The following is a 72,089-nucleotide window of genomic DNA, read 5'->3' as shown; positions in this document are numbered from 1 at the left end:
CTCTCTTGAAATTACACGGCATGATAACCTGTTCAGTGGTTTTTAACCACTTTGAGAGTTTGCAGCCATCTGCTGCTCACTGTACCTTTCACAGATGGGAAATATCCAGTTGCATATCAGCCTTTGTCCCGCCCACATGGGCAGTCCAGCACCAAAATGCTTTGGCAATTCCCTTCTGAACAAGAGTACTAACAGCAACCCCATACACGTGTTTCAGCCTTGTTGGGCCACATCAGTGAAGTGGAGCTGTGCCTCTCTGAGCAGAGTGAGCAGGGAGTCCACGTCTGGTTGCCCCCAGGTAACCTAGGGTGACCAACCCCACGTTCCTTCCAGAAATACAATAAAAGGTAGCTGGCGCCCCTCTCTCGAAAGAACACAGCACTATAACCTGTTCAGTTGTTTTTAACCACTTTGAGAGTTGACAGCCATCTGCTTTTTGCTCACTGTACCTTTCACAGAGGGGACATTTCAATTTGCATATCAGTCTTTGTCCTGCCCACATGAGCAGTCAAGCACCGAAATGCTATGGCAATTCCCTTCTGAACAAGAGTACCAACAGCAACCCAATACAAGTCTTTCAGCCTTGTTGGGCCTCATCAGTGAGGTGGAGCAGTGCCTCTCTGATATGCAAATGGATAATTCCCATCTGTGGAAGGTACAGTGAGCAATAAGCAATGGCAGCAAACTGTCATCTCAAAGTGGGAAAAAAACACAGAACAGGTTATCATGCCATGTTCATTCTGGAGTGGAGCGCCTGCTACCTTTTTCAAAACTTTTCCAGTTCTTAAAATGAACTAAAACAATCTCATTTTATTAAAAAAATGGACTTGGAAAGTACACAAATCACATTACCTAACATGACCATTTTTAAACAAAGTATTATAGGAGGGTCTTATGCAAAATGAGAATGATTCTAGCTTCATTCTCTCTATCATCAGGGGAAGTATATAAGAACCAGCACACCAATCGATGTGATTTAATACATTTAATCTGGGTGTGTCTTTTGTATTTTAATGCTTTAAATACTTCCAAAACAATGGCTTGTAACATTTTCATCTATAAACGTGCATAAAACTTTGACTTTTACCAAAAAAGCAAACCGTTTTTCGTGTCAAAGAAGCAGACCTTAAAATATGCTTGCCTGAGGCCTGCAACTGCTCTCTTCTGTCTACCAACCCTTCTACCCAAATGGCCTACATCTGAAGAAAGATCAATTAATATGCTAAACGATACCAGCAGCATTCAAGAAGGCACAGGAAGGAAAGAATGCTACAGAGTTGTGCCATGGAGAACACACAAACTATTTATATCACAGTGAACACAGAAAGCAATACATGATGAATTGATCAAAGCAGAATGCACTTGCCAAAACAGAGAGGCAATGGGTTTAGCAATGGGTTTAGAGCCTCAGCAGCATCCCATAAAATATCCTGACATGTGCTATTTAAGACTGGTGAACAATGGAATCTTACTTCTTCAGCTAGCCTTGTGGGGCCCCCTCCAAAGTGGGGGCCCTGGGCAAGTGCCCCTTTTGCCCTCCCATAAAAACGTCTCTGTCTATCAGGCACATATTCACGATCCAATCAGGTGGGCACCATCCAATTTCCTTAAAGCTCAGTTCAATTTCTGCTGTTTCGTTTGATGCCTGCTTCCAATGAAATAGGCACTGAATCCCATAATGAAGGTTCTACATAGCTATGTTAATATTTGTATTTACTACATGGATGATTGGTTCATCCACTCCCCATCCACTGAACAAACAGATCTGGAGGGGGAGATCTGTGTTCGCTAATATCTTGGCCTTCGAGTCATTGGAGCCCCATGAGGCTTTCACTAAAGAACTGCACCTGAGGGACAACTTGGGAGAGTAAACTGTCTTGATCCCTTGTGCTACCCCTCATGAACTCCACTTGTTTGGGATCAGAAATAAACAGCAATATATTGGAAGTAACATCATGGAGCCGAGGTGTTATGCTGAAATCCGCCATTAGTAAGGTAACTTCAAACAATTATGCACGACCTATTGAACACAGAGAGGACCTTCTGTCTGACATTAGCCAGGATCTGTTGCATAACAGTTTCACTTCACTGTCGTCTACGCCTAAATTACAAGAACTCGATTTTTTGCTGACGTCGCTGGTCAAACCCTGTAAAAACATGCATAAGGAAGGTACCATACACACTGAAGTCTTAAAAGAGATCACGTGGTACCTGGGAATTAAAGCTAAAACATCTAATGTGGCTTGCATAATAACAGATACAATTGAGGAAATAAAACTGGATGCAGCCATTGAAAGGAGAATGGTGAAAACAAGACTCCTCTCAGTATGTGAGGAAGGAGAAGCCATATACATACTTGTACATGCAACTGGGATAATGACCGTTGAGGGTCAATCTAACCAAGAGTCACTGATTGAAGTGGAGCAGCCAGTACAATGCACAAACCTCGAGAATAAATAAAAAAAAACACTGGTCATTTTTAAATCAAGAAACACCGGCATCTCAGGAAAGGGGGAAGGCAACACCTTTCTCCGGCCATGGCCAGCCTAATTAATATTTCAAAGGTTCCATGGATCCACCCTTATTTATTGTAGATCTGTGTGGTGGCAGCGCATACTGATGAGAGTTAATTGAGGGAGGCCTGCTAAGGGGCTTGTTCACAGAACACAAGGGACAGGAAACATCAACACCTCTTTGATATGCAATGTGTCAACTTGAAGCTATCTCCCACCCTTCTGTATGAAGGTCAGTGAATGGCATGCGTAGGACAACTGTTTACAGTAGGCAACCCCTGTAGGGAGACCCCCTTTCAGAGGGAAGAAGTAGGTGACTTGATGGAGGCAGAAAGTCTGCTCTTGCCGCAAACTTCAAAGGAGACCTGTGCGTTTATCAAGAGTCACAGAAAGCTCAATTAACCAGAGAGATACTTTGATTCACAACACACAGGAAGATGGTTGGACTTAGTAGTACATGTTGTCACCCCTTACCTTTCTTGTTGCAAATCACTCTGGTTATAACCTCGCACATAATAGAAGATTGTTGGTGGGGACCCAGGATTGGTTCCTTAAGGTAGACTCAGTCTGCACCAATCACTGGGGCCCATTAGGCTTTACAAGAGGGCTGAGCCCCTCACTAAGCAGATCATCCTACGACTTTGAAAGGTGTACAAAGAGGGACTCATTTGGAACCTGGCTGAAGGTACAGTCTGCCTTACAGCTTCTTCCAGTGAATGAAGGCCAGGATTTCCAAGAGGGAAGCAAGACCCCTCCCCTAAAGATCTCCTAGCGAACAGAGTGGGATGCCGGGCTCAGAGGACCCATCCAGCAGCTCCAGAACCGGTACCCAGCCAGCACACAGCATGCCCTGCTAGGTTCTGCCAGCAAGCTTCCTACGTGGGAAGTGCCAGATAGTCTCTGAAAAAAGGACAAGGCCGTTGCCTGAATTTTATATAACTGATTGCAGTCCTTGCCGGCTTTTTCTTCCTAATTTGGCGATTTCTATTTCGAAATCTATACAGATGGAGAAAAGATCTTGACTGATCTATACATAAAACCAACAGCAGTAAATAAAGTGTTACATGCAGAAAGTAACCATGTGAAGCACATAATTAAAAATATACCTTATGGTGAGATTCTAAGAACAAAACGGAATTGTAGCTCAAAAGAAAAATATGAAGAACATGTTCAAAAACTTAAAGAAAAGTCCATAAGGAGAGGCTACACAATTGAAGAAGTTGAAAAAGCTATAAAAAAGCTGAAAAAATACCCAGAACTGAACTACTGAAAGATAAACCAAAGTTGAAAAATAAAAAAACAAAGGTAGACTTTATCACGACTTACAACAGTGAAGCATATATTTTAAAGAAAATTCTGAAAAAACACTGGAATATTCTACAAAGTGATGATACAATCAAACTCAACATAGAAGTCAGACCAAGGATAATTTATCGAAGAGCACCAACACTGAAACAAAAGGTCAGCCCAAGTCATCTTAAAGAAGATAGAACTGAGACCCTTAGTCGATTTCTAAAAGTGCCGGCACCAGCAGGAACTTACAGCTGTGGGAACTGTGTAATCTGTGATCAAATGGAGAATGGAACCAAAGTAATAAGATTACCAAATGGAAGATACCAAAAGATAAAACAATATATTAATTGCAATACAAAATATGTGATTCATGTGATAACATGTATCTGTAAAAATAGATATGTGGGAAGTACAATCAGAACACTAAAAATCAGACTCCAAGAGCATTTAAGAGTAATTAAGAATAAGGATTTCAGATATCCTATGGCAGTACATTACAACCAAGAACATCAAATAACTGAAATTAAACAAATTAAGTTCTTAGGTATAGAAAGGGTTGACACAATGGAAAGAGGAGGAAACAGAGAACTTCAGCTAAGAAGAAGAGAAGCAAAATGGATATGTAACCTGAACACGTGTCATTCTGGTCTGAATTCTGAACATGAAATGGCTTACTGGTTATAAAAAAAAGTTAGATTATTGCCAAATTACGAAAATAGAGTGCAAGACTTTTTGAAAATGCATCAAAATTCTTGACCATTATCATGTTTCAGTATATTATTATAATGCTTTATGTTGAAATAAATCTTTTGATGACAAGCACAAAGATTTATTTAATTTCTTGATGGTAAAATTATAGAATGTATTGTAAAAAGGTTTTTCTTATTTAGACTGCTCGATCTGTCCTTCCCTTCTGATACTTTTCTTTGTTCCTTATCCTTTACTTTGTTATATTGCACCTATTTGGTATTATACAAATAAGGCACCAAAGGAAGGACACACTCTAACCCGGTACGCAGTAATTTAAAATTATCTCAAAGAAATGAGAAAATTCTTTTAAAAAACAAATGTCTGTAAAATAACGGCAAAATTGTAAAACCGGAATGGCCGCCGGACGTTGTAGCGTGACGTGTGACGTCATCGCGTAATGTGACGCAATGACGTCATACGTCACACGATCGCGGCCTGTATAAAAGTAAAAGAATCACACAGAGAGATAGCGCAGATCCTGGCAGACTGGAGGCAATCGTACCGAGATGAACAAAAAAGGTAACTTCTTTCTTTTTTAAATAAGGAAAGCAAGGAATAGACTCTGGGCTTTAAAGGCACCCTAAGCTAGAAAGTATATAGCTTGGGATACAATGGAGAGATTAATGGTGACTCCAATTTTGTAATGATTTCCACTATTTCAAAGAAGATTTCCTAAATAAGGTTTGGGAAAAAAAAAAGTTTGGGTTAAAAATGTATATCCTTTCTCTTTGTTACGTACAGAAACCTGCAGAAAAATATTAAAGTTAAAGCTAAAGTTATAGGTTAAAAACGTATACTTTTTCTCTTTGTTACTTACAGAAACCAGCTGAAATATACCTATATAATAAATGAAAGAGATACAAATGAAAAAGGAATAATAAATTAGAAATATGACTAGATGGCTAAGAGATTTAAGTGAGTACAACTTACAAGCAATGTAATCATAGTTGCTCACCGCATCTCACCACCACCTAAATATGAACAATATAACTAAAAAATAATTCTCTTTTTCTCTTATTTCCTTTCCTAAATTTCCTTCTCTATTTAGGATCTCTCCTGATGAACCACGTGCATAAGACGTGGGGAAACACGTGTTGAGAGAAAAAATATACTAGTATGCGAATCAATGTATGAAGAGATAAAATATACTAGGATGCAAACTAATGTATGAAGAAGGAAAGTGCATGACATTAATGCAAAAAAGAGGAAACAAATATGAATATGAATATGCAAACTAATGTATGAAGAAGGAAAGTGCATGATACTAATGCAAAAAATAAATACTATTTAAGAAGTAATCTTGTTGGTGTGACGATACTGTTTCTTGCCAGAAGCGCACTCTATATAAGTGTTTTCTTAAAAAAGGCTGTTGCCTGCAAACATTCTCCTCAGCTTTGGGCTGTCCACCTCGAAGGACGACATGAACCCAGCAAAGAAGCTAGGAGGAGTGTCACAACAAGCATAATCCATTGTCCATTTTTTAAGGAAATTTGCGAGGCAGTAGAGCCATCGAACTGCGACCGGCTGCACCACTAACTGTTGTCATACTGCTGTCACTAAAGCCGTCTGAGACACCTTGACCAGTGTTCCAGATCCTCTAACCAGCACAGAGACAGCGATTTTTGACCCCGAGCCACCATGTAGGCCAGCCTGAAGCTGTCCATCCAGCCTCGCTTGCTGAACTGCCTGCTGCCTAATACTCACAGCTGTCTCCCATCTTGAACTCTATCACAGGAGCTGGAGAGTGTCCTGGAACTGACTCGACGCTGTCGAGCATCAAGATCATCTCAAGTACCAGGTACATTGTGGTTCTGTACCCCTGGTCCTTCTCCAAAGGCCCCTAGTGACATTTATGACTGTGAAACAGGGTTGCACATGGGCTTGGCATACGTGTCTGGCACTTCAAATGGGGAACAGGGTTGTGGGGTTATCCTCAGCATATATCATAAATGTGGGGTCTGCTAGGGGACAGGACAAGCTTTATGGAGATAGCTTGTTTTTCTCCAACTCCAGCTTCAGCCTGGTCATCTGAAGGTCAATGATGGACTGTGGAAGGTGAAAGATACAGTGTTTGTCATGTAACTTCTTCACCGCCTAGTCTCCCGTGTGAATAGGCCTGCAGCAGGGCTGCTGACGGGGAGGAGGGCGAGGGAAGCCTAACTTGTTATGTTCAAAATGGAGTCTGGTACCATCCTACCAGATGAGCATTGCAGCCACATGTGTCGGCCCGCAGTCACCCTGCATCCCTGGCCACAGGTCCATAGGTGGCTGCTGGACGAGTCATAGTCTGAATGCTTGATGAGAATGGAGGGGAGGGGGGCCATGAAGACCTTTCCTCCTATACCTTCCCCCCTTTCGTTAGTTAAGTAACGAATATTGCAGTTCACCCAACCTCCTCCGTTCTTCCTCCTCAACTACCGCTTCATCCCATGCAGGTGTTCCCTTTTGTGGCATCCAAGCCCTACACACTCCCCGCAGGCTCTGCCCAGCTCTAGCATATTAATCAGGAGTGCAAGTCATATATATACACCCCCCATCACCCTCCAGGTCTACCCATACCTCCTTATACCATTCTAGTGTATGTGGTTTCTTTATTGTCGTGTGATATAAATTTCTATGTACCCATCATAATACAGTGGTACCATTCTATTTTTGGGCCCCGGATCCTCACCTGTACTTGTGCTTCATGTGTTATCTGTGCCACTACTTTCGCGTTGCCCATTGTCACCATCATCATTGCACCATTAGGGACTGCATTTGCGCAGCACCGAAGACCTAACTGGCACACACAAAAAATCAGGAGCAAAAAGACGATGTTGGGTACCAATAGTTTGACTGTCATCCTGAGCCAGGAAGGTACCCATAAAAAAATGTCATTGAAGCAAGAGCTTGGCTGCATCCCTCCTTCTTCCTTCATCCGCTCGCCAAGGTTGTGCACGGCTGCAATAATGTGAGACAGAGTTCCATTGTCCGCGTCTGCAGAAGGTACGAAAGGGCAACATGCGCTCCCGATTTTCTGGCAAACACCTCCATCCATTGCTGTCAACAGGTCTAGGACATACCTGTTCTGCATTGTCATTAGCCGTAGGGCCCTTAGCTCCACCTTTATTACGTTGAATCCTTCTTCTGTGTCGTTGGCCAGTTGGATCAGATCCCAGCGCGTGATTTGGAGCCATTTTGCGTTGACTCGTGCTTGAATACTTGGGACGAGGGAGACGAAAAATGTCTCAGTGGAATTGAACAACCAGAACCTCTCTGGAATTTGCACCAAAAGTTCTGTGGATTCCTTGGATATGTAATTGGACGACCTTCTTTTTCTGGATACTGAACTTTGCATGTTGTCCGTGAATAGGGCATACACTGGGGCCTCATCGGTTGGTTGTGGAGCCTCTGGTTCTTGGATGGCCGACAGCCCCTTCCCCTCTTGAATATGACTCTCCGGGACCACCATCAGGGCGGAATGCAGCGTTGCCAGGGAACATGTGCCCCTCCATGACTGTGGGAGGTGCAAGTATGCCTGTTTGCTGCAAACCCAGTACATATCCATTAATGCAGCTGTACCCTTCTTCATGTCTAGGATGATGAGCGTTTTGTTACAGTTCTTGTTTGAGCCCATGTTTACTTTTCCTTCTCCGAGAAAACATAGGTCATACGTAATTTCTTTTTGCAGTTTGAAGGGCTTTTCCAGGGCTGTTACCCACGTGAGCTTTGTGATGTGTTGGGCCCATATCGGAGCGCCTGTTTTCTTGATCCACTGCAACTTTTCGACTGCCAACCCTCATAGTCCCTCTGCCTTGCATGTGATTTGCTCGTCTTGCAATTTATTGTTCGAATACAGTGTTCCTTTAATTGTTAAAAATGGTTCCTTTAGACACACCACCCCCTTGGGTCTTGAGTAGCATGTTTTTTTCATTTTGTAGCATTTCAAAAGAGACTGTATGTGCCTGAAAGGTGTTCTTTATTCTGCATAATGCGAGATGAAGGAAACACTGGGCATCTGCTATAGGTGATTCTTGTGGCAGGAGTACCTTGGGGTACACGGGGTATGGGGGATAAGAGAGCACACGTAACAGCTCTCATTAGTTGTTTGCTTTGCAGTGGAACTCATGTCTGCACACCACTTGTTGGACTGGTGTGGGTGTCGTGGATCTTCTACTGTGTCTAATCCCAATCCAGAATATTCATCATACTTCCTCCTCCCCACATCCCTTCTTCTTCTTTTTAATACCTTTGAGATGTACTCTTCCTTTCTCTACATCATGCTGCATTAAAGGTGTTTGTTTCGCTCATCTGGTCTCTGCGGGGACGTTGGGGCACGGTTGGAGCCATCCCTTGGCTTGGCTCCCCTGGATCAACTCTCTCCCCCAGCTGCTGTAGAATCAACTGCTCTGGATGCTGACATTGCCCCTGAGAGAAGATGAGAGGCAATGAGAATGGCGTGGTGGTGTCGTGAATTCCCTCAACCTTTTTGTGCCAGAACAAAGTGGGCAAACGTTTTCCCATGCAAGCTCACCTGTTGTTTTGTAATGCTGAGCTCTCTGTCCTGCTTCTTGTAGCAGGGGCTGTCGAGTGGACCTAGTTGCTCCACTGGTCCGTGGAAGTGCGATCCAGGCCGGCTGCGACCAACCACTTAGAAGGTGAGTCTCTTGGCAATGTTTATTGTTCGTTTATTATAATGTCTTTGTCATGATTGTAAATGGTAATTCTCGCAATGTCCTTTCTCTTCCTTGTAGGTGTGAAGATGGCTGATTGGAGTAGCGGAGCGAGTCCGGTGGTTCCCTTGGGGAAGATGGGGCCCTCGAATTAGAAGGTAAGTCAGCCTTTAAGATAGGACTCTAGGCTCAAGTATGGCGCGGCCAAGCCTTAAATATTTATGTGACTTCTAACCTGTTGTGTTCTTTTTCCTTTGCAGAAGAAGTCTGGCGGCATTGAGGGAAGTCTGGCTGCTCGGAGTTTGATCCACGGCTGCAGGATGGAGGTACCACGAAGATGAAGAAGAGAAGTGGAGCTCCCGCATAGCTGGACGCCCGGATCAGGTGAGGAAAGGCTCGAACTCCGATAGCGATGGGAGACAGCTAAGATGCGCGTACAGAGATGGAGCAGCTGGTATCTGGTAAGGTGCGCCTTCAGCGATGGAGATGCTGGAATCAGGTAAGGTGCGCTTTCCGCGATGGAGTAGTAGCTGGATTCAGGTAAGAAGCGCCTTCAGCGATGGAGTAGCTGGAATGAGGTAAAGTGTACCTTCAGCGATGGAGTAGCTGGAATCAAGTAGATGCACGACGAGATGAAGAGCAGGTAAGGACAACGGTAAGCATTACGCTGCAGAAAGCAGAATAACGCTAAGCGCCAGCACGTGGGTAGTTTGGCCTTAAATAGGCTGGCCCCGGCCCCTCCCTTTGGCCCCGCCTTGTGGCTCCACCATGCCACTCCCAGAGGTTCTTGCATGTGCCATCCAATGATTGTCTATGGCCATGCCCGGCCCTGATGCACGTGCCTCAGGCACAAAGTGTGCAAAGCACACTTTTCCATGAGCCTGGCGCCAGAGGACCATTTGGACTCTGGAGATGAGGGAGACCTGGGCCCTTGTTCAGTGGCCATGACAGTGTTCCCCCCGCTCCCTCCTTTTCCTATTCATTGTATAAGGCAATAAACCTCTCAGCTGTCTCCGCATTTTCTTTCTTTACACGTGTGGGGGTTTGATATACCTACCTACCTATAGTAGTTTCAGATAGTGGTGTTACAGTTGTGGTGGTGTCATCACATAACCAATGTAATTCAGAAGAACTTGGGGTCATTCAATTCATAAATATTGTATTCAGATGCATTGTATGGGGCAGTGGGGCTTACTGATACCTGTGCATCAGTTGTACTATTTGTATGCCGTGTGCCACTGTGGTGTGTCCCATGTCCCCATATTAGTTTAAACCCATTCCATATGAGGTGGGTCCCCTGTGTTATGATGCTTGTTCCATTCTCTCCCCCCTCATTTATATCAATGGATATAAATGCTACTGGCCAATATATTACTAGTCCAAACATCTTTGAGAAGAATATCACAAAACACATAAACAGACCACATTCATAACTGTATCTACGCAAGTTAAAGTTACTATTTCCATTTCTTTCTATTCTAATGCTGTTTACATCGGGGGCCCCCTCTGTTGCCATGGTTTCTCCTACATAATGAGACATAAAAGTGTATTAAGCAACTCATATACAGTTTTCCTTATTTACATTTTTGTTCATTTCATTTTCTTATCATTACCATTCTTTAATTCAATTATCATTAGCATATCATTACTTAGAGCTGTGAGAGGGACAGAGAGAGAGAGAGAGAGAAAGAGAGAGAGATAGATAGAGAGAGAGAGAGAGAGAGAGAGAGAGAGCAATTTTTCTTTGTTCCATTTACATTTTTTTTATACATCATTCTAATTCTTCATTTAGTGCTTCTTCCTTCTGTCACGTTTGTACCTCTCAATCTACACCTTTCTCCTATTGAGTTTGTGTTTCCTCTTCTGCCATTCCTGTTTCTGTTTCCTGTGTTATACTTTCATAAACTGTTCCTATGTCTGTCAAATTTTTCCAGTATCTCAGCCCCTTCACCTTTACGGCAGTGGGTGTGCAATACAGAGTTCCACCGACGTATGAAACTTCTCACATACACCATCTCCCCTGGCATTAGCTGACATGTTGGTCTGTCTGCTGCTGGTGTTATTGTGTCACTTGTTGCTTCTTGTGTGAACAGGGGTGCTAGCTGCCTGGCTATCATATGGGCCGCTTTGGTGAGCTTAGTCAAATATTCACTGAATTCTTCCCCTAATTCTGTTGCACTTCTGTGGGCATCCGAGTATCTGCGGAGTGGGGAGTGGGCTGTATGCATGTGTCTTCCTGTTACAATCTCATGGGGGGACAAATGGTGGTCCTTGCTGGGTTGGTTTCTGAGTTCTAACAAGGCCAGGGGTAAGCAGTACACTCGGTTTTTCTTTAGTGTGAAACACAATTTCGGCAATCTCCCCTTCAGGAGATAGTTTATTTTCTCAACCATGCCATTTGAATGCAGATGATGAATAGTGCACAATGTATGTGTTATTCACAGCATTGCTGTTACTTCTTTGAACAGATCATTGACAAAATGTGTCCCATTATCTGAGCGTATTACGTCGCAAATTCCCCATCGGGGAAACACTTCCCGCACTAGGAACTTTGCTGCGCACTTTGCATCTGGGTGTGCGCAGGGGCCTCCCTCCACCCATCTTGAGAAAGGGCAAACCACCACTATCATGTAGCGTGATCCATTGCATCTTTCTCCCATGTCGGCGTAATCTATATGCAACTCCCTGAATTATATATCTGACATGTTGTACATTCCGTGGCCAGTTTTGATATTTGCTCCTGCAACCCTGGTGCAAACCAATGTTCTTGTATCTCTGCCGCAATTTGTTGTTTAGCGTTATGAGCTGGGAAGTGAAGCTGCTGGAATGCTATTTCTAATAGCTTGTGGGGCATTACTACTTTACCTGTATTGTTTTGACGCCAAAGGAGGTCAGTGGACAATTGGCTACACCCTCTTCTCTCCCACAACTCCTTCTCCACAACAGTCACTCCTTGTTGTAATTCTAATATCTGCGAAATGGGCATTGAATTATACCCATCAGGGCGATCCTCTTCCACATTTTTCTGTAATATGTACTCACCTGCGTTTCCCTTTGCTAAATATGATGCCTCTTTCGCAGCAGCATACGCTACTGAATTTCCTAAAGAGATGACGGCATTGTTGTTTGTATGGGCCTGGCATTTCACTATGGCCACAACTGTAGGTTCTTTTAGTGCCTCTATCAACTCTTTTAGTAGCTCCGCTTGCTGTACTGGGGATCCGTCTGCTCTGTGGAATCCTCTTCTTCTCCATCTAGCCAATCCTCCATGTACTGTTGTTGTCATGTATGCGAGTCTGTGTATATTGTTACCGCGCATCCCTTTGCTGCATGTAGTGATTCGATGAGTGCTACTAACTCTGCTGCTTGTGCTGAGTAATGGGCAGGTAACCTTTGTTGGACGAGTACTTCATATTCACCTTCTTCTAGTCGCACAACAGCCACCCCCACATGTTTCTCTCCTGTTTCTGAATTTATTGATGCTGACCCACCTATAAAGTATATTTCTCCTTCAGATAATGCATTTTCACTTGCTGTGGGTGTGTCTTCATCTTCTCCTCTGTATGTAGCACAATCGTGTGTTTGCATGTCTTCCACTGTGCATGCTTCTGTGATAACTGTTGCCGGGTTAACTGTTTTACATCTCACTATGTGTATGTTAGCGCTGGATAGGATAATCTTGTGAGCTGTTGCTCTTTGTGTTGCCAGTGTGCTCTTTGATCTTTCTAATATTCTGAATAGTGAATGTTCCACAGTGTCACAGAACATCCCATCACAATTGTTGCACTTTTCTCTATCACAAATGCTGCGGCGGCGAGAGACTGCTCGCAAGCGAAGTGCCCTTGCATGACTGCATCTAGCGTACCACTGTAGTACGCCCGAGGATTATGACCCAAGGATGTTTTTTGTGTTAGCACTGTTGTCATAAGTGTCCCATTACAATGTGAAAATAAGTAGAACTCGCGTTCATAATCTGGGTTCGCGAGTACTGCTACTGTTGAGATCAGTTCTTTTAATTTGCTGACTGTGTCATGCTTTTCTGCTGTCCATTGTATTTCTGTGTTTTCTCTCTGTGCTTCTTTAAGTCCCTGCAGTAATGATTTTGTATATCCTGCATATTCTGAGATCCAGGCAAGGCAGTACTTACACATGCCGAGAAACGTCTGCATTTCCTTCACTGTTTTAGGCTCATTTACAGCTTGTACTGCAGCCGCCCTGTCTGGTATGATTCTTTTACCATCCTTTGATATCAATTGACCCAGATACAATACTTCTTCCTGACAGTATTGTCATTTCTCCTAGTCCACCTTGTAACCTTTATGGGCCAACAATGTCAAAAGCGTAATAGAGTCTTTCCTGCACTTATCTTCATCTTTCCCGCAAATCAGGAGATCATCCACATATTGAATGATCGTGCTCTTTGTGACACTATTCCCTAGATCTTCATGTAGAATTCTGTTTAATATACTTGGGCTCTCACAATATCCCTGAGGTAATCTGCAATGCTTATATCTTTTCCCTCCCAGGGTGAATGCTGTCAAATATGGGACTCAGGGTCCAGTGGGACTAAGAAGAAAGCGTTCTTCAAGTCCACCACTGTAAAACATGATGCATCTTTTGGTATGCTACACAAAATTGATGCAGGATTTGGGACCAAAGGGAACTCTTTTTGGATGACATCATTAAGGGGGCGTAGGTCCTGGATCATCCTCCACGCTCTGCCCTTTGCTTTCTTGATGGGGTAAATGCAAGTGTTACATGGTGAATTTGAGGGAACTATTATCCCCTGCACTAGCAGTGCATATATTGTTTCTTTTATCCCTTCTTCTCCTTCTCGGTACAAGGGGTATTGTTTTACTCGAGGCAACAATGCCCCTGGTTTGAGTTTCATTTTTACTGGTCTTACCTCGCGCAGCAGACCCACATCATGTGGGCCTGTCGTCCATAATTCTTGTCGTACCAGTTGCATGTCATCATTGGAAAAGGACGGTGGCGCCCCTACCACTGCCATTAGCTGTACTGGTACCTGTCTTGTTTGTATCATGATATCTCAGGGGATCGCAATTTCCATCACTATCTCCCCATCGCTGTCTGAATCAATAAAAAGGTCCTTGTCGGACAAATCTTGCAGTGCAATGTTAGCTTTAATGCACAATACTGTTCGCCACTGACACCCGTGTATGTCCATTCCTATGGCCGCTATTCTTTGCGCGGACACTAGTACTGCATGCAAATCTAAGGACATCACTGTTCCTGGCATTATTTCTGGGCTTGCTATAGGGTAGAAAACAAACTCTGCAGGCACTCTCCACTCTTTGCGCTTTAACTGAAGGACCACTCCTGCTAGTATTTTTAGCCCCTGGATGAACATGTCTGGATCAACCTGTATGCCGCATATCTCTGGTGCTGCGGCTTGTGTGTGTACTACCAACATCACTCGCAACGGGCAGATCCCCGGGGTCGAACATACTATCCCTCTTTCAGTGAATGATATGGTCATATTGAGCTTGCTGATGAGGTAAATCCCAAGCAAGTTAATCAGTCATTCTTCATAGTACAGTAAAGGTGCTCATACTCTCTTCCCACCCACTGTTACATCCAAATATTCTGTGTAAGGAACTTCGACCACCACCCCAGAGAACCCTTGTGTTTCCAATTTACGATTAGATAACGGAAACCTGCCTTATCGTAGGCATGATTTTTCGGCTCCCGAGTCTACCATAAAAATGAATTGTTTATTCCCTATGTCCGCCCCCACCAATTGTTCCTCAGCTGCATCGAGGGTCGTAGATAGTACTGGACACGCAAGTGCTCTCTGTGTGCTGTCCTATGCTGGGTGCCTTGTCGTTCCCCCATTGTCAAAAACATTCCCTGACACCACTGCCACTCCACCAAATGGTGTAGGTGCACCATTTGCTGTTGTGACGAAAGGGTTACCTTATACATTTGTCATGTGTTTGTTGTATTGTGGGTGCTGTTGAACATTATGCTGCGGTGTCCTGCGCTCATCTGTGTATCTCTGATCCTGTTGTTCTTCTCTCCCTCCACCGCCCATTGGGTCTGCTTCTACACTCCCTTGAAAAATGTCCCCACCTTCTGCAATTCCAACAATTCCCTTGTCCTCTCCTTGGACCTGGACCTTCGTACCCGACATACCCTCCATACCCTAGACCACCCCCTCTTTTCCCTCTGTACCCACCTCATCCTCTGCGGGCACTCCTCGCTTGCCACTGTGGCCCTCCGTATTGCTCCTCGCCATTCCATTGCTCCTGTCAGTTTTCTGCCCAATTAGCTGCCATTTTAGCTTGTATTGCTGTTGACCCTTCCACCTCCTCTAGTTCCCTGTCTGTGGGGAGTGCGGCTACAGCTGCTGTGACCTTCACTAGTTTCGTCTGAATTAACTTTGCCTTGTCTGCCAGTCTTCTCTGTGCTATCTCCTTCTCCCTTTCTTTGATCCTTTTGCAATGGTGTACTATGATGCTTTGTATCTCGGGCCAGCCTTTGGCTTCTATCCCAGCTATTTTATCGAGCGCTTTCTGAACTTCCTTCGGGAGCCCTCGTTTTATTATAAAGTAGAACAGGGAGGTTGACTGATCCCAGGCCGTGCCCGTCTCCGCTCTCCACATCTCCTGCACCCGTAAAATGAAGCCCATTGCATCTTCCTCATCATTCATTGTGCATTGCATTACTGACTGTAAGTCAGGTGTGTCTGCGAATGTGTCTCTTAATGCGTCCCAGATTCTTGCTCTTACTGTATTAAAGGAAGCACCATCATGACGGTCACAATCTAATGTTATTCATGGGAAGCCTGCTTTTGCCCAAAGCCAATCAGCTTGATCACCCACTGCGGACACCAGCAAGCTTTTAACATCACCTACTACCAAAGGAACCCCTGCAGTGTTTTTCTTGAATGCATATCTCCATTTACTTGCACCTCCTGAAAGGGGGGGTAATAACTTTAATAGATTTGCTTTATCCATCTGTGCCCATGGTATGTAATTCGGCCTCCCTCCTCCCCTGTGTATCAGAGGCAGCTGAAACCTTCCTTTTGTCCCTTTCCTTGTACTCACCTTTGTCCCTCTTTTTCCCAGTACGGCGATCCTCCCCACTCTGCTTCTTGGCCTTCCATTCCATTCTTCTTCCATTGCCCGCCCCAGAGGTGTTTTGTCTAACCTCACCAGTGCTCCTCCTGCTGCAATCCCTATTATCCTTTCTTTTTTAGGGAAATACAATTGGCCACACAGGACCTTCCTTTAATGTTGCATTCCCTTGTTACATTTGTAAAAGTCAGCGTTAGTTTTTCGAAATGTTTTTTTAACAGGCGTTCCCTTTTCATAAGAGACACGCGACCTCTCTGGCAACAGTTAATTGTTCAACAATGGAATTAATAGGCTTTTCTTCTTACGTGAACACTACTACTCTCAATAACAGCGTGCGAGTTACATTTCCAATATTAAAAGAAATGTCCACACCAACAAACTGTTTATATTAGCTTTTAAACATACGCGAGTCACTTTGGAGCTAGTAACAGTTACCGGCAATGCAGGATGAGTGAACCTGAATGCTGATGTCTCTGGTCCGACGACAACAATTGGGAGTCTCCTTTACTCCCAAGTCCCTTGGCTTGCCTTCTGCTGTGGTCCTCGGGCTGCAGCACGGTCACAGCTCTTCAATTACAGCCACATGGCACACCTGGGGAAAGCCTCACTCTCAGCACGTCTTCTTTGGTGCGGTCACGGCAGTGCAGGGTTTGAGACTACAGGACCCGGTCAGAACTTGCAGGTGAAAATTTCTGTCTCCACACTCTGGCGTCCTTTCTGTGATCACACTTCCTTGTGAATTGCAGCCTCATGCTTTTCTACTACTGCTACTACTGCCAGCTTTCTGACTCCTGCTCCAGCTCCTTCCTCCTCCCCTCTCCTGCTGCTGTTTTTTATTCCTCATTGGTTTGGCAATTGGCTTCAGGTGTGAGCCATTGGTCTCAATTGCCTGACCCTTTGAAAGTTTTTTTTTTTTTAAAACATTTTGTTGAGTTATAAACACAACCAAACAATACAAACCAAACAAACAGTGCATGTTCTAACAGTTTCATTACACTTTCTTATCTTCTAGCCACTACTTCCCTTATCCCACCCCCCTCTACGAGTCTATTGCATTAAACCTTCAGTTTCCGCATCCTGTGGTTTGGTCTCCTCTTCTACAGGCTCCGCCGGGTCACCTAATGACCCAAACAGTTCGGCTATCAGTGATTTCCAGGCCATCAGGGGCTCAGTCTCCTCCTCCCCCTCTGTGATAATCGCTTCTTGCCATGCCATGGTTTCGGCTTCCGCCCATTTTTCAAATCTCTCCACCACACCTCTACCTTTGGCACATGGCATGTCTTCCATCCCATGGCAATCCTCCTCTTTGCAAGCACATAAGCCAGATCCCTCAACTTACTCACATGCCTGAGCTTCTGTGGTCTTGGGAACCCCCCCCCCAGCAGACAGGCTCACACTGTATCCACTACAATCTTGACCCCTTTTTCTTCCAGTTTCTCTTTCACTCCCATCCAGAAACGTTCTATGATCGGGCATGACCAGAACATATGTACCATGCCCGCGTTCTCCTCATCACACTTGGGGCATGCCTGCCGTCCTGCATTTTCAAACCTCGATATCCTCCAACGCGTCATATATGCCCTATGCGTTATGTACATCTGAATCTGTTTCAGCCTTGCGTTTCTAGACACCTTCTTATGATACCCCTGCAACCGTTCCCACATCCCGTCTTCCATCGGGGCATCAACCTCCATTTCCCAATCTAGTCTCAACTGCGTGACCTGCTTCCCCACTTTAGACATCAGCATTTCATACAATCTGGAAATCTCATGACCCCACTCAGCTATGTCGTATATCATGTCTATGGTGGCATCTGATTCTTCCTCCAACACAGTTTCAGGCCATTCTATAATACATAAAAAGTAATACTAGAGCCCTCCCACCAAATATCACCCATTGTTGCCACCCCAGCCGGTTCCCAGTGGTTCCTGAGTATCATTCGTAGCTGCGCGTCTGCCCTCGTCAATGCAACCAGTGGTATCTGCGGTGAGCATGGGGATGGGTTCTCCATCATTTGACATGCCCTGTGCCACACCTTCCACCCCAGTAGCATAATTTTAGGGCGCCCCACCATTTCCGCCCTGTGTACCCACATCATCTCTTTCAAATAAAAAGGTGCACAATCACGCCCAAACCGCCTAAATTCAGAGGTCTCTTCGTCAGAGAGCCATTTCGCAACATACTGTAACTGGCTTCCCACGTAGTACGCCTCATAGTTGGGCAGCTTTGTCCCTCCTTTGTCATGGAAGTTCTGTAGCTTCCATAACGCCACTCTATTTCGCGTGCCATGCCACAAAAAGTCCCTACACATGCTATTCAGTTTGGTGAAGAACTTCTTAGAAATCAAGTACGGTATGTTCCCGAAGTAGTGTAAGAGCCTTGGCAGGACCACCATCTTTAGCATTGCTCCCCACCCCATCATCGCCAAGGGCAGCTTTGCCCAAAATTGCAGGCACTTCTCAATTCTTTTAATGGCTACTTCTGTGTTGCACCTATGTTCTTCCTCCATGGTGTGGTATATAACTATCCCCAGGTACTATCCCCAGGTACCAAAATGTGCTAACCACCCACGGCACTTGCAATACAGGTAGTCGCTCCTCTGGAATCCCCATGTACCCCCCTAATGGGAACATGCTGGACTCTTGGGGGTTCACTGCTATGCCGGACAGCACAGCATATCTCTCCAGCACTTCTAGGATGTACTGGAGATTTTATTCTGGGAATCGCAAGTACACCAGCATGTCATCTGCATATAGGGAGATCAGATGCCGCTCCCCTTTCACCTCAATGTCTATGGTGTCATATTTCTGCCTCGGATATATTGCTAGAGGTTCCATGGCCAGTATGTAGAGCATTGGAGACCACGAACATCCCTGTCTAGTACCCCTGCTGAGCTGCCACCTTTCCGATATCACAGATCCTGTCCTAACTCTAGCCAGCGGTTCGCTATGTAATATTTTCGCCAACCTTACATATCCAGGCCCTAACCCGTAGTACTACAGGGCCGCAAGCAGCCATGGCCATTTAACGGAGTCAAAGGCCTTGATTTCATCCAAAGACACAATTGCCATTTCCTCATCTCTTTCTCCGCCAAACTCAATGATTCTCTGGAGTTGCCTATGATTATTGGTAATGTTTCTATGAGGGACATAGCCCGTTTGATCCGGGTGTATTAGTTTGCCAACAACCTTCTTCAGTCTATTTGCTAAAACAGCAGTTAATATTTTGCTGTCTTGATTCAGCATTGACAAGGGTCGATTGGAACCACAGCTGTGCGCAGGTTTATTAGGTTTGGGGAGCGGTATTATGACAGCCTCTCTAAGTGACTCCGGTAAGCGTCCCGTCTCGAACGCTTCGTTTAACATCTCTAACACTGGGGGGAGGACCTCTTCCATGTATACTTTGTAAAACTCACTTGGGAGTCCATCTGTCCCTGGGGTTTACTAGTAGGCAGCTGCCTCACAACCTCCCCTAATTCTTCCAAGGTGATCGGGGTATCTAGTTCCTCTCTTTCCTCCTCGCTTATCTTGGGCAACCCCATGTCCTCAAGCGTTTCTTCCATCATAGCACGACTACTCTCCCCGTCGTCTCCGTATAATACCTTATAATAATACACAAATGCTTGATTAACTCCCTCCTGGGTGTCCTCTACGCTACCGTCTTCTCTTTCTATAGTCCTGATTGTGACTCTGGAGGTCTCACTCTTATATAACCACACCAAAAGTCTCCCCGGTTTATCACCTCCCGCGTGCTGTCTCTCTACGTATTTTTTATAATTAAGGTTACACAATCTCTCCCAATATTCTGCACATTTTTGCTGTAGCCTAAGTGTCAATTCTAGCTTCTCCGCTGTATCGTCTCCGCCCCTTAAGGCCTCTTCTAATTTTTCTTCCGTCTCCTGCAGTTCGGCTAAAACCCCACCTTGTAGGCCCTTGGATTTCGCTATGGCTACCCCCCTCATGACAACTTTAAAGGCCTCCCATAGTGTTCCCGCCGAATCCACGCTCCCAGTATTTGTTTCAAAATAATTTACAATCTCCTCCCTCAAGTCCTCCCTAAAAAAGGGGTCTCGCAGCGCTTCCGCTCGTAAGCGCCATGTCGGGATCCTCGCTCTCGGGGGAAGTATTGCCATGCGAGAATCAGGAGCGAGTGGTCCGAAAGGACCCTGGCCTTGTACTCTATTTGTGCGATCTCTGCTATCATTTCGGGTGATGTGAAGACATAATCCAGCCTCGTTGATAACTGCTGTGGGGCAGAATAATGTGAATATTGCCTTTCCTGGGGGTGCCTCACTCTCCATGCATCCTCCAAACCAAAGTCATCCAGCAATGTCTGTAACACCTTGGCTGCTGGGGCCGGTCTATCCATCTTCCCATCCGATCTGTCCACCCTCGGGTTCAATGCGCAGTTCAAGTCCCCTCCCCAGATCATCGCGCTTCTTACCATGCACTCAAATTCGCACTCAATGTTCTAATGTACGCCGCTGTGTTCTGGTTCGGGGCATACGTGTTAACAATGCTTATCTCCCTGTTCTCCACCAGTCCCCTCATTATAACCATCCTCCCGTCTGTCTCAGCCATCACTTGCAATCGCTGAAAAGGGACATGTGGCACCACCCAAATAAGCACTCCTCTCGCATAAGCAGAGTACGATGAGCCCACCAACACTCCTTTCCACTTCCCAGCAATCGTCCATCCTCTCTCGTGTAAGGTGGGTTTCCTGCAGCAAGGCAATATCTATTTTCTGCCTGCGCAGCTACAACATAACTTTGTTCCTTTTTAAGTAGCTGTTGAGCTCCCGCACGTTCCATGTAAGTATCTTAAGGTCCCCCATGGCCTGTACAAGTTCCGTTCCTCCTCCCCCATGTGCAGTCTGACTTTGAATTCCAATCCAATCTGTATAGGCTTGCATCCCATTCTAAATTCCCTTTAACCAAAAACACCCCAAACTTCCTGTTCCCCCTCCCTCCCGCCTCCCGTCCCTTCCCCAACATCACTCCCCCCAACTGTTGCCCAGCTCCATCCCTGGATCTCAGGCTCCCCCGCATCTAGCTCTTTCTGGCTCTCGCCTGTACTCGAAGCTCCGCAGGGTGAGGCCGCCCTAGTGGCCAACCTACTACTACTACAACTATAATTTGGGGGGTAGGGTGCTTTTGCCCTGCCGCTCCTATGTCACTTCGGGTTAACTACACATTGCTATACAATTTGCATATATGTTCACGGTACTATATTCCAGTCCTTCAAGTCTGTTACAATCAGTGGTATCTTATCAAAATATCAGCCTCCTACAGCCGCGCCCATTAATCTTAATCTTCAGCTAGGCACCCCTGGGGTGCTCACTCGACGCTTTAACAGTATGCATACCGTATCCCAGTCACATATCGTGTCCCTCTTGGGTCTCTTCCATGTCTCGTTCCGGGCAGTCCTGCAGATCCAGCCACGTCGTTGCTTCTTCCGGAGTGTCAAAAAAATAAATGTTGCTCTTGTGCACCATCTTCAATTTCACGGGGTACAGAAGCATATATATTATCCCAGCCACGCGCAGCCTTCTTTTGATTGCTACATAGCTGTACCGTTGCCTCTGGACCAACATAGTGTAGTCGGATACACCGTGATGGTGCTCGAGGCCCTTTCGATTGTTCCACCTTTTCAGAAGTACTTCAGTATTTTCTCGCGGTCTTTGTAGTTCAATATTCTGGCGATTATCGCCCGGGAGGGGCCCCTGGTCTTGGCTTCCTCATAAGGGCTCTATGTGCACACTCCACTGCAAATCCCTGCGAGAGTTTTCCAGCCCCAATTCCTTTTAGGAGTAGGTTCTCGACATAGTCTGTCGGGTCTTAGTCCTCCTCACCCTCCGGCAAGCCCACCACGCCAATATTGTTCCTCCTCGCTCGCTCTCCCTTCTGCTTCCTCTGCTCGAGACTCCAGGTTAGCTACCTGTTGTTTGAGTACATGGATCTCCTTTGCATTTTTAGTGCTGGTGTCCGTGTTGGTTTTCACCGCACCTTCCAGGCTGCTTGTTCGTTCCGCCAGCCCCCTGTCATCTTGCCTCAGCAGGGTGACTTCTAAGCCTACTGCGTCTATTTTAGCCTCCAGGGAAGTGCGCAGGTCTGACATCGCAACCCCCCAAGAGTTTTTCAGCTCCATGACATGATGGCCTCTAAATTCTGATGGTTTTAGCCACTGTGGTGCCCTCTGCTGGTGCCATCGAGCCTTTGGGCGCGATGGCCGCAGGAGAATGTTGCGTTTTGGCAAAAATATCCATTGTGGGTTGCTTAGTCTTATTCTTGTTCTAGCTCACAGCCCCTCGCGCCGTCATTCTGCGGCCTCCGTTATGCCTCGCTGTCTCGATTCAGCATCCGCGTGCCTCCCCCACCGTCTTTTCCACCCTTATCAGCTACTGTAGTACTCTTCAGGCAGTCGCACCGTCCGCCGCCTCTCACCGCGGCTTTCTGCTCATCGATGTCGAGCGAGCACTTCATATGTCTATCGTGGCGCGGCCAATCTATTCGCACCCCCGCTGCCCCCGGGCTCTTGCCTTCCGGGTCAGCACGCAGGCCAACGTGTCACAAGGCTTACCGTCGCAGGGGTTTCGCTCCGTCTCCACTTCGCCATCATCATTCTTTCCCCACGGGCTGTCATCTCTATTCTGCCGCTCCGGGTGCTTCCGTTTCATTTCCTTTGTTGTCGGCCATCTTGTGTGACAATGGACCGAGCAGCCGCCGTTTTCCCCGAGCGATTCCTCCAGAATTCCACAAACGATTCACTAGGTCTTTATACAGTGAGCAGAACACACGTTCCCATGCATGTATAGTCAATCCTGGAACCAGTAGTGCGTTTTTGTAGGTAGTTTACACGGATCATATGTCGGATCCTCCGGAGCTGCTCAGGAAGCACGTCCTACTCCATGGCTGACCAAGCCACGCCCCCTATTATCCTTCCTTCTAACTCCTCTTCCTCTATGTCACATCACAGTTCTTCTGCTCCTCCCAATGCCATGCCTTCTCCCCTCGTTTCACTCACGAGTGTGTGTTGCTCTAACTCTATGATTCTTGTTGGTTCATCGTTTATTCGAAACAGTATTTCCCCCTTCTTCCACCCTTCTTCTATGGATCTGTCGGGTGTCTGTGATCTCTGTGTCTGATCGATCCTTTAAGTACCTGATCCACTTTGTTCGCACATATCTCTTAGCCTGGACAGTTCACTTCGACCCATTGATGTCCTTGAGTCTAAATCTTCTGTACAGTTTTCAATGTCTATTGCCGGGGTGCTCACCTGTCCACGCACTCTTGGGGACTCATATGGCAGGGGTGCTATGGGTTGTGGCGTGGTAGGGGAGGTGGGTTTTGGCACATACACCGGGTCACTGTATCCCTCAGCTGGTACTGGCTTGTTTAAGAGGGGGTATATTCGAACAACCTCTACTGACCCTTCCTTTTCTTTGCCCTCCTTTTCATTCTCCTCTATTGCCAGGGGAGATGCAACCTGCTCCTTTGTGTGCTCTTGCCTTTTTATTGGAAGTACCTCTTCAGATAACCTCCATAGGTCTAATATCTCCCTTCTATTCTGTAATTGTTTGCCTTTATATCTTACAAATAGGCATGTGGCCACCATATCCAGTACGTTTTTATCAAATGATCCTCCCTGGGGCCATACCTGCGGTAGCCCTTCTCCTTTGAATTCCGTGATCCACTGATCATGGTATTTAGTTACTCTCTCTGCATAACTTGGCAAATTCTGAGAAATATGGGCCAGTGGTGTTTCCGCACCCATGTTAAGTTCTCGTCCCCCCCTTGTACCTCTGGCTGGTGTGTGTTATGTTGTTACAATTCTAGCTATACCAGTATTTTGTCGTTGATATACCACTTCTATACACCTTATACACCAAGTCTTTAAAAGTGTCACACTTCCAATGACCACTTATTCACAGGACAACAATACAGTCATTTTAGCCATTATCAAAATGCAGTGTTCACAAAAGACATAAGAAATTCAGTACACAACATTGACCAATAGACAATTCACATACAACACATAACACATACCCTCCCTGTCTTCTCTCAATGCTCTTATTAATAATGATCTCCCTTACCCCAGCACTTTACACCCCTTAGCCCTTAGGTTGTCTGAATATCTTTTACACTCACCTGGTATCTACGATAGTGGACGGAGGCCTAAGCGCTATCCCAGATCCCTCTTTGCTTGGTTGTGTGCCGGACATTGGGTAGCGCCTATAACAGGAGAATGGAGGGTTAAGATACTGGTTCAGTAATGGGTGGACTCCCACCTCCCTCTGGTCCAAATCCCATCCCTTGCGGTTATTGCTCAACTTAGGTTTTTGTGCGTTGAACTCTCCGTCCTGCGTCTCTGTGCAGGGGCGCGTGGTTGGTGCAGGCGTTCCGTGGACCTAGTTGCTTCACTGGTCTGTGTGCCCTTGTGTCGGGTCCAGACCGGCTGTGACTCGACTCTGCTTGCTGTCTTCCAGGTGAGTTATAATGTATTTTCTGTCTCTTTCTTTCCCTCTGTTTTCTCTGTCTTCTTGCCATCTTGCTCCACTATGCTGTTTCCTAACAATGTCCCTTTTTGTTTTCACAGGGATGGTTGCTATCTCGGAGTTGCTGCGCCGATGGCGAAGACCACAGTTAGTTTTTGATGTGCAGAGTGCTGCGCTGTTTATTGGTGTTAATTGCTAACCTGTGTTCTCTTCTCTTCTTTGTACTGGTTGCCGTGATGTTCCGGAGTGATGAGCAATCGAAGAGCTGCTTGCCCAGTTAAGTGCTTTGTTAATGCTGACCTTGTTCCTTCTCCCTTGCAGGTTGTGGTGAAACCGGGAGATGGGCAAGGTAAGAAAAGCGCAGGGTGCTGCCAGGACTCGCTTCTTTGCCTTTGCAGGTTGCAGCGAACTCCGGAGATGGGCGAGGTAAGCGAAGCGCAGGATGGATTCAAGGCCGGTTACTTCACAGTTAAGTGTTCTTGCTTGCTAATACTGTTGTTGTTCTTCGAGGTTATTAATGGAATCCAGATCTAGGGCTTCAGGATCGGGCCGCCGGAGAAGCAAATGAGCAGAAGCTGGACACGGCGAGCGTTACGCTGCAGGAGTGCAGAATAACTCGAAGCGTGTTCTGCTGTTTGGGTGTGGTTTAAATAGCCTAGGTAAAGTAGTTCCAGGCCCAGCCACACCCAAAACACTAGACCGCATGGCTTGGTTATAAAGAACTGAGCTGTGTAATAGGCCTACATGTTGGATTAAGGTCCAAAACTGGTATTGCTTTATTCCTGATAATGAGCCTGGCTCCAAAGGCGCCAGGACTGACTCCATGTATGTTTCTGATGGAGTTTTAAGGCCCTTGGGGCCAGTGTGAAGGGCTTTAGCCCCATTGCTGCCAGGGGCTGTTATACCTGAGAGGGTGAGGAGCATGAATCGTGACAATATCTTCCTGTAGATCAGAAAAAGGAAAAGAATATAGCGTTTCTAAATTGTACTCCGAGTCTTCCCCTTATGCGAGACTCCCACTGATTTCTTCTTTTTTCCACTTATTCCCAGTACTAGTCAAGATAGCACTATGGGGTGCCGCCTTCTACCCCCTTGCAGAGCGAGTTTCCCGTCTTCCCTTTTCACTTTGTAACCTCCTTAACTCATCCTAATGGCCATATGCAGAAAAAGAAAAAAGAATAAGATAGTATCTATTGTACTCCCAAGAGCCCCCCCTTAACTCAGTCTGACCCTGTATACTACCTTCTACATCCAACTCCTTTTAATGTCGCTCGCACTTGATACTCACGTGTCCGTCTTGATCCGAGACCCTCCGGACCTGGTCCGCCCAGGCGCTGCCCCACGCTCAATGGCCACCCCCGGCTCTGGCGAGTGGTACTGTGGGTTTTGCAAAGTGGGACCCGTAACCTCTCTCCCTACTGCGTGCGCACGTCTAAGTGTACCAGTTGCCGTAGGCGGGCAGCTCTCTTGAGGGGGTGCGCCGTGGGTCTCCGCTGTGGCCGGGGACGTCTTGTGCCAAAAGGAACGAAAGGACAAATCAGATCCTAGGGGGTCACCACTTGAAAGTGAGCATCCCCCAAAAAGGCATTTAAAACTCCCCAGTGAGAGTCAATGATGGACACACCCCGATGGGAATGAGACCAAGTGCAGGTGAAGTCAAAAAGTAAAAGTTTACCTAAATCAATATAGGGCAAGCAGAGAACTCTGCAAACTCCGAGAGCGCTCTGCCAAACATCAGCAAACATTCACATTTATTACAAGGTTGCATTATAGATGATGTAAGCAATAGGGGGCACGTACATTGTGGGGATTGGGTGTTGAAGACTAGACACTATATAATCTTTAGGCCCGGTGCTCCAGGATTGGCAGAGGTCCACGTGGTGCCAGCATGATGCTTGCAGGTCAGCTGAACTCATCAGGGTGGAGCTTCAGTCAGATGATGGTTGATTGATACATCTCGACTATTCTAACATTTGCCCTTGCGGCCAGACTGAAACTGCACTGATTCTGCAACTGGACCACTCTTAACGGCCTCGGTCCTGGGCCCAGCCACTCTCCACTTGCACTGATGCCCTGGAACCCCTCTGCACTGCGGGACTGTCTCTGTATCCCTACAGCCCCCCCCCTTTCCAGCACTTGTTCTGCACTTACCTTGCACTTGCCACCAGCTGGCCCTATTTATTTATTACTTTACGCCACTTACCTTGTACTGCAATTCCCCCCCTCCCCTTCCCCTTGCACTTTTCCCCCTCCCCCACCCCTGCACTTGCGCGATCTGAATGACACCTGGCCTAGTAGGATCGTTGTCTGTCTCCCCTTGTTCCTCCCCTCCCTGCCTCGTCGCGCCTTGAAACACCTGTGTATAGGCGCGTTACAAATGCCATATCATATCATATCATATCACACATACTCATTGAGTGGTCATTGTAAATCACTTTGCCCAGTACATCCTACAAATAGTTATTCTTACATCACAATAAAACATGACACATAACTTGAAGGAACACATTTCATCGTTTTGGAGACACATTTCTATACGAGGGGTGAACAATAGTTCAGCAGCTTTCATGGGTTTAGGGGACTTGTAAGGGGCACATTCCAGGAATACATCTGTTACTTTCTTTACGTTAGATCTAGCAGAGGGACATCTTTTTTTTTTTGGAACATTTTATTAAATATTTAAACCAACATTACAAACCAAACTTGCAGTGTATGCAAAAGCTTTACAGTTAGACATTTTCGAATCGCGCTCACTGCATCCCTTGTCCCACCCCCCTGTTACGAGCCTGCTTCTGCAACTGTTCTGTTTCTGCATCTTGTGATTCGGTATTTCTACCCGTGGAATGCGACGGGTCGTGTATTGGCCAAATAGTTCTGCTATCAGGAGCTTCCAAGCCATCAGGGTTTCAGTCTCTTCCTCCCCTCCAGCGCTGCTAGTCTCTTGCCATACCACAGTTTCCGCCTCCACCCATTTCTGCAAGTCCATCCACCATAATTCCAATCGTGGTTTGTGGCATGTTTTCCACCCCATAGCAATTCTCCTCTTCGCAAGCGCATGTGCCAGGTCCTTCAGTTTGCTGACATGCCTAAGTTTCCGTGGCCTAGGGAACCCCCCTAACAGGTAGGCCCACACGGTATCCACCACAATCTTAATGCCTTTTTCTGCTAATTTCTGCGCAACCTCACCTCAGAAGCGCCCTATAACCAGGCCCGACCAAAACATATGTACCATGCCTGTGTTTTCCTCGTCACATTTAGTACATGCCTGCCTTCGCACATTTTTGAACTTGGCTATTCTATGAGGTGTCAGATACGCACTTTGTGTAATATACAATTGCAACTGTTTAAGTCTTGAGTTCCTTGACACTTTCTTGTGATACCCTTGGATACACTCCCACATCCCGTCCTCCATCGGGGTTCCTACCTCCTCTTCCCATTCCAGTCTCCTTCCCCACTATGGCCATCATCATCTCATATATTCTGGACATCTCGTGTCCCCCCTCTGCGATGTCATATATTGTGTGTATAATATCATCTGGTTCTCCGTCAAGCACCGGTTCAGGCCACCTTCTCTTAATCTTTGTACCAGTCTACGGTACGTGATGTACTGGCCACTGTGTAGCCCAGTTTCCACCCCCAACTCCTCAAAGGCTGTTATGGTCCCCTCTTGCCAGATATCGCCCATGGTCGCTATACCAACCGACTCCCAATGGTTCCTGATTATCATCCTTAACTGCTCTTCCCCACCCGCCAGTGCAACCAGTGGTACCTGAGGGCAGCACGAGCATGGGTTACCCATCAGTTGACAGGCCCTACGCCACATCTTCCATCCCAGCACCATCATCTTTGGACGCCCATCCATCTCTGTCTGGGGCAACCACATGATCTCTTTCAGGTAAAATGGGGTACAGTCCCGCCTGAACAACCTAGTTTCATTGGTTTCGTCCTCTGAAAGCCATTTTGCCACATATTGCAACTGACTTGCGACATAATAGACTTTATAATTAGGCAACTTTATACCTCCTTTCTCGTAAAAATCCTCTAGCTTACAGAGGGCCACCCTATTCCGTGTGCCATGCCACAGGAAGTCCCTGCACATGCTGGCCAGTCCCCTAAAGAACTTCTTTGGTATTATATATGGGATATTCCCGAAGTAGTGCAGGAGCCTAGGCAGGACCACCATCTTCAACATTGCACTACGTCCCATCATTGCTAAAGGCAGCTTTACCCAGAACTGCATACAATTCTCAATTTTCCTGATGGCTACTTCCGTAATGCACTTATGCTCTTCCTACACTGAGCATTATATATCTATGCCTAGGTAGCGGAATGTATTAACCACCCATGGTACCTGTAACATTGGTAGCTGATTCGGAGGGGTCCCTTTATATCTACCCAATGGAACCATGTTAGATTTCTGAGGATTCACCGCTATACCAGACATTTCTGCATGTTTCCCCATCACCTCTAAAACATATTGGAGGTTTTCCTCCGGGTATCGCAAGTACAATAATATGTCATCTGCATACAATGATATCAAATGTCCTTCGCCACTCACAGGGATGCCTATCATGTCATATTGCTGCCTTAGATAAATCGCTAAGGGTTCCAGGGCTAATATGTATGGCATGGGGGACCATGGGCAACCGTGCCTAGTTTCTCTACCCAGCCTCTACCTCTCTGATATTACTGTTCCTGTTTTCACTCTGTCCAGCGGTTCACTATATAACATCTTAGCCCACTGTAAATATCCTGGACCCATCCCATAGCCAGCCAGGGATGCCAACAACCATGGCCATTTGACTGAGTCGAAGGCCTTAATTGTATCCAGTGACACAACCGCCAGTTCGTCCTCGCTTTCATTCCCATATTCAATGACACTATGGAGCCTCCTGAGATTATGGGATATGTTCCTGTCAGGGACATAGCCCGTCTGGTCCGGGGGTATCAACTTGCCTATAACTTTCCTCAACCTATTTGCCAGAACAGCCGTCAGAATTTTACTATCTTGATTCAACATTGACAGAGGTCTATAAGAACTACAGCTATGCCCTGGCTTGTTAGGTTTGGGAAGTGGTATTATGGTCGCTTCTCTAAGTGACTCTGGTAATCTGCCTAGCTCATACACCTCATTCAGCATGTCTAGCAACGGTGGGAGCACCTCATCTTTAAATATCTTATAAAATTCACTTGGGAGTCCATCAGTTCCTGGGGTCTTACTAGTTGGAAACTGTCTCACCACCTCCCCCAGCTCCTCTAAGGTAATCAGTGCATCCAGCTCCTCTCTTTCCTCAGCACTAATCTGCGGCAATCCTATGTCCTCTAGGGTTTCCTCTATCATCGCGCGGTTCTCTTCCCCATCGTCCCCATATAGCTGCCCGTAATAGCTTGCGAACTCCAGATTGACACCCTCTTGATATCAACCACAGTTCCATCTTCTTTTATTATTGATCTAATCGGGGGTCTAGGGGTTTCACTCTTGTATAGCCAAGCAAGGATCCTTCCCGGTTTATCTCCTCCCGCATGCTGTCTCTCTATGTACTTTCTGTAGTCCTTTCGATTTTGTAATAGCCACTCCCCTAATCACAACTTTGAAGGCCTCCCACAACGTCCTCGCTGAGTCCACACTGCCCGTATTCATCTCAAAGTAATTAACAATCTCCTCCCTCACGTCCTCCCTGGAGGGGGGTCTCTGAGCACCTCCGCTCTGAGGTGCCATGTCGGAATTCCCGCTCTCGGGGGACAGCATTACCATCCGAGGATCAGGGGCGAGTGGTCCGAGAGGACTCTCGCTTTATATTCAACCTGCGTAATTTCTGTCAGTATCTCTGGAGTGGCAAAGACATAGTCCAGCCTTGTGTGCAGTTGCTGTGGGGCAGAATAATGTGAATACTGCCTCTTATGAGGGTGGCATGCTCTCCACACATCTTCGAACCCAAAGTCATTCAGCAGCCGCTGTAACACTTTAGCCGACGGGGTAGGCTTATCAATTTTTCCATCTGACCTGTCCACTCTAGGATCTAATACGCAATTAAAGTCCCCCCCCAGATCACCACACTCCCCACACACATGCTAAGGTTGTTACACAACGTTTTAAAATATGCAGCAGTATTTTGGTTTGGGGCATACGTGTTTACAATACTTATTTCCCTATTTTCCACTAATCCCCTCACCACGACCATCCTTCCCTCCGTCTCCACCAGCGTGTGTAACAGCTGAAACAGGACCCAGACAATCACTCCTCTGGCATAGGCCGAGTACGAAGAGCCCTCCACCGTCCCCTTTCATTTCCTTCCAATCATCTCCAACTTGTCTCGCGTTAGGTGCGTCTCTTGCAGCAAGGCAATATCTATCTTCTGCCTCCGCAGGTATAGCATAACCTTGTTCCTCTTCAGGTAACTGTTAAGCCCCATGACGTTCCAAATAACTATTTTGAGCTCCCCCATAGCGTGTCAGTTTCCTACCACCTCCCCCACCCATGCAGTCCCATTCTAGTTGCTTAACTCGTTGATGTAGGCTCATACCACAACTTAAACTCCCTCTAACTATAAACACAACAAACCCCTCTGCCTCCCTCCCACCCTCTTCCCTCCCCTCCTCAAACAACACCCTCCTCATCTGTTGCCCAGCTCCATTCCTGGATCTCAGACATCCCCGCATCTAGCCCCGTCCAGCAAAGCCTGTGCCCGCGGCTCAGCAGGGTATAGGCGCCCTAACGGTCGCCTTACTACTAAACTTTAGGGGTAAGAAGTCTCTATTCCGTTGCTCCTGTTTGTCCTAAATTTGCTACGCTTAGCGCTACCCAGCTCGCTTATGTAATTAGTGCACTATATTCCAGTCCAACGGGGTAATAGGGTCCAAAAGCCACATAATAATTAAAAAGTATTCCAAAGCTTCATACTGGGACTCTCCCCCCCCCCGCTTATCCCGGCAATGTTCATGATACATTCTCATCACTTATCGTGCTTCTGGCAATATTGCTCTTCGTCTTGCTCCGGGTAGCCCTGCAAGTCCAGCCATGACGTCACTTCCTCCGGGGCGTCGAAAAAGAGCGCTCTGCCTTTATGCAGAACTTTCAGCCTCGCGGGGTACAAAAGCATGTACTTGATACCAGCTGTGCGCAGTCTTCTCTTGATCGCCACGTAGCTGTACCGCTGTCTTTGCACCAGCATAGTGTAGTCAGGGTATGCAGTGATGTTGGTGGATGCCCTTTCTATCGTTCCGCCTTTCCGAAAATACTACAAGATCTTCTCCCTGTCTTTATAGTTTAGGATGTTCGCAATTATCAGACACGGTGGGGCCGCAGGCCTTGGTTTCCTCTTCAGGGCTCGATGCGCACGTTCAACTGCAAACCCTTGCGAGAGCTTGTCTGTCCCTATCTCTTGCAGGATCATGTTCTCCACATAGTCTGTGGGGTCCTGGCCCTCTTCCCCTTCCGGCAGGCCAACCACTCGGATGTTGTTCCGTCTCGCCCTTCCTTCCGCCTCTTCGACTCGGTTTTCAAGGTTAGCCACCTGCTGTTTAAGTATGTGAACCTCTTTTGCGTTATTTGTGCTAACATCTGTGTTAGTTTTCACCGTGCTCTCTAGGCCACTTGTTCTTTCCGCTAGCGCTCTAACATCTTGTCGCAACAGAGTGACTTCGATTCCTACGGTGTCAATTTTGTTCTCAAGGGCCGTACGTAGATCTGCCATTGTTGTGCCCCATTTAGTGCTCAGTTCTATTATGGCCGCTAGAACCTGGTGATTTTCTCCTTCTGGGGCACTATCCGCAGAAGCCGCCATTGCACTCCGCGTCGGGGTCGAAGGAACTCGCTGTGTCCTCGCAAAAGTCTCCAATGTCGGTTGCTTGCTTTTGGTCCTCAGCCCTTTCACTGACATCGTGCGATCCTCCTTGCGTGCCCGGACTCAACTGTACAATGTTATTTGAAGTCTCCAGTTCCATCAGGTTTTGGGGTATCTTCCTCAACTGGTTGCGCTATGTGGTGGCTTGAAGAACTGCGTTTGAGTGGGCTGTGTCCTCCCACGTTTCTCCTTTGACCACTATGGCGTGTTTTCTGGGAGCTAGTTAGTATTCAGCCTGGTCACTTTCAGAAGCCAGCACCAGTATGGACACAGCGCTGGTAGGCCTACTACAGCTTCCGTGTTGTGGAGCCCTATGCTGCTGTGCACATGGCTAACCTATCACCACTTCGGCCGCCCGTAACATCTCCACCATTCCTCTGTGTTGTCGTCAAAATTCTCCAGTTTGCTTTCTGCTGAGTAGTTCCTGGGCCATGCGCATCGCACTGCTGGCCTCAGTACCTTATTCTGGTGGTCTCCTCTCGTGAGTTGCACGTATGCGTGAATCTTGCGTTCCTGGATTTTGCCCTAATGTGACTTCAGGCTTGCTGCATGCATCCTTCTGTGCAGTGTCTGTGTCCCTTGTGAGCCTGCAGTGTCTTTATTGTCCGCCTGAAATCCTTATGGTTCTGGGTGTCCCCAGGCGTCTCCCTCCTTCGCCCCTGTATGTGCAGGGGCCCGGGCTACAGCCAAGGTGTCAGGGGTGTGCAGCGCAATGCTGTCTACTCATGTCGCCTCTTGCACATCTGCATCCACTGAGTGTCCTCTCTTATTTAGGATAGTATCTCCCTCTTGCCCTCCATCATTGCGCAAACTGTATTGTCAAGTATGGGAGTGCCCATCTGCAGCCTTACTGCCCAGTGTCTCTCACTGCATGACTTCTAATGTCGTTTTTTGTGTGCTGCCCGGTGTCGTGTTTTTCCCTCCAGTTCGGGCCGCTCATCCAAATACCTCGTCAGTTTCACTGCCAGCTGAGGGAGATATTCGTCCAGTGCTCCAGCGCCTGTGTAGTAAAGGTGAGCACTTTGCTGTTCCCCTTTGGGTATTATTTTCTAAATGTTTCACCGGGGTGCCCTAATCTGATGTCGGCGGGTCCTCAGGCTTGCAAATAGTGCTCTGGGGCTCTTTGTGTTATTCCTCGCTCGGTCTCCGCGGCTCCCGAGAGCACCTGGCTCGTAAGGGCTCAGTGCTCCGTCAATTAAGGCTGCGCCAAGATCCCTAATGGGCACTGTACCCACGCACCACTGACTACTGCAGTCCGGCCAACTTGTTAGTTCACCCCGCAGTGTCATTGATCATTGTGACAGAGCAGGCACCATTTCTCTTGATGCACTCCAGGAGTCCCGGCCCGGTCTCATATGTCTGTATGGCTGCGGCTCTTCATTACCACAGCTAACTGCAAGCCTCGGTTCTTTCCCAATGGACTCCCCGGCATTATCCGCTTCTTTATACTATACTGCTGGGGGCTTTGCATATGTAATTTCCCGTTCTGTTCGAGCCATCCCCACCCGCACTGGGTCCACCAGGGCTTAGGCATCCACCGATGTTTGGGTCTGCGCTGCATGTACAGATGGGTGTTGTGTCTTCACACCACTGTGCCGCCACGGTCAGATTACCTCCTCCGCTTTGTCCTACATTTCGTCTTGCAGGCTCAGATCGGCCGCCATTTTCTTTTTGTTGTTCCGGCTGAAGTGCTCACTTCTTTTCTCCGTGTAACTTTGGCTCCTCACCTCAGGTCTTTGCAGCATTCAGGTTACCATGTGTATCACATATTCACACTGCAGTAGCTTCATTTCTAGCACAATTGCTCTGGTATTAGCATGTGTGCACAGCCAGATCTTGAAGGATCAGCAGGAGCTATGAAGAGACACGTCCTATTCCATGGCCGCTAAGCCACGCCCCCCAGCAGAGGGACATCTTTATAGTATGTTAGTATAAGAGTAAATATATGGCCATCATGGTCAGTCAAGGTTAGGGTGAACTGGACTGTTTTCCAGTCAGGGGGCACATGATATACATCAGAGAAGCGGTGGGATGAGAGGGGCCTCGGGGCCCAGGTGGGCGAATACCTAGTGTTGACTCCTGGGGGGAGGTGAGGGGTTGCAGTTATAGCATTGTATCTCCGGTAGGCCCAAGGCTTTACATCTCAGCCTGGCCAGAGGAGGCAGAAGGGTGGGGGCTGGTATGCGGCGCTGCTAGAGAGTGGAGAAGAGGCCCTATACTCTTGCTGGCCGTGCCTTGTTTAGTTGGGCAGGGGACACATACACACATTGAGCATACGAATAAGGTGGGAACAGGTTATTTTGTGTGTAAATACAATAACAAGGTGTACAATGCGCCACTTATTACATGGGTTACATGGTTCAATTCTCAGCAAACATATATACGATTGAGAAAACTGTTCTATATCTACTGTACCGCATACCATAAAACAGGCCCTGCATACGGTGATGCTGATGGGTCATGCAGAAAACTATACACGTTTAGAGTACATATTGGTATTAAACATTGCCTTGTGCAGTGTACAGCAACCAGTGCTATTTGATCAAGGGCAAGGGTCTTTAAACATAGAAGTCATGGTGTCTCAGTGTGCAGATGAGGGGATAGGTGAGGGTCACCTTGTTTCATTATTTGCAATCAATCTCGTGGTAAAAAACAACAGGAGTGAATGTATACTTCCTTCAGGGGGATTATCTGCAAGGCTGAAACAGGGTGGCACACGGGCTTGGCATACGTGTCTGGCACTTCAAACGGGGAACAGGGTTGACGGGTTATCCACAGCACATATCATAAATGTGGGGTCTGCGAGAGGACAGGACAGGTTTTATGGAGATAGCTTGTTTTTCTCAAACCCCAGCTTCAGCCCGGTCATCAGCAGGTCAATGATGGACTGCGGAAGGTGAAAGATACAGTGTTTGTCATGTAACTTATTTGCGCCTAGTCTCCCGTGAGAACAGGCCTGCAGCAGGGCCGCGAACGGGGAGGAGAGTGAGGGAAGCACCAAGCTTGCTGTGCACGGTCAGGAGGGGAGAGCTGCAGCCCTGCAGACTGAGTGAGGCCTAAGTTGTTATGATCAAAATGGAGTCTGAGTGTGTCACAAAATGGAGTCTGGTACCATCCTACCAGATGAGCATTGCAGCCACATGTGTCAGCCCGCAGTCATCCTGCATCCCTGGCCACAGGCGCATGGGTGGCTGCTGAACAAGTCATTGGCCCTCATTCCGAGTTTGGAGGTAAGTAACGCTCCTCAGCGGCATGGCGTAAATAGCGTGTCCGAGCAGTCATCAGTCCGCTAATAGTGGACTATTACGACTTCGCGGGCACGAGCTTTACGCCATGCCAGTAAGGTCCTTAGTGCCATGCCGTTAAAGGCACCTAAAATGCCCTTAGCGGCATCAAGCATAGCGCAGATAACACTACCGACAAGGTCCAATGAGGCATTAGCGGTGACCGTTAGTAGCGGTGACTGCTAATAACGGTCACTGCTATTAACGGTCACCGCTAATAAGCGGAACCGGAAGTAGCGTCATCGTACAGGAACGGGAAGGAGCACGGCAGCCATCTTTAAAAACACAATCCATTGCCATCCTCACCACACAGGACCCCTCGGACTCTGCTTTTTTAAAAAAGATCCACCTATAACACCACTATACCCAAGGCCCTGAAGAAGGGAGCTGCCCGACTGCGGAAAGAAAGGTTCAATGAGGATGAGCTGCAGATGCTGGTAGACACAGTGCAGGAGCATGCTGTCATAGTTTTCTCTACTAACATGAAGAGAGAGGCAGTACTGAAGAAGAAGGAGATATGGGAACTTGTTGCTCAGAAGGTCAGTGCTGTGGGGAACACCCCACGCACGATCAAAGACTGTCGCAAACGCTGGGATGACCTGCGACTAAGGGTACAAAACATCCTCTCAGTGAACCGCAGCCAGGCAATGGGAACAGGAGGAGGTCCCAGTTCTCCAATCAAGCTCACCCCATGGAAGGACATCTGCGCCAGCATGATAGGAATGGAGGGGATTGAAGGTGTTGGCGAGATGGAGTGTGGCACCACAACATCGGGCAATGGAGGTGAGTGTCCAAAGTAAACATTGTAATGCCAAATCTGATGAAAGACAACCAATATGTCAGTTCAAAGAGTCAAGCCATGGCCCAACACACACACACACACACGCCCAGCAAAGTAGGCGGACGCATTACAGACACATGCAGATGCCTGCTGCAAGGCAATATCGTACATGACACATACCACACAAAGATGTAAATGCCATGAGTCACACAGCGTGCAGGCCCAAAATACTATGCATGTCACATAGCAGTGCTCTTGGGCAACATGAGTGACGCCGACGTATGCCTGCATAAACCACCCATGTATCAAAGAAAGTTCTCATCCCAACACAAATGCCTATTACCCCCAATTGTGTGGATGAGCAATTGTCCTAATGTATGTATGATGCCTTTTAAAACATCACTCATGCCGTCCCTCTCTTCGACCCCCACAGGCACTGACCATGACAGCGATGGGCAGGACGCAACCCCTGCACAGTCCACACCCTGGAAAAGGTCCCGGGATGACAGCAACCACCCTTCGTCTTTGAGGGGACAACCCAGGGGCACCGTGCACCAACAGGCAAGCCACCCCAGGTACCCATTACACCAGTGGCACCAAGGCCCGTAGAGGGTGAAGCACCACCACCAACCATTGGCCATCCTGATGATTCTGGTGAGGCACCACGAGCCGAGGTGTCCAGTTTGGCTGGGGAGGTGGCAGCCACAGCACCCCTTGCTGTGGAGGACCCACAGGATGACATATGGGTGCCCATGGAGGACAATGTTTTGGAAGTGGTCCATACCCCAAGTCCACCGGCATCCCCCCTTATATCGTCCCTCGATACAGAGCACGTCACCACCCCGGAGCAGTCTGGTCAGGAGCAGATGGAAGGCCACTTCAGTCCAATCTTGACCACTAGGGAGGCTGAGCAGGCTGAGCAGGACAGCCAGGGACCCACTACCTCAACAGGTGCACCCACAGGGCCGCAGCGGTCTGATCTGCTTACTGCCCTTGTGCGGAAGTTTATCGAGGACAACAGACTGGCCAGACAGGAGTGGCGTGAAAACTTTGACACTCTAGGCAGGTCCATCACGGACAACACTGCCTTCCTGGCGAAATCTTTTGCTGAGAACACCAGCCGCCTCTGCGAGGAGGTCTTGGCCGTCTGCTAGGTCCTAGGCCACATAGTGGATGCTATGGAGGCAGGGCATACCACTTCACTATCCCAGCAGGCGGCCACACCGTCTTAATCAAGTCCCACACAGACAAGCTTGCTCCGCAGGTCGGCACGTACCCTGCGTTGCCACCTGGACCAGGGAGTGCCAATTGAGCATCAGGGCAGCCTCATGTAGGCATTGGAGAATCGATGGGACACGTGTGGGGGAGTTGTACGGGGAGGGGGAGAGGGGGAGGGTGTGTGGTAGAGTTGTGGGGGGAGGGCGGTTAGGGTGGTGAGGGATTTTGCAATTACATTTACATTGTTATAGTTAATACACCCGTTGTGTAGAAAACAAGACCTGAGTTGACATTCTTCATTGCGCATGTGTCATTTATTCATTTACAGTGCATGGTGTACATGTACCCCCACACCCAGTGCCCTCTGTCCAACCATCACGTCACCCTCTGCTGCCATGTGTGTCAGAAAAATTGTGCAATCACTGACTGGCGCACCGCACGTCCCTCCTGTGCATCGGCACCGCCATGATGTCCAGCCACATCTTCTTCTTCCCCTTCATCATCACCAGGTGGTAGCAGTTCAATGTCAGGGGGCAGGGGCACGTTCCGGCGGATGCACATATTGTGCAGCATGACACATGCCATGATGATATTGGCCACCTTCTCATGTCTGTAGAGGAGTGCCCCACCTGACCGGCTGAGGCAGCTAAATCGTGCCTTCAACAGGCCAAAGGTCTGCTTAATGACCACACGGGTACGGGTATGGGAACAATTGTAGTCCTCCTCATGCCTGTTCTGTGGGTTCCGGACAGGGGTGAGGAGCCACGGCTTCAAGGGATAGCCACTATAACCTGCATGACAGTCAATTAAAGGTAAATATTAGGCGATTCATGATGGACAGTTGTACTAGTCACACATGCCTGCAGGTTATCGTTGCCCACATGCACATGTCCCTGGATGTATTGATGCCATTTTCAGTCCCTCAATGTGTCCTGTGCCATGGACTAATGGTGTGGGTTGCATCTTCAAGATGATACATGGTATGCACTGACGTCTTGTTGCACATGCATCGTGTGCGCATTCAGCTATGTCAGTGTCACATTACTAAGGTGTTGTGCTCTGTGAGATTTACTTAGAGGGAGCATTGGCAGTAGTCTGTGCAATATGGGGCAATCAGCGCTGATCATTCCCATGGTGACATGCAGCACTCGTGTGGGTGTGCCGGCCCTGTGACAGACAGTGGATTCCCTAATAGGTTCAGTTTGATGCACTCACAAGGATGCTTGTCCTGTGTGGTGATATGCTGGAGACAGCAACATAGTGCATATGCACTGCAAGGTGCTGGATGGTCTTACGGAGGGCGACGGCCGCTGATGAGTGGTGCACGTGTTGTGGGATGTGGGGTGGTTTCCTGTTAGTCATGTAGTGATAGATGTCGACCTTACTTCATTCATATGGGATTTGGGTGTCATGTACCTTTTGTGATGGTTTGGGGCACAGTGTTCGGTGATGTGTACATCGTGCAGTCACATCAACATTGACAGCATGGTGGTGTGTGCATTTATCCCCCCATTTCAATGCCAGGTGCCAGTCCTGCAACTTACCAAGCAGCCAGGCACGTTGTCCAGCATGTCGCTCCATGAAGCGTGGTAGCGTGGAGTTCCGCAGGACCATTGAGTCATGAGTTGATCCGGGATATCGGGCACAACAATGTGTGATGATCTAGCTGGCGTTGCATACCATCTGCACATTGATGGAGTGGTATTGCTTGCGGTTGCGATACACCACCGCATGGCATGCGGGACCACCAACTCCATGTGGGTGCAGTCGAGGGCACCTACACAATTTGGCATGCCTGCCAGTGCTTGGAAAGCAACTTTTGAATCAAATATCTCCTGGGGAGTCCGTGGTAGGGATATGTAGTCCATTGTGTGCTTGAGGAGGGCATCCAGCACTTGGTTCAGAATCTGAGAATATAAGGGTTGTGATATGCCATGCATGTGCCCCACTGTGTGCTTCAAGGTGCCTGTGGCAAGGAAGTGGAGCACAGACACTACCTTCAGTAGAGGGGGGATGGCGGTGCGTAATACAATGAGGCTCACTATGTCGTCATGTATCAGGTCCACCATGGTGCTGATGGTGTCCCGGTCCAGATGGTACAGTGTGTGGATCTGCTCAGGGGTTAGGTTGAAAGGACTGGCTCTGATGCGAGGGATTGGGGCTGCCGGCGTGGTAACGGTGGCTGCACTGCTTGGGCATGCTAGGCCTGTCTCACCCTCCTTCTCCTCCTGCGTCTCCTCTGTGGTGCCGGCTGTTGTTGTTTTTGTTGATGTTGTGGCAAGGCAGACATGTCCTCCAGCTCCAGTAATGCTACTACTATTGGAATCATCTTGGTGTGGGAGGGGGTTTGGTGTGTGGGTGTGCTCTTTTTGTACTGGGCCAGACTCCATTACCTCCACCTGTGCTGATTGTGTGCACCTGTGGCAGTTGGGAACACAGATCAGGGCATTTTACGGTAGGTCGGCGATGCCGGTATTTACGGCATGCCGGTAACCACTTTTTCCGCCTTCTTGAGGCCGTTATTTGCATGTCCGCTGCACTTGTGATCTAGTCCAGTTTGGGGCATGCCGCTATTGCCGGCATGGTGGGTCGCATGCCCGCGCCCAGACTGCTATTAACGGCACCGTACTTTACGATGCCGCTAATAGCGGTCTGGCTGGTCAGAATAGCCCGTAGCGGTAATCGATGCCAGTATTCCTTTACCGGCATCGTTGCCCCTTAACACCAACCTCGGAATGACCCCCATAGTCTGAATGCTTGGTTAGAATGGAGGGGAGCGGGGCCATGAAGACCTTTCCTCCCATACACTCCCTTGGTGCTGAAACCAAATAACATTTTACAGTAAAGACTGATTGCTTTACCGACTACCCTGCATCAGTATCCAGAGTGCATCCCTTTCCTTCATGAAACTGTCTGTCCTCTGTGTTTCTTTACAGTGTGGGTTATATTTTCTAGTGTGCTAGAACTGTCTGTTGTAATAATAATAACGTGGATATTTGTATACAACCTTGACTGGACAGTACCTTTTATCATTGGGTAATAATTGCATGTTCCCTGAGTTGCAACAAACCAACGATCCACAACCTTGTGGAGATAAGCCTGCCGTTTCGTCCACGTTACCAACATTGGACAAGGAGGTTTATAATTTACTTGTGCTTCCAATCTTTTCAGATCCCTTCGGGTGTACTAGAGGTGTAGGGCTGATTGATGGTTTAGAAACCGATATTCATCCCTGGACTAGTGGTGCCCCAGAAGTTGATTTGTCAAAGAAGGAAATTGAGTAGGAGGAGAACTTTATGCGACCGGAAGGAGGTCTTTTTAGCCATATCTTTTGTCCACCCAGAAGAGGTGAAGAAATAAATCCCATAAACCATTCAAGGGACAAGGGCAGCCACCAACAATGGTGGGCCAAGTCACTCAGCTGGAATAAACCTTACCCAGATCTGGGGATTCATATGAAAAGCTTATTTTGGACCACCTGACAATGCACCCTTGATCCAAGGGCCATATTCTTACTGTTCCATTTATATCCTCTGAGATTAATTAATCCAAACAATATAAGAATAGTGGAGCCGCTGGAAGAGGAACTTCATGGCTGAGGCCATAGTCTACTTCTACTCAGAATCCGTCAAAAATACGGTTCTTAACCCAAAGAGAAGAATTCCTTAAAATGGGATATGAATGTAGAACCATTTTCATCCTCTATCCCACACATAAAGACATTCAGGGACCAGTAGATCACACTAGAACTCAGGGAATCTGGGTGGAGCAGAGTCTGATAGCGAGAATAGTGAGAAATGGAGAAATAACGACTCACCTCAAGGCACCTAGGCACACTTTTCTCAAAAAGGGCCCCTGGCAAGGCCCTGTTAAACCCAGGTGGGTATATATTGCTAAATCAAAAATAATCAGGGTGGGAGATCAAATGTTTGGTCCTTTTATGTACTCATACACAGTCACATCCAAACACAAAATATTGCTGTTGGGTCAACTGAGTTATTGACCCTCAGTTGTTTTATTCAACAAGTCATTTCTTAAAAATTAATTGAAGAATGAATAACCCAAAGTAGACGCTCGCTCAAGTTAAACATAAGGTGGTACAAATGTGTACAATACAAATTAGATCAGAAGGATTCAACTCATACATGTTTCCTTCAATTCTCGACAATACATTTACACAAGAAAACATGTGCTATCCAGAGTATTATGCCTTTCACGAGTGCAGAGAAGACCAGTGTGACATTAAACACTTGAATATTACAAAAGGAGGTCGTCGACACTATAATATTTCAGCCAGATTAGAGCTATTTGTTGTAGCTTGTGTGGAATAGGCCTTCTTCAGGACGAAAAAATCTGTCCATTGGGTATCTGTCAGAAATACAATGACAGTGGATGTGTGTGTTAGACCAAAGTGTGATCTCAGGAGGCTTATTGCATAATGAAACAAATCTTTTTGGATGCTTATTTTTGCTAAACAAAGAGCCAATGTGCATAGTGCCATTGGCGTTAGGCTTACCATGAGTGCTGGTTTGCTGCAGTAATTATTTTCAAATGGCCCTCTCTTCAAATGGTGGGGGGTATTCGTACCTCCAGACCTCATCTATAAGTAACGATAGTGAGAGAACCAGTTCAGCTATAGAAAAGCCAAAGGGGTATGGATGGAACTGGGTATAGGACTGAACGACTACTCTTCTTGCTTAAAAAACAGTAGTGGGGGCGGTTCTTACATTAAGGTGAAAATAGCCCCTGAAGCCATATGTAAAATCATGGAACTGGTAAGAGAAATGGGTAAATATCCTGTGTTGCCAGGCGTTGTCCAACTGGAATGAAAACCAACTGTAAATGGAAACGACGACACGTGCTGTGTCAGTTTCTATCAATCTATATTTTAATGGTTCATGTGTTAAAAACCACAGAATAGGGTGGTAGTCACTGTGGCATGCGTTGTCTAAAGACTGTGACCATTGCATGTCAAAAGCATATTGTTCTGCAATTTTGTTTCATTCACTAAAATGTCGGTGCTCAAAAACGGCATCTGAAATGGTGCTGAACCCTCGAAAGTGGTATTAGTATGTGGTTGTTTTACATAACGTCTTGTGTCATAAACAGATGCAAAACATATACAGAGACCAGGATTTTAGTATACGTTGCTATACATGATTGATGGTTGTTCTCATTGGTGGTATATCACAGCTTGCTAGGTTATAAATAAACACAATAAACACACTTTCTAGTTTCGACAGTGTATGGCATGAAATGTTACATATGTCGCAATCAATTATATTTCTAAAACAGTGCGAAAAAACGTTTGAGTTCAATATATTCTGTTGCTCGTTTTCGTTATAGTACCGGAAGGCCTACCAAGGATGGATCCAAACATCATGATATTAAGACAGTTTCAACATTTGTCCCTGTTGCTGATTTTTCCCATTTATACCATCAAACATAGTCACATGTCTTATTATCAATGTATTGGTTCCATTGTCCCCAATACAGTTCAAGTGGTGGGTTGTACCGTTTTTTAGTCACATGACTAGATGCACAAACTACCAATGTATTTCCCAATTATAAATGGAAAAAAGGCTTTGAATTTTCTTGTATGGTTCAGCTTTTTTTTGTTCTTTCCAGGTTTCGCTTGTCCTGATGTTCTATCAGTTTCATAAGTTCCAGAAGTGTTTCCATTCTACTGTGACATTCAGTCCATCCTTAACTGTGTCCAACATATGGACCCATCGTTGTTCTAGTCTTGTTAGGGATAGATTGATGTCATCTCCTTTCTTTTGTGGGGTCAGTTGCTGAATGATCGTCTAGGTAAGGTCTTCGTTTGAGTGTTCCAACCGGGTGTAGTGCTCGACCAATGGCTTGTCTGCAATTTTGCTTTTGATGCATGACCGATGCTCGGAAATGCGTTGCTTGATAGGTCTCGTGGTTTTGCCTACGTAAATTAGATTGCATGGACATCTGATGGCATATATCACATGTTTACTATTGCAATTTGTGTGATTCTTGAGGACTCCGTGGAAATCATCATGTACAAATGTTTTGCTTGGTACCGTTTATTTACAAGCCACACAATGCCCGCAGCTGTAATGTCCTACCACCTGGGGCATACTCCACAGCATGTTGGGTTCCTTGTTAGGTTCTATATAGGTGTGAACCAAATTGTCCCTTAGGTTTTTGTTTTTCTTGAATGTGAACATAGGTTTTTTGTCTAAAGTGCCTTTGTTTCTAATGAGGTGCCAGATTTTATTGATGGTGGCTTTTGTCAAGCTGCTGAGGGGGCTGTATATGGTCACACATATAACCCAGTTCATGGGGCATTTGTCTTTGGAGGTGAGACAGATTTCCTGATCCGTATTGGCTGCTCTTTTCTTCGTCGTTTTAGTGTTTTTTTTTGGGGTAGCCTCTGTCGGCCAACCGAGTTTGCAGTTGATTAGCATACACTTCGTATTTCTCCTTCTCTGAGCAATTCCTCCGGATGCGAAGAAATTGGCCATATGGCAGGTTATATTTTAGGTACTCACAGTTTTTTTATTGAAATGGGTAGGGATGGATACATCTCTATCACTGAACTCACAATTGCAAGTAAGTACACTCTATTGTGCTAAAAAACACATAAAGCCGTTCCCGACTATGTGTGTGTTTGCCATTTTCCGGATGAAATTCTAAAATCTTTAATGAGCTTTCTCCGTTAGGCAGATGCAGGAATGTCTATTAAAAAGACTGGAGAGTGTGCATTATATTCTCCAGTGGGTTCCTCTTTTGCTTCTGAGCATTGAAGAATCTTGTAGGGTCCTTGATATTTGTTTTTCAGGATCCTAAAAGGGAAGATCCTGCCAGTGCTATTTACTGGAGCACTAGGTCAGGTCTCCCAATAGCCGACCGGTTTCTGTGGTATGAAAGTGGTTACACCACATTCCTCAGGGCTTAGGGAGGCACACAGTTATGTTCCTCCTAGTTTGCAGTGGCAGCATTGTCTGCATTATTTAAGGTCCTCTCCCTGTAAGGGTGACAGGAGGGAAGGGAAGAAAAGAGGGGGGGGCAGGTTAACTTAAAGGCATGGTCTAGGAAAAAATGTTATTGTCCCTACGGGTGGGCCTTGTTTTTTTAAGCCTAAGTGGCTCGATTTTAGAAAACTTTCCTATGGAACTTACCCGAGTTTTCGTCCATTAAACGCACGCGAAAACAAGCACCAGGGAGCCGCCATTTTCTGATAATCCTATCTTTTCCCCGATCGCCCTGGCTGACCTGCTTTTGCGGCACTAAATCAATTCCCCCGCCCCTGAGCCTGACATTATCAAAACATTCATATTCCCCGCCTCTCCCCGTGACGTTACTGTGCTGCGTAGGCAAACGCGCCCAGTCGTCTTCTACGCGACTCCACACAGAACCCAGAAACCAACACAGATCAACTCACAACACAGCGCGCCACAATTCGGAATATGAAACTGTACTTTAAAATGAAACAGCAACACGGTACATTTGGTAAAGTACATTTATTTGACATTAAATGTTTAGAGAATATTCAGCAATTGACATATGAACTCCGGAAGCCATTTATTTTCTTTTATCTGTATCCGCAATAACTGTTCCGTTTCAGCTTGAGTCACGCGCTGTTCCTTTATGTTCCTTTCGTAAAAAGAATCACTTTGGAAGCACGGTGAACCGCAAGGCTGTTCCATCAACTAGGCACTAGTCCAGCCAAAAGGTTGATATGTTGCTTCTAGCCACTAGTACAGCGTAAGGGCATGTGGGCCCTTGGCGATCGTCCCATAATATGGTGATCGTGCTCCAGTTGTTGACACAAAGCTGCAGGTGTCTGCTGAAGAATCCATCCGCCGGTGTCTCAAACAGATGGCAGTGGCAGAAAGGGATCAAATACCTGTTATGAAAACAAAAAAATGATAATTAGTCTCGCTAGCCGAACTTCATTAATATTACTCATTTTATTTATTACGGCCGATCAGAAACTATTTGCTTGCAAGGATAGTCCAATGGAGTATGGTCGTCTCTAAAATCAATGCGAAAAGTAACGAGATAAATCGAGGCCAACACACAATGATAAACGACAGTCTACATGCGTGAGGAATGATATGATACATGATATGGCATGTGTAACGCGCCTATACTCAAGTGTTTCTAGGCGTGACGAGGCAGGTGGGGAACAAGGGCAGACAGACAACGATCCTACTAGGCCAGGTGTCTTTCTTATCGCGCATGGGGAAGGGCTGTACATGGTTAGTTGAATCCAAATTAAATAATAGGGCCAGCTGGTGGCAAGTGCAAGGTAAATGCCGGGAGAAGGGGCTGAAGGATACAGAGACAGTCCCGTAGTGCCGGTGGGCAGTGCAGGGAAAAGTGGCTGGGCCAAGGACCGAGATCGGTGAGACCAGTGGACCTACATGCCCATGTGCCCACTACGAACAGTTGTACTTGCTTTTCCTAGCTCTTCATTCATTCATTTATTCATGCATCCATTCATTAAATCTTCATTCCGGTATAAAAGCGTGTAAAGATTTACTTACATTATATTTGAAATTTCCATTGTGTCTCTTCGTAATGCAGTCTGTAAAACGGACCGTGCTCTTGACAACGATTTTGCGTATACTGACCTAAAATGAAACTCGGTCTAGTTTCTGAATTTTCTGCCTTATCGTCTCTTACGTTATTGCGCACTCCCTTCAAATGTAGTTCTTTCGGCATGGTCCCTGTCTCAAGGTCAAAAAACAATAGAACCTTATACTTCCAGTGCGACTTGTGGGCCTCATCTGGGTGCTGTCCTTCGCATTCTTTATTTGCAACATCACGTAGTATAGGCATCTGTGAGAACTTGAAGTTTAGAATCCGTCTATGTAGTGCGCCTCAATGTGCAAATGCGAACTGGCTTCTCTCCCAAATGCCACGGCCCGCTTGGCTAGCGCGTTCTAAGTGCCCCAATTTTGTCCCCGTTGTCTGCGAGCTTTGCAGCCCAAATTGAGACAGTTCATTTTTGGCAGAAGGTCAGGGAAAGTATAAAGTACCACAGGAGCTGAGTTAAAAGTGAGATTTATTGTTTGTTTGTTTGTTTTATTATTTGCAATATGCAAGCCTCCCCTACGTTAACAGTGCGCAGCATTTACATTTACATGAGATGAGACATGAGAAAAATATATACATACACATATGTGAGGTGAATAGAGAGAATTCAAAGACGACACCCAGCTTGTTCGCCACCCATGATGGTGAAGGTAGGGGTTAGGTTTACAGGTACACTGTACAATAACATTTATTTACAAAAAGACAATCGTATTGCAATTATTTAAACCAGGATTTTTACTCCACAATCAGCTGTGCTTCGGGTGGGCATGGCACAGTCGCAATGTTCGGTGGCAATGGATCACTGCTCTGCACAGAAACGTCCAAAATTCCATATCTGTGCTTCTCTAACACAGCAACAATAAGGCCTTTCACAAAGTCGAACTGCATTTCATCATAGACTGGTTTGATCACCCATTGCTTACTTCGTTTTGAAAACACGTTAGTGTAGCGAGGCATCCTTACTTTACCCCTAGTCCTAGATTGTTCACGTCCGACATTGCTGTTATGGGCCAAGACCGCTAGTAGAGTCCTATGTCTCATGCCCCGAAAGCTAAAATGCAAGCGCTTTGGCCTGTACTTTAGGCACGTATTGTGGAACACCTCCAAATCTCCTGTGTGACAGAATTCTGTCAGTCCTCTCAAATCTCTTGATATAGTTTTGTCGAAAACAATCTTCTCAATGGCTTTGTGTGTCGGTGAAGATGGAATCAACCACTTCTTCTTCCGTGCCTCCTCTGGCCACAAAGGGCCATGTTCACATTGGTGTAAATGTTCATTTGCTGTCCAGCGGTGAACGTTGGTACAGTGGTGCATCAGTGACCGCCATTTTTCAAGTAGTATTTCCACTGACCCCTCACAAGTTTTTGAGCTCCACCAAAGATGGTTGGTGATATAATGTGACCACTGCAAAATACTTCCAAAACCTTTTTTTTTCCCTGCAGCCGAGATTTTCTTATTGATTGATTTAGCAAGATGCCATACGTCAAATTGATGTTTAATGTGCGGGAACTGCTCTCTCATTGTCTTGGCAATTGAAACGTGTCTATCCGTGGCTATGAGGTCGATGTGCATTCCCCTCGATTGTAGATATTCCACTGATTTTATAAAACCTAGTTTCTCCATGGCCACTGAGGATGTACATTGTGTTACCTGCACGACCACCAAACTCACAATTTTCTTACTATCCATGTCCTGAAAGTGGTAGGTGAGTACTTGGCAGAAAATCAAGGGCTGTCGCACTGTCCATCGCCGGCTAGCCTGAAACCTTTGCCTTCGAATGTACTTGCTAGAGACAATTGTTCAATTTTCCAAGCATCACTAATGGCCGGAAACAGATAATCACGTTGGTATGTGTAGTACAGCGCTTTAGAAATGAAATGGAGTCCCACAAACTGAAAGAAAGCCTCTAACTTTCTAAAACTGGAGCCACTAAAAGTGATGCAGCTGCACACAGTAGATTGCCTGCTGGCAGTTTCCCCAGCATCGGTTGTGCAGACCATGAGAACCTGTGATTTAATCTACAGGCAGCATTTATTTTGAAGTTACTGCCTTTTATTTGACGAGTCACATTAATAAATGGCTTCCCACATACTTTCCCTCTAATGGAATGCACACATTTCAGCATACTTATAATTTCCATCAAACAACTGTCGAATACAATGTATTTTCTCTCTTTCATTAGACTGTCATCCTGCGTCAACGTTGTTTCGGCCTTTGACGTTGTGGAGATTTCAACACATTGGAAAGTAATATCGCTGATATCAAGTTCTGATGCGTCTATGGATGCTGCGGCTGGTTCATTCTCTGTCATTTCAACATCTATTACTTCAACATTGATGGGAGAACACAACAATGTCGACAGGTTTTTTGGTGGCAAATTTTTGGCGGGTGTAGATTGTGTAAATTGATCTGCAACTACTTCAGAGCTATCTTCAATACATTCAATAACATCTTCTTGTGGTGGTGCGGTCGCACTGTAGCTATGGTCCAATGCAACTTTTCTGTAGTCTCCAAACACAATTTATTCATGTTCTGGCCATTGGACCTGAGCATCTCAAGCCTGAGCACGCCTCGCCTCAATTAATAGTTCCTCCATAGTGTACACTGTCTGGCAAGCCACATCTCTCATTCGCTTCACTGTCTGTGTGTGTATAGTTCTGACACCCACGGGTAACTGGAGGAGAGATTGGAAAAGGGATGTTCAGTTTAAACACAAGATGGAGTGTAGTAGAATTGACTGGAAAAAAAAACATAAAATAGTCCCCAGCACAAACATTTTTTTAAAGTTATGAACTGTTTGTAACTAACCTTTTTTTGTTTTTTTTTCTTTGCAACTTTTTTGACTCGACCTTCAACATCTGCACGCTGTAGCTCCGATTCGTTTCTGCATGTACTCCCTTCCTCTTGCGCTGCAACAACTATATTTTCAGTATCCGCATAGACAGCACGGAATGAGGCTCCATCGTCTCCCTGAAACATAGTACTTTCATTACTATGTATCAAAATATTGTTAGCATAAAACACGTGAGGACGAACACACATGTACATCTCAATAGCCAAATACGATTTAAACATTGTGTGCAACAATCAAATGACAAGTATTCGACTAGTGATGGTCTATTTCGATGGAACTGTCAGTATCCATACCTCTGGCTCTGCATGGACTGCCATGAATGGTTGTATTGGAAAGGAGGCATCCGCATCTCCCTGAAACACAGTACTTGCATTAGTATGCTTTTCAATATTGGAAACACAACACACACTTGGGGTCGACGGCACAGGTACATATAAAGAGATAACCGCAAATGATGCATTGTCCAAAAGAATCAAGGAAAATCCAAATATGATCACATTTCATCGACTTATTTCAACGATTCCTTTACATCTGCATCATCTAGATGAGATGTTGTGATTGTGGTGGAAGCTCCGTTGTCTCCCTGAAACACAGTACTTGGATTAGTATGGTTTTCAATATTGGAAACATAACACACACTTGGGGTCGAACGCACAGGTACATATAAAGAGATAACCGCGAAAGATGCATTGTCCAAAAGAATCAAGGAAAATCCAAATATGATCACATTTCATCGACTTATTTCAACGATTTCTTTACATCTGCATCATCTAAATGAGATGATGTGATTGTGGTGGAAGCTTCGTCGTCTCCCTGAAACACAGCACTTGCGTTAATAGGGAAGAAAGTATAGCAAATGGAATCACGTTATATGATCACGCATGATGGAGCTGTCATTATCCATACCTCGTGCTGCTGAAGAATATCTATGGATGTTGCAAATGTAGTGCGCACTTCCGAAAGCTGTTGCACCGATTCGTATACTTGAATGTCAGGCTCTGCATCAAGTGCAGGGGTTGACGCTCCATCAACTGCCTGAAACATAGTACTTGCATTAGTGAGGATTACAATTGTGAAAACATAACACACACCTGGGGTCGACAGCACAGGTACATATCAACGGCTAACCACAAATGAAACATTGTGTAGAACAATCAAACGACAAGAATTCCAGCTCTGATGATGCTCGGTGGAGCTGTCAGTATCCATACCTCCTGATGTTGAAAAACATCTAGAAATGTTGTAGATGTGGCGGACGCTTCAGCATCTCCCTGAAAGACAGTACTTGCATTAGTATGGATAAGACTAATTATAACTGAACACAAACACCAGTGGACGATAACTAAGGTGTATATCAATTGGAAAGCAGTAACCAAACATTTGGTAAAATAATTACACGATAGAATAAAACTATTACTTGACATGCATAAAACAAGTATGTAGCGGATTAGCCTAGTAAGATTACCTGATAAGCGCTAGAAGTGGTTGATAACTGCGACCACGTCGAGGATGTAGAATGTTCTTGCTCAGATTCAAGGGATAGTCAAGAAGTTGTAAAGGTCAATTAATGATTGATAATGAAATGCCAATATTAAAAATAGCCATGTAAGCTGACAGAATACTTGACAAATGCTCAATACAGCACAGTTCCCTGTCCCCATATATATATACATTGCGTTTGTGGGTTGTGAAATCGAAAAAGAATATATTGATAAATGTCATTATTCAAAAAACTATACACTCATATCAATATCGAAATTATTACAAGGGATAGAACACCTACAATATCAATTAATCCATTCGGCTACCTACACACTACCGCAAGGCCTAAAGCTAAATCCGGACACTTGACTCACCGGTGGCGGAATGTGGACGAATAGAGTGGGAATAGCGTTTTCGCGCAATTTCCGTGTCGTTCGCCGTTTATTCTTCTTTGTTACCCAAGAAGTTGTGTACATGTCCAAGGAAAAGTGCCGGCTGCAGATGCGGTATCGATCACCCTTCTTGTCCTCTAAGACTTGTGGGACTCTACTTTCCAGCTCATCCAGTGGATATCCGCAATGTCTGACCCATTCTCTTATTCGATCAACAGTTTTCGGGAATACATGCATTGTAGTTCCTTCAGATTTTGCATGGGTCTTCGAAGGGCAACCGCTAATCGAACAGGCAGGCATTGTTGATAAATCTGAAAAGTAAATATCGACATTATTATACAATCTTCAAGAGTAAAGATTTGATACAAAAGTAAATTAATCATACAATGATCAATGCAAGGTTTGTTTTGGTCGCAGGAACTATGCCAGTTCATTATGTGCTGCTTAGTTTTTGCATAAATTGCAGAAATGTATAATTGATGTGACTGAAATCTGAACATGTGACTCGTCCCTTGGATGTTCTGTCTTGCACGAGAAGGAAACATGCTTACATTATAGACTGGACCCCCGAAGGATGCAATTCAATGACAATATACACAGATGAAAATAAATAAATCTATTGATAGCATAGCAATGGAAACTCAAGTCAATACCAATGAGACCAATGAACATAGCACTATTGTGTACTCTACTCGAAAATAGATAGAAATTTAAAAATCTGTAAAATATGACCAGGATACATGGCCTTACCTTGACCAACAAACAGTTGGATTCAGCAAGCAGAGCAGTATGTTGCGGGAGAATAGGTGGATGGCCACAGGTAGCGCACTGATGGGTATGCTCGAAGCGGTCACAGAAGTTCACGGATAGCATGACGACGAGCAGATTAGCATAGTTCTCAGTGGTTCCCAGGTAGCACGTTCAGGAGTTGACTTGCAAAGCACAAAGATGTTCTCATGAGACATATCGAGTGGTTTTTAAAGTATTAGAAACTGGGGTGTGTTTGTGAATGAATGACGTGTGTATGTCGTGGTATTAGGGGGGCGGCCTGCTTGAAGGGGAGGCCTGCCTGGAGACACGGGGTCTGAGGAGGCCATGTGACCGATGGCCCCTTGGCGTGGGACACCTTTTGAAGTGTACATGCAGTTTGGCACCTTGGCCTTTCGCGCCCCTGACAGCCCCCCATGCCAGCGCTCATCCCCGGGTGTGAACCGCCTATGATAGAGGGGGGTGGGATGGATGGGCCTGGGGCGTGCAGATAAGGCACAGGAAGACTGCTGAATGGAGACACACTTATGTGGATAGCAGGGGGGCGGCCTGCTTCAAGGGGAGGCCTGGCTGGAGACACGGGGTCTGAGGAGGCCATGTGACCGATGGCCCCTTGGCGTGGGACACCTTTTGAAGTGTACATGTAGTTTGGCACCTTGGCCGTTTGCGCCCGTCACAGCCCCCCATGCCAGCGCGCATCCACCGGCGCGAACCGCCTTTGATACAGGGGGGTGGGATGGATGGCCCTGGGGCGTGCAGATAAGGCACAGGAAGACTGCTGAATGGAGACACACTTATGTGGATAGCAGGGGGGCGGCCTGCTTCAAGGGGAGGCCTGGCTGGAGACACGGGGTCTGAGGAGGCCATGTGACCGATGGCCCCTTGGCGTGGGACACCTTTTGAAGTGTACATGTAGTTTGGCACCTTGGCCGTTTGCGCCCGTCACAGCCCCCCCATGCCAGCGCGAACCGCCTTTGATACAGGGGGGTGGGATGGATGGCCCTGGGGCGTGCAGATAAGGCACAGGAAGACTGCTGAATGGAGACACACTTATGTGGATAGCAGGGGGGCGGCCTGCTTCAAGGGAAGGCCTGGCTGGAGACATGGGGTCTGAGGAGGCCATGTGACCGATGGCCCCTTGGCGTGGGACACCTTTTGAAGTGTACATGTAGTTTGGCACCTTGGCCTTTCGCGCCCCTGACAGCCCCCCATGCCAGCGCGCATCCACTGGCGCGAACCGCCTTTATATCAATATACAGTATATCGCCTTTATATCAATGATAGTATATCGTTGCTTATCAATAAAAAATGCCACATACCGGAGATTCTTGTGAGCACAGACCCACACTTCAACCGGTGTATTATAGTGGTCAAGACTGTATAATCCAATGGTAAATGTTAGTATAGATATATGTGTGACTTTTATAGAGACATAACCTACTGAAAGACTTTGAACAAGTGTGTTTTAGTGCATGCATTATCGAGAACATGTTATTTTAGCTTAGATAGATAGTGACCACCCTGCTTCACAGCAACCAGACCTTCACCCATTCGGAGCACAGATGTCTGACGTCCATCCTTGAATGGAGAGACACTTGATTCATTTAAAAAATCGAGACGACCGTTGTTAAAATATATGTGGTGTTTTATTTTGTATCTTATTTTCATGACACAAAAATACAAGACTTTAAAGATTATACAGGTCAGGTTGCAGCACAGCGAGAGAAAATCCCCTGTACTGACCGCTGTCACTCGGGAACGTTTCTCTAATGGCACGAACGGCACAGGCGGGTATCACTCTTCGAACGCGGTGTCCAAGCCTCCCGTGAAGCCACCATGTAAAGGAACGATAGGCCACCAGCCTGTACCACCTGTGAAAAGGAATGAAACAAACTGTTTTAAAATTACCAAGATAAGTTTAATAAACGTTTGTTGTCAATGACAATTCTTGTAACTAATGGCATTTCACACGGACAAATGGTATCTAAACAATGCACACTATTCAACGACTTACATGCGTTACAATGATATGTAGATGTAATTTTGGATATAGTAGAAGACCATGAAATAGGAGTGGCATGACAAGCAGAGTATACTTACTCGTTACTCGGATTACGAGGACAAACAGTTGCTCGAAGTTCGTGCATAAGCACCATCATTATTCTCAACACGGCCCGTGTGAGGAAGGCTGCCCTGAAGTCTGGCAGCTCGGTGATGCATTGCGGTCGTGGCTCGCCTTCCGAAATGTAGGCCAGGCATCCCGAGTTTTCTCGGCAGCAGCAGTTCTCGTCCTCAGTTGGCATTAGCTCGCACCGATTGCATGTGCACCAGGTGGAGACGCCGTCCATTCGACTAGGCCCAGGCTCTTCATCTGTTGATTCGTCCTGCCAACTGCCGTCCGAATCCCCATCGTTTTCGCGTGCTTCCCTTTGCGATAGTTCCTCCTCGGTATACTCGGGCTCGTACATGTAGGGCATTATTGTAGCCATTGTGTGTTAAACAAACTAAAATAATTTATAGCGGTGGTACTGGTATCTATTCACACTGGCTACAAGCGGCAAAGGTAGCTGACCAGAGCACTGAAACGAGTCACAGAATACTCAAAGTAACACAGAGAGAGGAATGGAATGGAAAATCGGCTGCTGTGTGTTGTGAAACGGTATGTTTATACTTATTGAGGAGAGAGGCGTCCTGCCATTTCCATGGCGACACGTCATTAGCTGAAGCGCAGCGAATGTTGACACGAAACGTGCTTTGGCGTTGGGAAATGGGCGGTACGAGTCTGCTGATGACAGGCTCAGGGGCGGGGGAATTGATTTAGTGCCGCAAAAGCAGGTCAGCCAGGGCGATCGGGGAAAAGATAGGGTTATCAGAAAATGGCGGCTCTCTGGTGCTTGTTTTCGCGTGCGTTTAATGGACGAAAACTCGGGTAAGGTCCATAGGAAATTTTTCTAAATCGAGCTACTTAGGCTTAAAAAAACATGGCTGACCCGTAGGGACAATAACATTTTTTACTAGACCATGCCTTTAATAAGTGCCTTACCACATAAATGATCTTGTATATAGTTCAATTTCAACATACTGCACATGTTCAGTATAAAAGGAAGGGGATTCTTACCCTTTCCATGTGGTAAATGATTCTATGCACGGATGGGTGAGCAGCCTGAGACCTATGGGCCAAAACAGTAGTGAATAACGGGTTAGGGTATGTGCTTGCACATGTGTAAGTCAAATCACAATGTATGCTAACATCGTGTTCATTTGTTTCAAACTTATTAAGTAACAAAAAATTGCGTAAACTTTTTGTGCGTATGGCCGCGCGAGGGCGTGCCATGTCCCATTACAGATTTCCACATCTTGCGTCTGGTGCTCGCTGTGCGAGGTAGGGGCTTACCTGCTGCTTTCGTCTGTAAAGAGGTCTGGCGGGCAGCGCGCGGTGTATTCTCTACGCCGCCGCCCGCCAGACCTCTTTATGTTGACGATTGTCCTGACGCCGCCGCATTGGGTACGTGCGTTTTGTGCAACATGGCCGCCTGGGGATGTCCCAGGGCGGCCATCTTGGAGTCAGGCTTCACATCGGACTCTCTATTGACACACCAGATTTTTTGGGAAAGCAAGATCAAGTGTACGCCAAAGCAGTGCGCTCTCATCTTATCTTAGCACCAGGCTGCGCCAAGTAGATGGTGGAGCACGTGAATGGCTGGAACTAGAAGTCTAATCATGTATGCAATTGCTGTCCTGCTACATTCGCTTGTGGCATGCTGCACACGAAGAGGTCCCCATACATCGAGACCGTCACATTCACACACACATCCTCATGGTATCTAGTCTATGTAGCCAAGGTCATGTAATTGGGAAAAACGATTGGGTTGATGTTCACATAGTGGCAAGTATTTGCCAACTGGTCGGTTCGTTCAATCTGATCCTGTCCGTTTTCAAATGAAAAATCCACAATTGTTCTCTTCTATAGAGGAGGTCATGGATGTTATCTCCTCTCGTGGGTATCGCCATTTTCTCGATAATGGACCAAGTGAAATCTGCTGGGTTATGTTGATGTTCAAGGAAATGTTCCACCATCGGTGCAGTTAACTTCTTAGTTCGTATACAAGATCGATGTTCTGCAAGCCGTGTTCTGACTGGTCTTGTTGTCATTCCTACATAGCGCTTGGTACAAGGGCATGTTATGATGTAAATTACATTGCAGCTGTTGCAGTTTGTGAGATTCTTTTGCGTCCATGGAAATTTCCAGCCAATCTCGATACTAGCTGACCTTTTGGTGCTCGAACATGCACTACATGATCGACAAGGTGTGTGGCCTGTTGCTTGGGACGTGTTCCGAAGGGTGTTGGTTCTGGGTGTTGTATCCTTATATGAATGAACAAAGGAGTCTCTCAAGTTCTTCCGTCTTTTGATGGCAAATCTAGGAGTGTCCAGCCTTTGGGAGCCGACATTGAAAATCGTCCAGAGCTTCAGAACCTCTTTCTTGATTTTATTGGCGAGGGGTGAGTAGCTAAGTACAGCTGTGATTTGCTCGGCAGATGCGTTTTCCTTTGTGTGATGTTCAAGAGTGGTTTCCCTCGGGATATTTCTTGCTATTTTTCTGGCTTGTTTGACCAGTTGTTGTGGGTAGCCCCTGTTCTTTAGTTTTTTAGCTAGGGCTATTGACTGTTGATTGTAGTCAGTAGCTTGTGTACAGTTGCGGCGATACCGAAGGAACTGGCCAAAGGGTAGATTTTTTCTCAGACTGGGCGGATGGTAGATTTTGTAGGTGAGTAACGAGTTCCTGTCTGTCGGTTTGTTGTAGACGGTACTTGTGATGTTGCCGTTACTGATCTTTAAAGTCAGATCCAGGAAATGTACTGAGACAGTGGGCCTCATTACGAGTCAGGCGTTAAGGGGTTAACAGCGCCGTAAACGGTGCCGACCCTTAACGCCTGATTCCGAGGTCCCTTTGCGCCATTGTGAGTTTAACGCCTGCTTTTTGCAGGCGTTAAAATCCATGGCGCTAAGGGACCATGGTGCTAATTACGCCACTGTAATTTACGGTGGCGTAATTAGCCCCTTCCCCCCTCCCATTATGCCCTATGGGGCAAAAATGGGAATGGGGAAGGGGAAATGGGGATTTACCGCCCCACTCACCTTAGAATGGGGCGGTAAATCCGCCATCCACCATGGTGTAAACATAGGTTACACCATGGTGGTAAGGGTACGACCCAGGCGGTAACTTACCGCCTGGGTCGTAATGAGGCCCAGTGCTATGGGTTTCAGAAAATCTGGAAAACGGGTTTTGCATGTTCAACCAATCCATAAAGGAAACGAGATCGATTTGGTTGCCTATGAAGATGAGTAATACGTTGTCAATGTACCTTGACCAGAGTTCTATTTTGTTTAGCCACGGATTGTTGTGGTGATAGATATTTTCTTCCTTGAAGTTCGCAACATAGAGGTTGGCGAGACTGGGGGCAAAGGTTGCTCCCATTGCCTTTCCTGATACTTGTTCATAGTGTACATTGTTGTAAATGAAGAAGTTTTTTGTTAATGCAATCTCTGCTAGTTGCATCACGAAGGTTACTGGGATCGGGAGTGGTGGTTCCCTTTCTAGTAGAATCTTCTTTATAACTCTGAGAGTTGCCATCTGTGGGATTCTGGTGTATAATGATTCAATGTCCAGTGTGACTAGAAGATTATTAGTTGGATTGAACAGTCGATCTTGGAGTAGTTTGATGACTGCTGTTGTATCTTTCAGGTACAACCTCATTTTACTTACTTCGGGTTTCAGGAAGAAGTCCACGAACTGTGATAATGGTTCCAGAATGGAACCAATCCTGGAGACTATCGGTCTCCCGGGTGGTGGAGAAATTCCTTTGTGCACTTTCGAAAGTGCATAAAAAGCTGTTTTTTTAGGAAATTTAGGATTAAGGAAATCGTATTCTTTGTTTCTAATTATCTCTTCGGCACTTGCTTCTTCCAAGATCGGTGTGTTATTAGCTGTCTAATTGCCTCTGTAGGGTTGACCCCTAGTTGTTTGTAGCTAGAGTGATCCTGTAGGAGATTCTGAACCATCTGGTCATAGGCTGCTGTGTCCATTATGAAGGTCGCTCTGCCCTTGTCCGCCGGTTTGATGGTTATAAGTTCATTTGATGCTAGTGATTGCAATGCTAGAGAGACTTGAGAGACTCCTTAGTTCATTCATATAAGGATACAACACCCAGAACCAACACCCTTTGGAACACGTCCCAAGCAACAGGCCACACACCTTGTGGATCATGTAGTGCATGTTCGAGCACCAAAAGGTCACCTAGTATCAAGATTGCCTGGCACTTTCCATGGACGTAAAAGAATCTCACAAACTGCAACAGCGGCAATGTAATTTACATCATAACATGCCCTTGTACCAAGCGCTATGTAGGAATGACAACAAGACCAGTCAGAACACGGCTTGCAGAACATTGATCTTGTATACAAACTAAGAAGTTAACTGCACTGATGGTGGAACATTTCCTTGAACATCAACATAACCCAGCAGATTTCACTTGGTCCATTATCGAGAAAATGGCGATACCCACGAGAGGAGGTAACATCCATGACCTCCTCTATAGAAGAGAACAATTGTGGATTTTTCGTTTGAAAACGTACAGGATCGGATTGAACGAACCGACCAGTTGGCAAACACTTGCCACTATGTGAACATCAACCCAATCGTTTTTGCCAATTACATGACCTTGGCTACATGGACTAGATGCCATGAGGATGTGTGTGTGAATGTGATGGTCTCGATGTATGGGGACCTCTTTGTGTGCAGCATGCCATGAGCGAATGTAGCAGGACAGCATTTGCATACATGACTAGACTTCTAGTTCCAGCCATTCACGTGCTCCACCATCTACATGGCGGAGCCTGGTGCTAAGATAGGATGAGAGCGCACTGCTTTGGCGTACACTTGATCTTGCTTTCCCAAAAAATCTGGTGTGTCAATAGAGAGTCCGATGTGAAGCCTGACTCCAAGATGGCCGCCCTGGGACATCCCCAGGCGGCCATGTTGCACAAAACGCACGTACCCAATGCGGCGGCGTCAGGACAATCGTCAACATAAAGAGGTCTGGCAGGCGGCGGCGTAGAGAATACACCGCGCGCAGCCCGCCAGACCTCTTTACAGACGAAAGCAGCAGGTAAGCCCCTACCTCGCACAGCGAGCACCAGACGCTCGGCTCCGATTAGCGGACACACACAGCACATGCCCGGCCCCAGGCAAGATGTGGAAATCTGTAATGGGACATGGCACGCCCTTGCGCAGCCATACGCACAAAAAGTTTACGCAATTTTTGGTTACTTAATACATTTGAAACAAATGTACACAATGTTAGCATACATTGTGATTTGACTTACACATGTGCAAGCACGTACCCTAACCCTTTATTCACTACTGTTTTGGCCCCTAGGTCTCAGGGTGCCTCACCCATCCGTGCATAGAATCATTTACCACATGGAAAGGGTAAGAATCCCCTTCCTTGTATACTGAACATGTGCAGTATGTCGAAATTGAACTATATACAAGATCATTTAGGTGGTAAGGCACTGATTAAGTTAACCTGCCCCCTTCCCTCCTGTCACCCTTACAGGGAGAGGACCTTAAATAATGCAGACAATGCTGCCACTGCAAACTAGGAGGAACCTAACTGAGTGCCTCCCTAAGCCCTGAGGAATGTGGTGTAACCACATTCATACCACAGAAACTGGTCGGCTAATGGGAGACCTGACCTAGTGCTCCAGTAAATAGCACAGGCAGGGTCTTCCCTTTTAGGATCCTGAAAAACAAATATCAAGGACCCTACACGATTCTTTAATGCTCAGACGCAAAAGAGGAACCCACTGGAGAATATAATGCACACTCTCCAGTCCTTTTAATAGACATTCCTGCACCTGCCTAACGGAGAAAGCTCATTACATCCGGAAAATGGCAGACACACATATAGTCGGGAACCGCTTTATGTGTTTTTTAGCACGATAGAGTGTACTTACTTGCAATTGTGAGTTCAGTGATAGAGATGTATCCATCCCTACCCATTTCAATAAAAAAACTGTGAGTTCCTAGTGTGACCAGAGTATTGGGCAACCCACAGTCGGAATACCCAAAACAGTCCCTTGTGTTTTACATAGGTTATATTTTAGGCCTTCCGGGTGGTAATGTAACGCTCACCTGATTCCCGTAGAGGCGCCGGTCTTGACTGGGCATATACCGTATCTTCAAAGGTGATGTGTAACACACGGCTGGCTCTTTGGGCTGGACCTCTGTGCACTGTATGTTTGACTCGAAGGGTAAGATGTCTGCAGATAGAAAATATGGGATTAATGAACTGGGTTATTGAATGTCTCGCTCTTCTTCCCTTTCTCTTCTCCTGTAGAACCCCGAAGGTTAACGCTCTCACCTTAGGTAAGTGAACGCCGTGCTCTCCATCTGCCTCGGGGCAGGGTGCTGTAACCAGTTTCTTCACTGGATAAGGGGAGCAGGCCTCTTGACTTCAGAGGACTGCTGTCCGTCGTTTACTGCACGAACGGTAAGTTTAGAGTAATTCTAATGTCTTTGAAGTCTTTAGTAATGATGTCTCTTGTTTTGCAGGGTTCCGGTGATGGTGGATGACGGGCTGAAGTGAGTTGAAGATGGAGCCCGTGTGATGAATAGAAGCGCCTGGAAGCACGTAAGTAAGCGCTTGTTGCCTGCTTCACGATGCGCTCTAACTGTCTTTTTTTTTTGCAGGTACAAGTTCGGAGCGGCTGCAGGGTGCCGGAATACCCACTGGGTTAGATGTAGAAAGGAGTAACGGCACGTGAGTATTAAAGTTCCCCAATGTCTTTAAACGCACCTTGTTTTGTCTTTCAGATGCGGGATGCAGCGCCGAAGGCCTCCGGAGCGTGCAAAGAGTTGGTAAGCTTTTGTCTTTCAGATGCCGGAATGCAGTGTGAAGACCTCCGGAGCGCACGAAGAGTAGGTAAGCCTTTGTCTTTCAGAATGCAGCGCGAGGCGTTGGTGACAGCCGATGGCCCAGGTAAGTGAAGAGCTGTCACTGAAGACCGTAATGCTAACCTGTTCTTTCTTGTCTTTATAGGTGTTGCTGAAGACTGGATTCAGGATGGTAAGCCTTTTTCCTTAGGCCCAGGATCAGATGCAGAAGACACGATGAGCGTTCTGCTGCAGAGGATGCAGAATAACGCAAAGCAAGATTCATCCATCGGGTGTGGTTTAAATAGCCTCCTGTAGTGCTTAGGTGTCTCCTTCCACAGCCACGCCTAGGTATGAAAAGAGTTCCTGCTTTCCAGAAGAGTTCCAGTGTTCTGAACCTAGGGAGTGGCTCCTGCCCCACCCAACAGGAAAAGTAGTTCCAAACAGAAGAGGATCAGAGGCTCAACTTGCAGGCAAGTAAGCAGCATGGTCTGCTGCAGGTAAGTCCACCCAAGCATTATGAGCCCGGCGCTTCCAGCGCTGGGACTGGGCATATTTATGAGCCTGGTGCCACTGGTGCCAGGACTGGGTCCAAAAGGTCCCAATTGGGACTGGTTGGCACTCGGAACCTGGGTTATGAATCTGCTTCCAAGGGAGTTGGGAAAACCCTGACCTTTTGGAAGCAGAGATCATGACAGGTAACTTGAGAAGTGTAATAGACTGTTTCCATCTGTAGATTTTCTGAACAGCTCTGTTTTAAGGGTATTACCGGATCTGTAGATTTTTAAGTCTAAGAAGTTGATGGCTTGGTAGTCCCATTCAATCGTAAATCTAATGTGGTTGTTGCAGTTGTTAAGCCATTCACTGAAAGCTCGTAGATCTTTGATAGTGCTTGCCCAGATCAACAAAACATCATCTATATAACGTCGACATAGTTTGATGTTTGATTTAAATGGATTGTCATCACTCCACACATGGTCTTCTTAGTATTGCGTCATGTATCGGTTTGCCACATCTGGGGCAAAAGTGGCACCCATTCTGACCCCTTTTATTTGCTGATATAGTTACTTCTCAAAAATGAAGACATTTTTGGACATGGCGTTGTGGATGCATTCCAAAATAAAATTTGTCGGGATGCTTGTCATGTCGCTCCTCTTGTTGAGGCATAGCCTCTAGCCCATTCCCGCTGGGGTATGGAAGTGTATAATAATTCCACGTCCATGGTGGCCACGATGCAGTTTGGTGTTAATTCAACTGTTTGTAGTATCTTGATTGCGTTGGTAGTGTCCTTTGTGTCAGAGGTCATCTTGCCACCAAATGGTTTCAAAAAAATAGTCGATGTACAGAGACAGAGGCTCTAGAAGGGAGTCACAGGAGAGACTATCGGTCTTCCTGGTGGTTTTGTAGCATTCTTATGCATTTTTGGTAGAATGTAAAACACGGGTATCGTCGGATGTGATTTATTTTGAAATGTATGTTCACCCTCACAAAACCATCCTTCTTCTTGAGCTTGTCTAGTTAGACTCAAAATGTATTCCTGTATCCTATGAGTGGGATCTCCATTGAGTTTTTTGTATGCTGTCTCGTCTGCGAGGAGTCATTGACATTCAAGATTATAATGTGTTGTGTCAATAACCACGATCCCACCACCTTTGTCCACCAGTCTGATGGTAATGGAGAGGTCATAAAATACCTACCAGCAATAGTAGTATTTTCGGCAAATTTCTTCTCCAGCTCTAGCAGTTCCTCTCCCTGCTTCTTGCACTCTTCTTCTGCTGTGTCAATGATCAGTATCATCCAATTTTGACTACATTTATTCCCAACTCCACTAAAGTTGGTTTTGAATTTGGGATTGTCAGTGAAAACCCTAGGGATGTTTTTTTTACTTGGAGTCCGTCGGGAATAATTCCAGCTTTTAAATATTCTAACATGAAGGTTCCGTACATTTCAGTGTGAACCAGCTTCTTTTCTTCTGGTTTATGGTGTCCAAATCATCTTTATTAGCGCCCTGTATTAGGGCTCCTTCTTGTGAGCTAAAAGATGAGGTTGAGTCCAGGTCTGGTAGGCCTTCTAGTGCTATAACGAAAATGAGCAACAGAATATATTGAATCCGAATGTTTTTTCGCACTGTTTTAGAAATATAATTGATTGGGACATATGTAAATCGTATGTGACATTTCATGCCATAGACCCTCAATACTAGGAAGTGCGTTTATTGTGTTTATTCATAACCTAACAAGCTGTGATATACCACCAATGAGAACAACCATCAATCATGTATAGCAACGCATACTAAAATCCTGGTCTCTGTATATGTTTTGCATCTGTTTAAAGTTGTCATGCATAGAGGATGTAACAAGACAAACTAATTGCCTGACGGTTCTTTTAGCACAACTGTGACATAACAATTCATTAGTATCTGCATAGATGAATTGTACTTTGCAACACTGTGTAACAATGCAACATAAGACCACATGTTGATAACTCGCAAGTCAGTCACCACGCTACGGAAATCCTTTATGTGTTTTACAACTACATTAGAATAGCGGGCGTGCACCCGGTTCAACCTATCTTAGTGGCACACACATACTTAGGAATGGCACTGGCGCACACCGCTTACAGTAGGATGTGTGTCAAAATCCGATTGGGCGTTTCGACTCATGGCGAGGCCCATGGGAGTGGTTCTATCCCGAGCGCCCTTTCGCTTTGGAACTATTTCCACAGCAACGCTCCACTGGAGTCTCTCACAACGAGACACATGCTGGTTGGTTTTGCGGCCCCTGAACGGTTACCAGGTCCACATCAGCGATACAGTTCGAATCCATTAAGTCCATGCGCGGCGCCATGGAAACCTTTTTGTATCTAATATGACACGCCTAGAATCATGTGGAACGCGGGTCACACTAACATTAAAGCACTGTGAATACAATGTAGCTAACATTGATACGCATTTTATGGCAATATACACACAAGGAGATATTATTATCTGTCAACTACGCAGTATATGACATGAGACATTATTTAAAACAACCACGTACTAATACCACTTTCGAGGCTTAAGCACCATTTTGGATGCCGTTTTTGAGCACTGGCATTTTAGTGAATGAAACGATATTGCAGAACAATATGCTTATCACATGTGACGGTCACAGTCCTTTAGACAACGCATGCCACAGTCACTACCACCCTATTCGGTGGTTTTTAACACATGAGCCATTAAAATATAGATTTATAGAAACTAACACAGCACATGTCGTTGTTTCCATTTACAGTTGGTTTTCATTCCAGTTGGATAGTGCCTGGCAACACGGGATTTTCACCCAAAGTCTAGCAACACAGGATATTTACCCATTTCTCTTACCAGTTTCATGACTATACTCATAGCTTCAGGGTCTATTCTCACCTTAAGGTAAGAACCGCCCCCCACTACTGTTTTTTAAGCAAGAAGAGTAGTCTTTCAGTCCTATAACCAGTTCCATCCATACCCCTTTGGTTTTCCCATAGGTGAACTGGTTCTCTCACTATCGTCACTTATAGATGAGGTCTGGAGGTACGAATAACCCCCACAATTTGAAGAGAGGGCCATTAAAAAAAAAAGACTGCAGCAAACGAGCACTGATGGTAAGCCTAACGCCAATGGCACTATGCACATTGGCTCTTTGTTTAGCAAAAATAAGCATTGAATAAGATTTTTTTAATTATACAATAAGTCTCCTAAAATCACAAATTGGTCTAGCACACACACACATATACTGTCAGTGTATTTTTGACAGATACCCGATTGACACGGATAACACATTCTCTCGTCCTGAAGAAGGCCTATTCCACACGAGCATCCACAAATAGCTCTAATCTGGCCAAAACATTATAATGTCGACAACCTCCTTTTTGTAATGTTCAAGTGTTTAATGTCACACTGTTTTTCTCTGCACTCCAGAAAGGAATCATGCTCTGGATAGCACATGTTTTCTTGTGTAAATGTATTGTCGAGAATGGAAGGAAACATGTATTGCATGGGTTGAATCCTTCTGATCTAATTTAGATTGTACACATTTGTATCACCTTTTGTTTAACTTGACCGAGTGTCTACTTTGGGTTATTCATTTTTCAATTAATTTTTAAGAAATGACTTGTTGAATAAAACAACTGAGGGTGAATAACTCAGTTGACCGAACAGCAATAGTTTGTGTTTGGATATGACTGTGTATGAGTACATCAAAGGACCAAATATATGATCGCTCACCCTGATTATTTTTGATTTAGCAACCTAGGCACACTTACCAGAACAAGAATGAAATTGATAATTGAGCCTGGCAGGCAGGAGTGCTCTAGCCTAAGGTAATAACTGGCCTCAATATTCAGTTAGAACTATATGAAATGCTGTCTTTACAGGAAACCTGGGCAGTCAACCCTTTAACTTGTGATAGCAGAAACCATATACAGATTCTAGCCAAACCCGGGACGACTCGAACATGCTAAGGGGGGGCGAGAGGGCTATTAATTAGCGTCACTAATTCTTTGACAGTGATGTAAATATCGGGAACCTCTGATCATGAACTGGCGGGCATAGTTAAGGGGCACTGGTTTGGTTACCATAACGTGCGCTGGTAATAAATATCTACGACATGCCTGGAACGGATCTCACACATGAAATCATGACACATATTGTCTCCATACTGCAGGTCTATAATAACATCAATCCAATACCATATTGATTCTGGTTGACCTGAATGTGAAACTACCATATGAAGAAAATGAGCAATACGAAGGGCATAAAATGGCATGATTTCTTAATCACTCAAGGTTTTATCATGATTAATGGGAGAAGTCCTGTGGACATAGCAGGTGATTACACAAGAATCACAGATAGCAGCTCGTCCACACCAGATTACTGCTTCACCCAGGCATGCTTTTTCTCCAAAGCACGTGGATTCGTCATTGGTGGAAGAGAAGAAAGTGATCATTGACCAATAGTCCTGAAGTGCAACTCTATCAGAAACAAAAGCAGCGTAGATTTGACTGGTCCGATTAATATCAACGCTCCAGCAAATAGGATCTCTGGGAAACCACACAATTTGGATAGAGCAGCACTATGTTTTCAAAATGAAAGCAAGGAAATACTACGCCATGGGAGCCGCTGTGTCACTTCTCCGCCCAAGGGTTGAGTGAACAGAGGATGCTATAATGTAAGGAGTATGTGACACTGATATCCAAAACAATGGCACACGGTTTCCCTACCTGAACTAACAAAAGCCATGCCATAAGCTAGTATCCCCAAAAACGTTTTTTTTGTTTGACATACACGAGATAGGAAAAGATCTCTCAGAAGTGAATTGCACAAGGCAACGCTAGAACATGGCGAGACTATGCTCATCATTAACTAATGTAAAAAGATTTTTAAAAGGCGTACCGTAAATGGTTGCGACGATACAGAAACACACAGAAACTTGCTAATTGCAGAGGCCTGTTAAGGACAGTGAGAAATAAAGATGCAAGGTCGTGACTCAGCAGGCATATAACTAGAGATTGGCAGTGGGAGCCTCATAGGAGTACTTGGATCATTTTCTTTAAAACACATTGGAAAAAGCTGAAGGGCAGATAGAAGAGCGGGCATGGGCAGCACACAAATGGACATTTAATGCCAGCACAAGGGAGATTGTTAATTACATAAGTAACAGTAAATGATCGAGGGCTACTGGGCGGATGGCATTTGTACTGCATCAATAAAAATGAATCCTTGGAGATGGAGTGAAGTGCTCAACAGGCTATTCATAGCCATCAGTGAAACTGGTTATCTCCCTGAATCCTGGAAGAAAAGCATTGTGGTCCCGGTGTACAAAGGTCGACCTCATTCTGTGCCTAATAGCTATCATCACATCCTAGTGATGCTGGACGCACCCACAAAGATTTTTGCCCAGGTGCTTCTGGCAGAGCTAGAGGAATGATTAGAAATTAACCGAATTCTGCACTAAAACCAACTTGGCTTTCGAAAACACTGCTGCACTTTGGACAATCTGATGCTCTTAACTACTGTAGTAGAGAATGCATTGTCTATTCGCAAACAAGTGGTATACATGGCTTATGTGGACTTCAGTGCCGCAATTGACATTAATCAGAGCCTCACTATGGAAGAAATTGGACTCATGGGCACGGGTGGACTGGCAACAGGGGCAAAGAGGCAATTGCCCCCTAGGAGTTCTGGCCCCAGGGCCAGGGCCAGAACTCCATAATGTAAATAACATAATGGAAAAAGATAAAGGGCCTCATTACATGGACGGCGGTAACCATGGCACTATTAGCGCCATGGTTGCTGCCAGTATTTTACCGAGTCCGCCATGGTGAATGGCGGAATTACCACCCTATTCCAAGGTGTGTGGGGGCGGTAATTCCCCATTCACCATGGCACTTCCCCATTCCCATTCTCAATGGGAATGGGGAAGGCGGTAATTACGGTACCGCAAATTGCAGTACCATAATTACCTTCAAGGTCCCTTTGCGGGTCCCTACTTTAACGGCTGGTACAGACCAGCCGTTAAGGTCGGGAGCCGCAAAGGGACCTCGTAGTAAAGCGGTAAGGGTTTACCGGCACTTGTACCCTTACCGGTACCGGTAAACCCTTACCGCCATCGTGTAATGAGGCCCAAAATCCTTTAGCCTACCACAAAGGAACCAGGTGCTGCAAAGCCTGCTCAGATTATGTGTAAATGGGGCGATTCATTCGTCTTGATTTCTGCAATGTTGTGGATGTGCCTGTGTGGCATCCACAGTAAGAGGGAGGGGAGTCTGGGCCACAGGAGCATGTTCATGCCACCCAGTGGCAGTGTTTGCATTTAAATAACTGATTCTGTGAGCCTGGATGGTAATTGGAACCTCTGCTCCCCATACAGTATTGGTCTGTTGCAATCCACAGCAGCTCATCATGACTCCTACCTGCCAAGGAACTAAGGGCAATTTTGTATTAGAGTTTGTTCTCGGTTTGATTCTGTATGAATGCTTCCTCTATGTTCTGAGGAATTTCTTGCTCATTGGTGTGTTCATACAGAAAGATTTAAATAGCACTGAATAGCACCCATAAATGTTACTTATATAGTGGCTATTGGAAATGGCTGTTGGACTGTTTGTGTTACTTAATTTTGAACACAGTTTTTCAGAGTTGTGCAAATTTTGTAACACCGCTGAGCAAAGTTACCTGCTCTGACTGTGGTATTTCTGGAAATGCGTCCTACTAAATGTTTACCACCAAGAGAGGTGACATGTCTGGAATACCTCCAGGGCTAGTTGAGAAACACCACCTCCAATGATGAAAAGGTAGAACGGTTTTCCTAACATTTCTTTCACCCATTTTCAGCATTAATGTGAAGGGAGTAATGGATTATGTAAAGTAGTAGCTCATATCGCTACTGGTGATTTTCTTTATGAACAAAAGGCTCAATGCCGGCTTTATTGTGCATTATAAGGGTAAGGTGGTGAAAGGAGGAAACCAGAGACTCCCACCTTTTCACCCCAACATGGCCATTTGTGAAAACATGTACACTCTATTGAAGGAAAGCACCTGTGCTTTCGTTCTGTAAAGTAAAAAGAAAGATTTAAAAAATGTTGGTCCTGTTTGGATTTTTTGAAGGTGGAAGTAAAAATAGTTGGATTTTGAGCAAAACATCAGCATAAAGGTATGCAAAAAGTCTGCCTAAAATACGACTGCTGGTATACCCATGGAATACCACTGATGGTATTTGATCAAACCCTGAATTGAGTGGATGGTAAAATCAACGGTATTTGCCAAATACTGACGATTTTACTGTTATCACCCAACTCTGAATGACCCCCTAAGTCTGTGATCGATTTTCATTGTCTTGTCCAGAACACTCTTCTCTTATTTGACCAACAAAAGATACACATGCAAATCAACACCAGATTCAGATATATAGATACAAAATCACATGAACACAGGTACATCCTTCCACCTATACTTTACATTGTCACAAATACACTCAAACAAATTAACTCAGTCACAGAAACTGAAACACACACACTCCACCATATTTGAAAAACACACAAATATAATAGGTTGCTCTTGTTCTCTCTACATCACCAGGTCCAAGGCATATTCCCATTGCAGTTTTCGCTGCTTCTGTAAGGTGAAGGCAGCCGACTTTCCAAGGAAGTGCAACTTGGCAGCACACAAAAAACATCCCCTGGCTGACTTTCGTTCTGCATTATCCAAGTGCAAAACCCATAGCCACAATCACCATCAAGCCCCTGAGCACTGTTTCTTGTCGTATCTGGCAGAGGCTGGCTGGCAAATCATGGTGGTTTACTGTCTAACTGTAAGTTGGGGCAACAGAAGGTGGTGAAGGGCAAGGAATTGGCTATCTGTTATGGGCAATTAAAGGGCATGCATGCAAAGAATTCAGCGACTGAGCAATGTGGGCAAGGGAACGAGGTGCATTCAAGGTAAGGGAAGGGGATTGAATTAATAGTTAAGGGATGGAGGAAAAGGGGAACCGAGGTCTGAAAGTTAATTGTAAGAAACAGGGGGGCATTCAGAATGTGGTGCAAGGGAAGGACACCAGAGGATTATGTCATGGGTCTCACCGAGGGCAACGGCTTCTAAACAAGAAGGAAGAAGTACCCGCACCTCCATATTCACTTCTCCGATGGCCGCCTGTGGAATTACATCTTCGGGGACTCCAGCTGTCTCCATCTGAACATGCAGGCTCTCGGGTCTTCTCCACCCTGCCTCTTCTTCGACACCCGCAGCGATCCAGCTCCACAACGACTCAGGTTACCTGCGGAGAGGAGAAAAAGAACAAAGGTTAGAAGTTGGTAGTGAAACTCTTGCCCCAACCCTTTATCTCTTGCCAACCACACCCAAACTATCCATGCTAAACCCAGTGGGGTAACTGGGAATCAAACTTACCTGGCATACTGGACACAGAGTCCAGTGAGTCAACAGTCCTCAACCAGTGCGGTAACTGGTCTCCGGGGACACTTACCTGAAGGCGGCAATTAGGAGACTACGGACAATTCTCCACTTTGGCCGCAATATTATTCCAAAAGGTGAGCCACACCCTCTCCACACAGTCACAACCAATATCATGGGGATAGAAGAAGCGGTTCAAGGGGAGGGGTGGCAGGTTTCTGGTATCACTTACTAAGTTTTTACTCTCTTGATAGGTATCTTCCTTGTTTTCCTCCCGGGTGGTGGTGCAGGAAGTAGATCTGGGACCAGCGACTTCATTCGCTCCTGTGGAGATTCAGGTGAGCGTGACAGAACACTAAGCCATTCTTAAACCCCTCCGCCTGAGCGATAAAGACCTCAAAAGTAGATCAGTTGTCACAGTTATTGGGGGGAGTTGCGGGCCGAAGTACACGCGGCTTGTGCAGAGACAAATGCCTTGAGGCGTGAGTTGGTAGTTAATTGAGATAAAACCGACGAGATCGCCCGTCAATTATTGCAAACCCAAGCGGGTATGACCCTGTTGCCGGGTGGGGCCACGCCTACAGAAAATGTGCAATCTCAGCCAGTCACACCAATACAAGTGGTCATTCCAGGGAATGTACCGTTAGCGCCACCAGAGAGGTTCACAGGAGACCCAAAGAAGTTCGGAACATTCATGAACCAGTGTCGCTTACACTTCTTGTGCAAACTGGACAGTTCCCAACGGACCAATCAAAGGTGGCCTTTGTATTGTCGTATCCTGGAGGCCATGCAGCAGATTTGTCAGTAGCTTTGGTGAACAGGGATGACTCTTTGCTCTGAAACTATGGGCGGTTCCAACGTGAGTTGGAGAAACTCTTTGCTCGTCGGACACAAGGACAGGCCTTGGATGATGAGCTTTTGTCCCTTCTGCAAGGCAGTCAAGACCTCCTGGCCAACGTAGCGACATTTAACCACCTGGTGGCTGAAGCAAATCGACCTGAGGAGAAACCGACAACCTTGTTCTGCAGGGGCCTGCGAGGGGAACTCAAGGTCATTTTGGCACAAGTTGTCAATCCACCAGACGATTGCGTGGACTACATCGACCTAGCCATCCAATTCGATCATCGACTGCAAACCCGAAGAGCCGACCGTGCACGGTCCGAAGGCAGAACGTTCTACTTGCGAACCAAGGAGGCGCCTGTTCATCAGTCCGCAGAAACACACCCAGAACCCATGCAACGAGGTGGAATCCGAGGTCCTCTCACCAAGGCAGAATGAGACAGAAGAGGACAAGAACAGTTGTGCCTGTACTGTGGCCAATCTGGTCACTTCCTTCGTAACTGCCTGGTGAAACCCCCTCAAAAAACCATTGGAGCCGTAGATGGGAGCCAAGAAGCAACCGAAACGGAAAACTCCAACGCCCGACAGATATAGAGGTCGGTCTGTCGAGCGCGATCAAGAACCACCTGACCTCACATTTTGCCATCCTGGTGATTATCATAGACCATCAATCCCCCTCCAAGCTACATGCACTAGCGCCCTTCATTGATAGTGGAGCCAATGGAAACTATATGGACTTGGAAACAGCTGGCAAGATCGGATTGCCAGTCACTCAAAAAAAACCATAGACAATGTAACCGCAGTAGACGGTACGCAGCTACTTTCCGGGCCAGTTACCCAATGCACAACAATGGTCACTCTACTCTGTCAACATAGGCATCAAGAGGAAATTTCTTTTGACCTTATCTCAGCTCCACAATTCCAGTTGATCCTCGGTATACCTTGGCTCGAGAAGCACAACCTGCTGATAGATTGACAGGACACTAACATTCCCAAAGAAGTGCAACCGTAGTTATGAGACTAGCAGATGTCTAAACATCCCCTACTCGCATATCCTAAGACGGCACCAGTACTGGGATTACTGGGAGCCCTGCCTACCGAATATAAGGAATTTCAAGACGTGTTCGCCAAGGAGCAGGCTAACACGCTGCTTCTACATCGTTCCTACGACTGTCTATTCGATCTGGTACCTGGGGCAAAGGTCCCTTGTAGCCAGAGCTATGCCCTGATGGAAGGTGAAAACGCTCATTTTAAGAACTATTTGGACCAATACCGCGCAAATGGCTTCATACACCCATCTAAATCCCCCACTGCCTCTCCCCTCTTCTTCGTCTCTGAGAAGGAGGGGGACCTGAGAACATGTGTAGATTATTGGGTGCTAAACCAAGTT

The sequence above is a fragment of the Ambystoma mexicanum genome, chromosome 6q (genome assembly GCF_040938575.1).
Source record: "Ambystoma mexicanum isolate Mex_15411 chromosome 6q, UKY_AmexF1_1, whole genome shotgun sequence".
In the NCBI taxonomy this organism is placed as follows: Eukaryota; Metazoa; Chordata; class Amphibia; order Caudata; family Ambystomatidae; genus Ambystoma; species Ambystoma mexicanum.
The sequence above is the reverse complement of the archived record's forward strand: the minus strand, read 5'-3'. Positions refer to the sequence as shown.